This window comes from Hemicordylus capensis, chromosome 6 (genome assembly GCF_027244095.1).
Source record: "Hemicordylus capensis ecotype Gifberg chromosome 6, rHemCap1.1.pri, whole genome shotgun sequence".
In the NCBI taxonomy this organism is placed as follows: Eukaryota; Metazoa; Chordata; class Lepidosauria; order Squamata; family Cordylidae; genus Hemicordylus; species Hemicordylus capensis.
The window spans coordinates 10341501-10412510 of NC_069662.1; the positions used below are offsets into that span (position 1 = coordinate 10341501).

Consider the following 71010-nt stretch of genomic DNA (forward strand, 5'->3'; position numbering starts at 1 on the left):
ACAATGCTCAGTGCAACAATTACTGGAATGGATCCTCGGTAGTAGGGCCCATATCTGCCATCCTAAAATGGGGGCACTGAGAGTGATATGCCATAATGAACAGGCTGATGAGATGCTAATTGCTGAGACCACAGAAACTACTTGAGTGATAGTAGACCTGTATCATTTATCTTAATTTCTTGAAATATATGTGAATGAAATGTGAATATGCCATTTTCATTTGTATTTGTTCCTGGATTAAATCTACAGATTGCACTTCATTAATACCTTGATGGTGAATCATATTACATTATGTGCCTTTAAAATTAGTAGTGAATAAGTCTCACTGAAACCTAAGGATCAAATTAAGTTGAGTATTGAAAGCAATGGGGATTGACAACTGTCAAATGTAGCAGGATTTGAGCCTTGGAATTTCATTGTTTTAAGGTTTTTTTCCTTGCTAACTGCTCTCTGTTGTTCAGTTCAGGTCTCAATATGATAATGTAGCATTTGGGGCAAAATATGCAACCCAGTAACCCAGCGCTGGAAGCCAAGATGGAGAAAACCTCCACAGCCACCATGTATTTTCCCCTTGTGCTCTGGTAGGTTGGAACAAATGATAACCAAACACTGCAAAAGACCAACATGCTGAAGGTGATAAACTTAGCTTCATTAAAACTATCTGGTAATCTCCTGGCTAGGAAAGCCACAATGAAGCTTACAATGGCCAGAAGGCCCAAGTAGCACAAGGCACAGTAGAACATAGTGACTGATCCTTCGTTACATTCCAGTACAATTTCTTCATTCACTGAGTTCATGTTGAAATCTGGGAATGGGGGTGTGGTTCCCAGCCATTCAGTACAAATAGTGGCTTGAATGAGGGAGCAGGAAAGAACAATGGAGCTGGACAGTCGTTTCCCCACCCATTTCCTCATCCTAGTTCCTGGCTTGGTGACCATGAAAGCTAAAACCACAATGATGGTTTTAGCCAACACACAAGAAACTGCCACTGAGAATGTGATACAAAATACTATTTGCCGTAACAGGCAGAACACCTTCCCAGGTTGACCTATGAATAGCAAAGCACAAAGGAAGCAGAGTAGGAGAAAGATGAGAAGAGTGTAGGTGAGGTTCCTGTTGTTGGCTTTGACAATGGGGCTGTCTTGGTACTTGATGAAGATCCTAAGCACCAGCACAGTGATGATTGCAAACAAAAGAGCAAAAATGGCCAAACTCATCCCCAAAGGCTCTTCATAAGACAAGAAGCTTATAGATTTTGGAATGCATACATTTCTATCTTTGTTTGGATAACGATCAATTGGACATTGAAAACAGTCATCCATATCTGAAAAAGAAAGCATGATTTTCAATATATGGCAGCCTTATATTAAATGCATTACAGAGTCAGGTCTTTATATTACAAAGTGTGAATGATGACTTCTAAATCAAAGCCCAACAGACAGATTTGCCCACTTCATATACTACTTCTACTAATAATACTAATACTAATACTAGTACCAGTACTATTTATACACCGCTCTTCAACCTAAGTTCTCAAAGCAGTTTACATAGAAAAATAAACAATACATAAATTAGATGCTCCCCTTTCTCCACTGGGCTCACAATCTAAAAAGGAACATGACAGCCACCAGCAACAGCCACTGGGGGGATGCTGTGCTTGGGCTGGATAGGGCCAGTTGCTCTTCCCTTCTAAATATAAGAGAAACACTACTTTTAAAAGTGTCTCTTTGTTCAGTTAGGAGGGGTTCCGTTCAGTTAGAAGAGGTTCAATTCATTTGGAAGATATATTTGATAGATACATATTCAGTTAGATTTCCAGGATATCACATTCTAGGATGCCCTAGGAGTTACCTAGACCTTAGGTTATCAAGGAAGAAAGGGAAATCACACATATTCACTCAGAATGTTTTCTGTTACTTGTGGTCACAGATGGGGAGCATTCACCTACCCAACCTCCTCTGGATAAGCAGTGTACAATATTGTGTCCTTCAAACAGGATGTTGAACATAAGAGCACTATGAGATCAGTGACTCTATAAGAAGGTTTCCCCCTAAGAGGAACTGCCACTACCAGCCCAGAACCATATATGAAATACTGTACTTTACAAACACCATGGAAATTATTACTGACATCCTGACTAATGTTGCATTTGCACAAGGAAAGGTTAGGCTGCTGCTCTCGCTCTTTACACCTGGTTAGGAGCTTGTGTTCAAGACTAATGTTGCGTTAGCGCCAACATACTTGTGCAACAAGGTGCACATGCCTCATATGATTTGCAAGGAACTTTTGTGTGAGATCGCAATAGCACAAGAGTGCAGTTTGTTAAGATCGCAACAGCTCAAGAGTGCAGCTTGGCAAGTCCCAATGATTTCATGCACAGGTATGATCTTCTTGCCCTAGCACGACTTTGTAGGTTGCTCAAGCAGAGCATTAATCAGGATGTTGACCACTGCCAACACATTCTGATGTTTCCAAAGCTATACATCCTGAAACAAAGCTATACGTTTGATAAATGGCCTAAACCTCTCCATATATTTGTTAAATTGACTGTTCTTACCCATCTGGTCTGAAATCTTCCCTACCGGACACGGAGAGCAGTCATAGCAGCAAAATGGTTTCCCTTCCCTTTTGGTCTTGCTATAACCCGAATAGCAATTGTCATTACAGACAGAAAGAGGCCATGCCTGCCCATAAATGAAAAAAGGAGATGTTTGAACATTTGGAAAATATATTATGAGAGTTCATAAATTACTGGTCAGTCTTATTATTAAGAACTGAGTTCATTTTAGTGTGGAAAAATTACATCACTTCTAGGGAAGATTTGTTTGTTTGTTTGACATATTTATATCCTGTCCAAAATGTATGTCTCTGGGTAGCTCACAATAAAATACAAATTACAGCAAAAGAAAAAGGCTAAAACCACAATAATTTAAAATTCTAAAATTTAAAACAATGTTAAATCTATCGAAACCGTATCTAATTAAAAGCCTGGATGAACAAATGTGTCTTGCAGGGGCAGAGCCACCATTGTGTGAATGGGTTCAAAGAACCCGGGCCACCAATGGGAAAAGCCGCCAAAGCCCACGGGGGGAGGGATAGCTTGGGTTCCAGAGAGCCCTGAGTGAGCTCTCCCCTGCCCATGCCCAGGGTATGGAGAGCCCTGAACGAACTCTCCCCCGTCCATTTCTGCTTGACAGCCTTTATTTTCCTTTCTCTCCATCCAGCAAATTGGATAGGGGTGAGCTCGTTCAGGCTATCCTAAGCCTGAGCCACGCCTCCTTTGTGCATTCATGCCTTACCCAGATTCCATCCCCAGCTCTAGACCGAGGTAGGAAAAACTCTTACCTAGCTGGGGGTTTGACAGATGAGCAAGTTCCCCACCTCCAACCTAGTTTTTATCTTAAACATGATCAAATATCAGGCGCATACACAGCTCCTGAACTTCTCCTACCCTAATAATAATATTGAAAACAGCCCTACTGTATAGTGATGCAGTTTTCCCTTTTTGCCAGGCAAAAGTATTGGTTCAACATAAAGGTCTGAATGAGACTTTTTCAACTACAGCAACAAACAAACAAATATTTATATACCACTTTTCAAAAAAAGTTTCCAAAGCAGTTTAAATAGAGAAATAATAGATAAATGAGATGGATCTAAAGGACTCACATTCTAAAAAGAAACATAAGACAGACACCAGCAACAGTCACTGGAGGTACTGTGCTGGGGGTGGATAGGGCCAGTTACTCTCCCCTTGCTAAATAAAGAGAAACACCATGTTAAAAAGGTGCCTCTTTGCCCAGTTAGCAGCAGTAACTGCTCACACAATGGGATTCATCCAAGTGATAGAGGCAGAGGTATTACACCTTCTGAACAATGTATGTTGATGAAGCAACTTGATGTGTTGAAATATGCTATCTACCTACTTACCTTCTTAAACCTTCTGGGCCACATGATGGAATCCTCATCAATGACAAGCATGTCATTTGGGGGAGCATTTGGGTCTATGTTTCCAACCTGTATTCTAAGGAAGGATTGGTTGGGGAACGTGACCCAGTTTATAATATCAAATCCAGCAACTAGTTCTCCATCCCAGTTGAAGGAAACCTTTTCCCCGGCAGTGTTGTTAAATGAGATACTTTTCAGAAAGTGGTGAAGCTAAATTAAAAAAACAAATACTCACGTGTCTCACATCACTATAGGAAACAATGAAAAATGTACAACAGGATGATAATATTTCCTTATTCAGGATTATAGTTCATGTTTCATTTAACTATTTCATGCTAATAGCAATAGGCAAAGTATTCAAATTATACCATGAGAACCTACTGGCAGATACAGGAGCCCCGATTCAAGTTGGGCCCCAATGAAATGGGGCTGTACCACTATTACTGTTAAGATTTCTTCAGGTCTTACACACAGAGGCTATTCCCATGATCACTGGGAAGTGGGCTAAGGGAGCGTAGCCCGCTTCCCAGTGCTCATGGGAACTACCGGGCGACCCAGTGCTCCCAAGGTAGCTCGCCCGCCTAAAACACCCTTCCCTTAAATGAGCTTAATGGAGTGGGTTCTCCGTTAACCTCATTTCTTTGCTCCTGTGTCGCCGCGGTGTGCGGTGACACATGAGTAGGCCTCTGACTGGGCTCGGGGGTCTGTCCAAGATGCCCCCCATGTTGGCCCTGATCTCTGCAGCCCCCACTGGCTCCATGACGGAGCCAGCAGTCAAATGGGTGGCCGATCATCTACGGGGAGACCGGGCTAAGTCCGCTCTCCCTGCAGATCTCATTGAGGCACTTCACAGTGATCGTGTGAAGCACCTCAAAATCTCCTTTCCCAAGGTCAGGGAGAGCTGCTGGGGGAGACAGAATCACTCCTGCCTTTCCCTTCACAATCACCACTCCCACCCCATTCGCTGCACTGCACTCTCAGATGAGCACTCTTACTGTGGTGAGTGGGTGGTGAGTGGTGAGTGGGGCAGCAACAGAGAGGCTGGAGGAAGGAGTCCAACCTCCAGAAAGCCCACAATGCACTGTGCTACTCAAGAGGCCTTCTAGAGGCTGGGCCACTGCTTTTCCTTGCCCAGTCTTCTGGTAGCCTGAACGAGGCTACAGGCAGTCCATGGTGCAACACGACTGGGTGGTGGGGTAAGAGGGCATGTATGCACTCTCTTATATCACTTTAAGTCTGGGTAAAAAAACATCAGCTACCCTACCTGGGTAGGCCTACTTGTGTGAACAGCTTTCTTATGTGCTAGGTCCCTCTTTTTCCCCAACCCAAGAAAGACTTACCTTTCCAGCAGGGTAACAGGAGTTAAATGCTTCTCATTCAAATCTCATGGTTTCTGGGAGGAAATGAAAGCTTGTATGTCATTTACTCCTTAGGGTTCCCTTTATCTTTTATTATGGCCATCCTAGGGTGCCTCTTATGTCCATGGGAGTTTTCTGCTACCTTTTACACCCATTCCTCAAGATAAGGCTTGTTTTTCAAAAGGAATAAGGGATGTGTCCACACATGCCACATTCCATGATAAATCTCTCCTACCTGCCTGAATAATTCTCCATATGATCCTTTCATTTCACCTGCTGCTAACAGAACTTGAAAGAAGTATTTGGGGGCCTAAGATCTCTGACCATGACCTCCTTAGGGTTACTAGCAAGTGGCTACAAGGCTTTTATAACAAAGCTCTTGATCAAAAATATGCTGGGGCTATTCACGCAATAGTACATGCTCATGACTGGCTGGGTGGTTGGGTAGGGGAAGAGAGGGTTCAACCTACCTTTCCCCAGATGACCGCACTGAGCCCCTCCGGATTGCAAGCCCTGAACCCACATGGCCAGCACTGCTGGGGGCAGTGCAAATGACTATCCACTCTGTTCTCAGCAGAATGGATAAACAGAGGGTGGGACTTGTTGTCCCGGCCTCTGGGTATCTCACAGGGCACTGGAGGATCCCCCTAGGGAATGGTCACTCTAGGCACCCATCTTTGTGTCAGCAGAAACTGCAAATTGCAGAATCTTCAGCTAAGAGTTGGGCTTCAGCACTGGGTTTGGCGCCACGGCACCGCGGGGATTTGTGTGGATCTTGGCGGTTTGTGCAGGCAGCACCATACTCAGGGTCGGCAGCCTAAGCCTGGGCTTGGTTGTTTGTGAGAACATAATTGATGCATTATCCAGGTGAAGCAGCTTTCCAAAAATTTGGGTGGAGAACTTTTGGGCTTGCCTAGGCTTCCATTTCTCGAGGTTTAAGAACAACCCCTTGGCTTGCCCTGTGTCCTCTAAAGGCTTTAAAAAAGTGGGATGTCATTCCAGGCAGTGGGATGTGAGTGTTAAGGACCTGCCAGGGCTGCTGCACAACCTGAAAGGCAATCCTGACGTTGTAACACTACAGGGTAGTTGAGGAATGCCTTAAAATCACTTCTGGGCTGTTGCACAGCGCTTGTTCCACTGGAAACAATGAATGTATCAGTGTACAACTATTCTAAAAGTAGTTTTAAGTCATTCCAGAGCCACCCCATTATATTACATTGTCCAGGCTGACTTTCACATTGTGAAGCTGCCCTGGGGGGGTCCCTCACACTGACATTCCACTGCCGGGAATGTCAGTGATGGTTTGTATTTGTCCTGGCTTTTAGTGTTTCCTAAAATCTGGGTGAAATTTAAATATGTTGTGCTTTTCTTTATTAATTCATAGAAAAATAATTGTAGAGTGAAGAGGATTTATCGAAATGGTGTTTGGTGGGGAGGAGGCTCAAGATTGCTCATGATATGGTCAGGACTTTTGCTGACTTTTTACAGGAAGAGATGAGACCATATATGAACAGGAGCATAAGGAGGCTGGTGTTCGAATAAGTGTGGCTGCCACCATGGCCCCTGGCCTCGCCCCCAACATCAGACATCAGATGCAGGAGACCGGCTGGTCATGCCCCCATGTTTGACATCAGACATGAAAGAGGTGGTCTCCCTTCCAAATGGGGCCGCGCGGCCCTGTTTGGAATGGAGATAGGACAGCTCTGTGTTGGGCAGCATGGGCCAGAGTGACTCTCCCTGCCTAAAGGGAGAGTGTGGACTGATCTCTCTCCTAAATGGGGCTGCGCGGTCCCATTTGGGAAGGAGATCGAATGGCCCCGCTGCTTTGGCAGTGAGACCAGCAGAAGCTCTCCCTGCCTTTAAGGCTGGGAGAGTCACTTCGGCCACCCTGCCCAATGCAGCATGAGACATTTTTTACTCCAAATGGGGCCATGTGGTCCCGTTTGGGACTGAAATAATGCCCCTGCGTCTGACGCCCCGTGTGTCTGAGGTTGTGCCCATGGGCCCTGATTGGTGGTGGCCTGGGTTCTTTGAACCCATTTGCCCAATGGTGGCTCCGCCCCTGTATATGAACTACTACAAGGTGAGCAAGCAAGAGCTCACAATATTTTATTAGAGAGAGTCCACCCTTAGATGTAACATGGAACCATGGGTCTAATGGAGCTGTGCTTCTGCGTGCACACACGCACACTCCTGTCCACATTTGTACATTCAGGAAAGCTGCCTCTCTGTAGTCACCAAGTCTACAGAGAGGAGGTGGAGCTGGCTAGGTGAGCTTCCTTCTTGACAGATGGGCATTCTGCACAACCATTTCCAGTCTGGATTAATTTTTGATGATTCTCCCACAGCTCCTCCCTCAGCTCTGGTTCTGTGGAGCTGAAACTGCAGTGCCAGCATTCGGATGCACCACTGGCACAGCAGAACCAGAGTTAAGGGTGGCGAAACTCCACTCTGACTGAAGGTTCAGAGTGGAGTTTGGGAAGCGACACCATGGGCCCCTTTTCACACTTAACTCTGCTTTCCTCAATCCCTTCACCTCTAGATCAGGAAACAGGAGGTGAAAGGACCTCCAGTTTCCTAGTATGTCCACATTTGACCATAACCATCTATCTACACAGTGTAGAAATTGTCACACCTACAGATATGTTGATCTTTCCTGTATCAAAACATTACCTGCCACGGCTGTTGATTCAGAAGTTTCCTTCTCTCTCCAACAGCTGTTGTGTGTTTGAATTTGGATGAATGCATGGCATGCAAAGCATGTGTTGTGGCATGGACAGCATTGTAGATGCTATAGCTGTGGCCTGTCATGCTCATTTCAAAAACAGACCCAGGAAGACTCTCAAGCTTCTCCTCCCCAGTACAAATGTCCACAAACTCTTTATCTACTCCAGAACTGGGGAATGAACAATCAAATGCTTGTTCCCAGAATGCCATCATAAAGCCATCATATTTTTCCAAAGTAGGCTTTCTGATCTGAAGAAATTTCTGGAATGTTAGTAGGTTCTTTGAGTGCACTGTGAAGGCTATAGAACCATGGAGGAAGTCTAGATCCCAACTTCTTTGAAAGGCAAGAGATGTGAAATCCATCTGGGCTGTCATAATCCAGACCTTTGCCTTCATTGGTGTATCCTCAAATTTGGAGAGTTGGAGCAATATTCTCAAAGCTATCATGGTTTGAATTTCACCATGTAAGACGACAACATTGGCAGTGCTTCCCATGACAACTCTGAACGTTTCAATACCATCATCAATTATTCCAGTGTACCCACTTGAAAAAGTTAGTTTGATAAATCTTTCTATGAAGTCAAAGCAGATGCCTTTTTGGGAAAATATGGGAAGCACATTCTGTACAAACCTCTGTGAATTGTCATCATCCTGAGAAATCACTCCAATCCAGGTCCACATGAAATGCAGTAATAACTGAAGAATTCCCAGATATTGATGAGTTCCACTGGGGAATAATCTATAGACGAAAACATCTTCAGATTTGCTATTCATCCTTGGAGCAGAGCCATATATGAACTAAAATAAATAAAGAGGATTGGAGAACTATACCTAAAATTAAACTTGTGTATGTGTACACATACACATGTGTACATTCTGCATGTGTGTACAATCCACTTTCCATATTATAAGGCTGCTCTCCAGACCAGGGATTCTCAACATTGGGTCCCCAGATGTTATTGGCCTTCAATTCCCATAATCCCCAACCGAAGGCCACTGGGGCTGCGGATTATTGGAGCTGAATGACATCTGGTGACCCAAAGTTGAGAATCTCTGCTCCAGACCAAGATTAAATCCAGATTTCCGTTTCGTCTTTGGTCAGTATTTGGGAATATAGAGAACTCTACATAATCCTCTCAGTTTTCATGAATGTGAAGTAACTACAAAGACACACTGAGGCTATTCTCACAATGGGGATAAACCAGGCTAAAGAATCCCAGCTTGGTTTTCCCCATCGTGAGAACCAGCGGGCTCGTGGGCAAGCCCGGTGGTTCTCTTGCAGCTAGTCTGCCAAAATAGCCCTCTCTTTAGCCTAGGCTAGCAGAGCAAGCACTCCGCTAACCCCGGTTTTTTGATCGTGTGCTGCCACTGCGCAGCTCCACGCCATGGTGACACACGGGGAAACCCCCACAGAGAGGATGCAAGCAGCCTCCCAGGTTCTGAGGTCTCTCCAGGATGCCCTGTGTGCTTGCACGGGGCATCCTGGAACTTCCAGGGGCCACACAGCCCCCGATCCTCACCGCCCCTGTTGTCTCCGAGACAGAGCAGGCAGTCGTGCGGGTGGCTGATCCGGCTGCCCAGCTATGAGCGGCTGCTCATTTGCAGAGAGAGCGGGTTAAGCCCTCTTTCCCCACAGAACCCCCTCAGGTGCGTCACACCGATTGTGTGAAGCACCTCACTGGCTGGCATCTCAACTAACACTACACTAGTGCACTGAACAAAGTTGTGCACACACGAGAATGTTGTGTAACTATGCAAACTGTAGGGGATATTTGAAATCACATACATGTTTCCTGCAATATATATGGCCTGAGGAAGAGGTTCACCAGAGTTGTGTACCTAGATGCGCAAGAGCAAGGATGATTGTGCTAGCACAACACAAATTCCTGTCTTAGCAGAGCTGTATAGTGCAACATCTTTGTGCCTGCATGCTTGTGCAAGCACAGCATCAGTCCACATACTGAAATTTGCCTACTTTCCTTTCACTTTGATTTTTAATTCATAATTACCATCTTCAAATGTTGATTTTTTATTGTTAAACACTAAATGCTGTATGCACAGTACAGTAAGAACAGGGTACACATAGATGGAGAATGGCCACTTGAATAACCCTTTGGGGCACTACAACTCAACCAAATTTGGTCTAAATTGGTCCAGGCATTGCAAAGTTGTTAGTGGGGACACAACCACCCATTTATGGGATATCAAGGTTTAATGTTCTCTATTTACACAGATAGAGCTTATCAAGCTTTAAAGTTCTCTATAATCTTAACATGTTTACCAAGTTTGGTGCAAATCGGTTTAGCAGTTCACAAGATAGCCCACATCCACCTCAAATGTCCACGCATCTGCTGTCTCGAATTGGGGTGCATGACATCCTCACAAAATTTGCTGTTGATGTGCCCCTGTATGGCACTACAACTGTACCAACTTTAGTCCAAATCAGTACAGCATTACAAATTTGTTCAGGGCACACTCAGACAGATGGATAGACACAATGGACACACAGCAAGGTGATCACATAAGACTACTTTCCATGAGGAAAGTAGACTAAAAATACCTTGATGCAGGCTATATGCTCCATGAGTGCCATAAATGCCCAAGGAAGAGGGAGATGAGGCATACCTGGTGAAAATTTGGAAGATTTTTGGATCTGGATGTGGCATAGACTGGGCATTCATTTCTGCCTGTGTCTCCAAACCAAACCAAGGTATGTGGATGTATATGACACTCTCTCCTACTTGACTTATGGCACATTGGCCATAATGGTCCTGCTCTACTAGAATAGGATGGAACTCTCCATCTCTTCCTTCATATCTTACTAACCTCTTTTTAGAAGTACCTATAATACTTTCCTGTTACAGCTTACAGTGTGTCTTTTTAATTTGGGGGGGGGGTAGTTTATGGTTTTTACTGTTTAACTGACTTTAAGATTTTAAATGTGAACTTATGGAGTTTTATTGTATTTTAACTTTTACAAACTGCCTTAGGAAGTCTGATGACAGGCGGTATAAAAACTAAACAATAAATAAAATAATATAGATTAATTATGTGAAATCTTATCTCCAGTGTGGCCTCATGCACACTTCTTGAAAATGCTTTTGAAAATTGCTTTTGAGAAGACCCTGTGATTTAAGAAGTGCTTCCTATGTGACACAGGTTGAGGTTCTGCTGGTTGAAGAAGATAAATTGGGTGCATGGGTATAGAATGGTGGCATATAAATAAATCTACATATATTCATTTACCTGTATCTTGTGTGTCTGTTCTAGTCCTGGGCCTCCATTTCTGCTCTTGGAGTGTAAACACACAGTGTGTAAATTCAAATTAATACTGTGGGTCATATATACCATGGGTCAAATAATACGAGGTTAATTATTGAACTTGGGAATCGTCCAGCAGACTATCACCCAACCATGTTCTGGCAGCCTCAGTTTTCTGGGCAGAGAAGTCCCTCTCTCTTCTTGGTCTGCTGAGGCCACATCCCATAAAGCTCCATAGTGCACGCATTGCCAAATTGCAGGCAAGGCATCAGTACATCATTAGGGCTGCAACCATTGGCCACTATTTTCAAGGGGTGTGCTGAGAGTGATTGTGCACTGCCCTCAAGAGGGAAAGGGCATTTAAACCCCTTCATCATACTTGGACTCATAGACCCAGGCCAAGTAGTCCAGGGAGCCCCAACACACTTCTTCCCCTGTGTCAGCTTACAACTTAAGAGAGGAGAGCTGGTCCTGTGGTAGCTAGCATGACTTATCCCCGATTAATATAACTGATATCTAGGTGTAAGTCAGATGGCTCTTTTCATGAGGTATGGCCAATATTGTATGCGTGCACCCCATGGGAAGGGTCTCGGTTACAAACGGGAACAAAAAAATAGAGCAGCAGCACACAATAGAAGGGAGCATATGATATGATGCAGTGGAAAGCACACACACACACACCGCCATGTTAGTTTCTCCCTTGACATTGAAGATTGGGATGCAGCAAAGTAGTGTCTATTGCCAAGCAATGTTGGGAGAAGTGCAGGGACTTGGGGTGGGGGCGCAACTGACCTGGGAGGCAGCCAGAGAGAAGTTCAGGAGGCATAGAGCTGATGCGTTTCTGGGCTTGTTTGAGCCACCATCTCAATGGTTCAAGGAGCAGACAGAGCACAAATCCCCAGTTACGGCAGTGGCAGAATTTGGATGACACAATGCCGCCTTCAACCCTGAGGTTCGGGAAGCAAAACTCACTACAAACCAAAGGTTCGGATTACAGTTTGGGGTCAGAAACCTCGGGTCAGCTTTTGTGAAACTGAAGAGACCATGGTTTCACTCATTCAAATGACCACAAATCTAACTTTTGGCCTGTTCACCACCAGTTTGGTTTAATGTGTGAAGGCAGCCACTGAGGAGATTCTCACGATCCACCAAAAGTGGGCTAAGGGAGCCTAGCCTGCTTTTGGAGGATCGTGTGCTGCTACTGGAGCCACGTGGCTCATGGCAGCAAACCCTCCTTATTCCCCCTCCCCTGAGACGAGGTTAGTGGAGCAACACACAAGGAACCCCCACCGGGAGGCTGAAACAAACATTCCAGCCCTGGGGGTCTCTCCAGGATGCCCCGCATGCTCGCACGTGACATCCTGGAACTTCCGAGGGCCGCACAGCCCCCGATCCCCACAGCCCCCACCAACTCCATGACGGAGCCTGCAGTCATGTGGGTGGCCAATCCGGCCACCCAGGGCTGTCTGGGGATCGTCTGCAGGGAGAGCGGGCTAAGCCTCTTAAGTCAGGTCTCACTGATCATGAGACTCGCCTCTCTGTCTACTTCTTTTTTCTTTCTTAGACTTTTCTGACCCCAAAACTGAAAGCACTCTTAACTTTAGAGGAATGTAAAGAATGTAGAGAATGTAGTGACTTTATCCAAAATGATATGGGGGCTATGAACGTCAGTAAGTAAGCACTGTGGAGCTTTTGCTCAAATGTTCAAATGAACCATAAGGTGTCTTATCCATGGCCAGGGCTTAATCTTTAAGAAGCATGTGAATGTGCTTTAGTGCGATATTTCTTCAGAACACAAAACCTTGTTGAAAACAAGGGGAAAGTGAATACCTGGTTGAATTATCATGTTCTATGGGCACATCTTACCTGCGGGATCTTGTAGATGGACAGGACAATTGCCATGTGGAGACAGACATCAGAGTTTGGGCCTCCAATAACTGCAGCTGGATTCTTCTGGATGTCACATTTGTAGTTAGGGATGAATCTGTCCTGTGTGGAGAGAAGTTCCATTGAGGCTTGATAAGTCCAGCTTGCAAGGAAATAACTATTATAGATGTTGAAGCCCAGAGTAATGTTGGGTAATAGTTGAGGATTTTCATTGTTCTCCTTTATGGCAAATGCCAAGGCTAGGATATGCTGGTAGTTCTGAGTAAATACTCTGCAAGGAGGATTAGATAATGTGTCACAGTGGATCTGCTTCAGAATATACCTTCCCTGTTATGAGTCCCCACCCTTCCCACCTATTGAGATAATCTGGAGAGGTCCATCAGTAGTTATCGCCAGCACGTCTGGAGGCTACTCAGGGATGGGCCTTTTCCATTGCTGCCCCAAGACTTTGGAATGTGCTCCCTAGTGAACTAAGAGCCTCCCTATCTCTGACAGTTTTAATAAGGATAATTAAGATGCATTTATTCATCCAGGCTTCTAATTAGACATATAATTTATCATGGTTTAAAAACAGTTTTAATGTTTTAATGCTTTAATTTTGGTTTAATCTGTGTTATTTTATTGTAAACCGGCGAGAGACATGAGTTTTAGGTGGTATATAAATATGTGAAATAAAATAAAATAAATATCATATTTCATACATTTTGATTCAGAATGTTTCATAAATGGATTTTGAATATCTTCATACAATGTTGAAGATCAGAATTCTGATCAGAATGGATGAGAACTGGAGATTTTCATTTATCTCCTTTACAGAAAATACAAATTTATTATTCTATTCTATTCTATTCTATTCTATTCTATCCCTATACCACCCTTCAAAAACGGCTCTGGATGGTTTACACAGAGAAATAATATATAAAGATGGATGGAAATAAGATGGAAATAAATAAGAAAGGCTAGAGCATGGTTGTAGTTCTCAGTCAGTACCCTAGGAGGATAATTAAATGATACATCACAGTACATTTCCTTCAGAATAGTACATTTGTGACATCTTCAGCTCAACTGAATATATGTTAAATAAATCTATTGCACAAACAAAAAAATGTGTATCCCCCCCCTTCCAAGGAACTGTGAATGAAAAATGCGCAAAGACAGATGGAATTTTCACTTTGCTGCCCAACTTAATCATTGCTTTGCAAACTTCTAGAAAACTCTCATATGTATGCATTTTTACCTATCAAAACCACCTTCAGACAGTTCATTTATTGTCTTCTGGAACAGGCCATGACATCTGATAATGTACTAGTATAGTTTGAAATAATGATTTTGTTTCATCCCCATTGTATTCCTTATCCCTCAGCACTCAGCACTCAAGACATGGCTTATATTTCATCATGCTGGAACACACAGAAAACAGAACTGCAAGAACTAGAAAGCACCAATGAGAAATAAAGTTGGACTGGGAGTGTTTCACTCTGACAGTACACACTGAATCAGCTTGGTGTATTCTAAGGGTCAAACAGAAATGTCTCCAATGTGACATACAGAAAGCAATTTTAAAGTTCTTCCAAGGAAATCATAAATTTTCTGACTGCTGAAAATATCTCAGCTGGTTTCTCCACATCCTATTAAAAAATCTCATATGCTTGCAGAATCCAAGCTGACTTAATTACTACAGTACTACTAGCAGTCTCCATTGCCATTCTCTTGTTGTTATTATACACATTATGTGTTGATTGAAAAGAATAGGTTGTATTTCTGAAATAAAAGATATGATACAGGGCATTCCCATCCCACAGGAGCTAATCCCAAATCATAAAAAGCCCTGCAACTTACATAAGCTCATCTACCAGGTCTTGAGATGGATGCCTTGTGAATGTTATCTGGTCAGTAGTAATGTAGATTTGAGATATAATGCCAGCCATGATAATGTCTCCTGGATGATGATACTTGTGATGAACAGGAGGAGGCTTTTCGACAGCACATTTAAGAAGGAAGACTTTGCACCTCACTGGAAACAGCAGAATGAACATCCACACTGCAAATACCATCACTGTATGTGTGAATCTTATTTCTTCATAGAAATTCATCTGCACCCACATTCTACTGTTCCCACATTACTGTTGGAGTGGCTGTGAGTACTACAGCTATGCTTGAATGGTTACTCATTTGAATAATGAATGGCTCAGACAGTGCAGTTTAAAGTCTGTCCCCAGTCCGGTTTATGAATGGCTTTGGGAAGACTAATTGTATCAGAGAGTCTAGATTCATAGTGTTGTTGGTGGCCACTGGAACTCTCTAGAGACTTGGAGAAACAATATGATCAATATAATAATTACTGGGGAAATAATCACCTACTCATTCCAGGGGGAAAAACATGTTGATCAGTAATCCTATTCTCTGTTATTATTTTTCGAATAGGGGACTAGATGTGTTTGCTGGTCACAGTTCTCAAAATATCAAAATATATTTAACCAGGTGGAAAAGAGGGTTGATTGAACTCTACTTGAAAATTTAAAAGATCATAAAACTTTTTGTTCACTGTTCTGCAGTTCCATCTTCTGGGTCAGGATGAGCCTTCATGGGGTTAAATGCTCTGTAGTGTTTCATCCACCACCCTCTTGAAATATTGCCTAAAAGTGGATTAATATGGATATTAGGGTATCAACAACCCCAATTGGACTGCACAGAAAAATGAAAATACTGTCCACTTACAGTGGTAGATCCCACAACATGTTGTTGAAATACTGTAAGCAACCCTTACTATGTCCAGAGATGCTTAAAGCAGAATGTCCTCTTTCCATGTCTTCTGGGAAAACAGCATAGATGCTGTATGCACAAGATCTTTCCTAGATTCCTAAAGGAATATGTGATCACTCTTCTCAAACATGTCTGCAAATAGTTTGGAGGGTTAAAAGTACCCCAAGGATGAATCAATCCCTTCACAAAACTGGATTGTACTAGCACAATGATTGTAGTTAGAACCTTCCTTGTGAACTATTGAAACCAGTTAACTCATACTGTAGCTCTCCACAGATTTCATGTTAAGCAATCAGGAACTGGGCCATGTGCAACCCCACCTAGGGAAATTCAAAGAGGCTATTCCCACGAGCAGCAAAAATCGGGCTAGGAGAGGCTAGACCAATTTTTGCTGCTCTTGTAAACCACCGGGCTCGCAGGTGAGCCTGGTGGCTTACAAGCGTCTAGCCCACCCAAGTAGCCCGCCCCTTAGCCCAAGTTAGCAGAGTGAGTGCTCCGCTAACCGAGGTTAAAGGATCATGAGTTCCTTAGAATCTTCTAGTTTTCAAGCCTAGCAGAAAGCTCCGGAGCAGAGAAGGAAAGATAGATTTTGAGATCTATTATGAACTTGCAAGTAAAAGGGAGAGGGTATTTCATTTCAGAAAGAGATTGGGGCTATTCTGACGATCAGGAAAAATCAGGCTAGGAAAGCCTAGCCCAATTTTTCCCGATTGTGAGAACCACCGGGCTCAGCTGTGAGCCTAGTGGTTCTCGAGTGGTTAACCCACTCAAGTACCCGTGCCCTTAGCCTGGGTTTGAGGAGCGAGCGCTCTGCAAAACTGGGCTCTCTGGTCGTGAGTAGCTGTGGCATGGCTCCACGCCATGACTACTTGTGAGTAGACCCCAAGAGGGGAGGCAAAAAGCCGCCTCCTGGCTCCGGGGGTCTCCCCAGTATGCCCTGAGCACTTGCGCAGGGCATACTGGGGCTTCCGGGGGCCGCGTGGCCCCCGAGCTCCCCAGCCCCCACCGGCTCCATCATGGAGCTGGCAATCATGTGGGCTGTTGATCCAGCCAAAGGTCCTGAGAATCTTCTAGAGTTTTCAACACCAATGATGCGATGTGTGAACTTCCTGTGCTTACCAATTGCATGGGATGAACCCTGGTTCTTGTATTATGGATATTGTTCTATCCACATCATGATCTGAATAGTTTTAAAAGCCATCCATTGTTGCCTTTTTCTAAAATAAAAAAGTCCCAAATGATGTAGATTTTTCTGGAAAGAAGCTTCCCACCCCTGATAATTTTGGATATCCTACTTTTATTATTATTTTTTAAAAGAAGCTTCCTCTCTAGAAATCAAATGTGACTTTGCTGGACTTTCTTGAAAACCTTCCACTTGCATATATGCTTAACAAAATAGCACTATGGTCACCTTACCTATATTTAAAGTCTAATGAGGGAATAAATTCCATGCACAGATCCAAAATACAAGCACAGATCCAGTTGTGTAAAGACGAATTACTCTTTTTGAATGCAAATTACTCTAGCAAGACCCAAGTCATAGACGAATACAATTATGAATATGAATATGATGAATATTTATATACTGGTTTTGAACAAAAATTCCCAAAGAGGTTTAAATAAATAAAAATAAATAAATAAAATGGCTACCATGTCCCCAAAGGTCTCACAATCTAAAAAAAGAAATGTAAGCTAGACTCCAACAACAGCCACTGGAGGAATGCTGTGTTGGGGATGGATAGGACCAGTTGCTCTCCTCCTAGACTCTACTTATTTAATTCTTATTAGCTTTTTTGTTCAAACAAGGGCTCACCAAAATAATGTAGTATTTAGGAGAAAATACGCAACCCAGTAACCCAATACCAGAGTCCAAGCTGGAGAAAATCTCAACAGCCACAGTGAATTTCCCTTTGGTACTTAGGTAGTTTGGAATAAATGACAACCAGACACTGCAGAAAATTAACATCCTGAAGGTGATGAACCTGGCTTCATTAAAACTGTCAGGTAACTTTCTGCCTAGAAGAGCCACAGTGAAATGACAATACTCAAGAAGCCCATGAATCCCAGGACACAGTAAAACATGGTAGTTGAACTTTTATTACATTCCAGTACATTTGCTTCATTCATTGAGTGCATGTCAACATCTGGGAAAAGGGGGGACATTGAAGCTCTTCTCACGATTAGTGAGAAAAGCTTCTTGTGGGTCTGCAAGGAGAGTGAGCTTTGCCCACTCTCCACTCAGTCAAGCAGCCTCCAAGCCCTGGGTGGCCAAATCAGCTGCCCACATGACCATTGGCTCCATTACGGAGCTGGTGGGGGCTGCGGAGATCCGGGGCTGCTCAGACCCCAGAAATTCCAGGATGCCCCGTGTGAGCACACGGTGCATTCTGGAGAGACCTTTAAGACCAGGAGGTTGGCTGCATCCTCCCGGTTGGGGGACTACTCATGTGTCACCACGCACTGCAGTGGCACATGACCAAAAAAATGAGGTTAATGGAACGCTCACTCCATTAACCTAATTTAAGGGGGGGGGGATAAGGCAGGCTAGGCTCCCTTAGCCCACTTTCTACTGCTCGTGGGAGTAGTTTTACTGTTAGCCATGCAGTACAAAAATTGTTATTGCAGTTTGCCTGTCCTCAGCAATATGCTTAATTAAATGGCATTTGTAGGCGACATTACCAGCTACAATGATTTTTTGGTGGAGTCTATTCCTTCCAAGTTTTCTAATCTGTTGGATTCTCTACTCCCATTGGCAAAGATATACAAGCCAACATGCATTATATTTACAGTCTAATGAAAGGATAAATACTATAGTAAAAATCTCAGCAATGATCTAGCTAAATTAGCAATTGTGACAAGATTACAAGTAGTAATTAGGACAAGATTAAGTCCCTTTGGATACATTGAAACTTACCCATTGCTAAATTTGGATGGATCCATAAATTCATTGCTTATTTGTTTCTCATTAACTTGTCTTTTTTATTCAGATCAGGCCTCACCACAATAATGTAGCATTTGGGGGAAAAGATGCAACCTAGTATCCCAGCACCAGAGGCTAAGATGGAGAAGATCTCAACAGCCACCATGTATTTTCCTTTGGTACTAAGATAGGTTGGAATAAATGACAACCAAACACTACAGAAAACCAACATGCTGAAAGTAATAAATTTGGCTTCGTTAAAACTGTCAGGTAGCTTCCTAGCTAGAAAAGCCACAGTGAAGCTGACAACAGCCAGGAAGCCCAAAAAGCCCAAGACACAGTAGAACATGAGAGGTGAACCCTCATTACATTCCAGGACAATTGCTTCATTCATTGAATGCATGTCAACATCTGGGAAAGGGGGAGAGATTGTCAGCCATGCAGTACATATCAGTGTCTGAATGAGGCAACAGGAAAGAACAATGAAGATTTCCAGTCTTTTCCCCACCCATTTCCTCATCCTGGACCCTGGTTTAGTAGCCATGAAGGCTAGAACCACAATGATGGTTTTGGCCAGAATGCAAGAAACTGCCATGGAGAAGATGATGCCAAATGCAGTTTGTCGAAAGAGGCATGATAGCTTCTCAGGTTGGCCTATGAAGAGCAAGGGACAAAGGAAGCAGAGCAGGAGGGAGATGAGGAGCATGTAGGTGAGGTTCCGGTTGTTGGCTTTGACAATGGGAGTGTCCTGGTGCTTAATGAAGATCCCAAAAACCGAAGCTGTGATGAAAGAAAAGGAAAGAGCAGAAGCAGCCAAACTGGTTCCTAGAGGTTCTTTATAGGACAAGAAGGTGATAACTTTTGGAAGGCACAAAACTTGGTTGTTGTTTGGATAATGATCTTCTACACACTGGAAACAGTCATCCATGTCTGAAAAAGAATATATGTTTTATGTTCATAAAAGGTACATGCATACTGGATTGTGACAGTCACATTGGAATCGGGAAAGGCAAATACTTCTCAGCTTCATTTTACAAAAACAGGTAAAGGAACTGAATACAAATTTCCACTTATCCACAGACCTTTCTATATCACTAGGCTTCTTCTGACGGAGTGGATACGTTGCTGCAAGTGATGATTAACACTGCACTTCCCACATTGACCCTTGTACATGCCCTATCAAAAAATTATTGCCCTCCGCATATCTGAGAATACATTGGGGTACCCACTTACATCTGGGGTAGGGATCATCCTCAGACCTCTTAACTGATACATACTTTCCATAATGATAGATACTTCTTCTAATGATACATACTTACACAGCCGGGTCTTACGATCAGTGAGACCCGTTTGTAAAGGTAAGCAGGGAGAGAGGGCTAAGCCCACTCTCCCCGCAGACAAGCAGAGTGGCAGCCCTGGGTGGACAGATCAGCTACCCACACAACTGCTGGCTCCATGATGGAGCTGGTAGGGGCTGGGATGATGGGGGCCCCGCAGCCCCCAGAAGCCCCCAGAAGCTCTGTCTGAGTATGCAGGGCATACTGGAGATACCCCCAAGCCGGGAGGCTGCTTTTAAGCCTCCTGACTGGGGTCTACTCATGAGTAGCTGCACCGCAGAGCCACACCATGGCTACTCACAATTTTTAAAGAAGGGTTTTCAGAGTGCTCGCTCCATAAATCCAGTTTAAGGGGCAGGCTACTTGAGCGGGTTACCCGCTCAGGAACCACCGGGCTCGAAACCGAGTCCAGTGGCTCACACAATCTGATAATTGGGCTAGCAGAGGCTAGCCCAATTTTGTCCCATCATGTGAATAGCCTCACAGTATACCCTCCATTCCTGATACAGAGGTTGGGTGTTGTTGTTGTTGTTGTTGTTTTTAAACCCCTTCATTGGAGCTTTTTCCTGCAATGACACTAAAACATTGAGGTGCTTCACACAATTAGTTGAGGGTTTTGCAGGGAGAGTGGGCCTAGCCCACTCTCTCTGCACATGAACAGTTGCTTATTGCTGGGTAGCTAGATTGGCCACCCAGACAAGCGGCAGCGTTGGTTGGGCACTCCCGTGGGTGGCTGCTGCTCACTGGAGAGGTCCAGGGGTTGGGGCTGCAAGCCCCATGGTTCCTGAGCGGGTAAGCCGCTCAAGTAGCCCATCCCTTAAACCGGGTTTGTGGAGCGAGTTCTCCTCAAACCTGGTTTTTGGGATCATGGGTAGACACAGCCCGGCTCCACAGCACGGCGACTCACTTGTAGACCCCCGGCTGGGAGGCTTAAAAGCAGCCTCCCGGCTTGGGGGTCTCTCCAGTATGCCCTGCGCACTTGCCCCCGAACTCCCCAGCCCCTGCCGGCTCCATCACGGAGCCGGCAGTTGTGTGGGAGGCTGATCTGGCTGCTCAGTCAGGTCTGCCCAGTTGTCTGCGGGGAGAGCGGGCTTAGCCCGCTTTCTCCGCAAACCCGGCAAAAGCAGGTCCCACTGATCATGAGACCCGCCTCCATCTATTTTATAAGAAACGACTGCCACCCTGATATACTCATGCTGGATGACAGCGAATACTATTATTACAAAGTGAACCATTCCTTATGGTTGGAGAAAGGGCTTAAAAGGGGTGAGGCGAGAAAGCCTCAAAATGCTTACTGCCTCTGCAGATGATCCTTCTGGCTGGACAAGCAGATCACTTTCTCCAATGTTCGCCGGCTGCTACCAGCAGCCAGGAGGTTTGGGGGCCGGGGGGACCCTAGAACTCACATGATGTACCATGCATGTGTGCGGTGCATTACGGAGAGCCTCCCAATGCAGGATGGGAGGCTACTTGTGTGTAGGTGCTGTGCAGAGCTGCATGGCACCTACACATGATTAGTTAGCTCAGTTTCTGGGCGCCCTCATGCCCAAAACCTTGGATAAGCAACGGGCTACCTAAGCACATTTGCCACCGTGCCACAACTGCGAACTTTGCACCTCCTGGTGGTTCATAAGCACCAGCAAAAGTGGGCTGGGCTTCCTTAGCCCAGTTTTGCCTGCATGTGTGAATAGCCCCAGTGCCTGACATCCTGATGAAATTTACTAGAGGAAGCCCTATTGAAATTTAGTATCCTTTAGAGCAACTCCTGGGTAATACTGCTGAGTAATTTAGCCAGCATGTCAGCCACTATACACAATTTATCTTACCCTCCTGGTTTGTAATCTTCCCTTTTGGGCACGGAAGGCAATCATAGCAGCAAAATGGCTCCCCTTCCTTCTTGGCCTTACTATAACCACAATGGCAATGGTCATTACATACAGAAAGAGGCAGTACCTGTGCATAAAGGAAATGTGGAGAATGGGGTTTCTTTCCAACATAAAATATTCCTCATTATTGATAAACAGAAAAAGCTGACTAAAAGCTGATTTAACCCTTCCCCCACAATGCATCACTGCATCTCGTAATTTTGTCAAGTGTCTATTGGCTCACAAATTTTTGCACTGGCTCCTAGGTCTGAAGAAAATTTTCAGATCTGGGGTGAAATCTACAACAAAGACATAATTAAGGGTTTGGGTCCCCCGCTTTTGTTTCTTTGGGGGAGGGGACCTTACTGTGTTATATTGCATTTATCCCTTCTTAACTCTACCTTTTTTTTCCTGCTTTGCACATTATGGCCTGTAATCAGCTTATATATTTTATATAAAATAAATGACATAAATGTCCATGGCACCTACCTGGTTAAATCTGATTGGCCACACAGTAGCATCATCATGAAAAGTAAACCTGTTATTCGGAGGAGCGAGTGGGTCTACATTTCCAATTTTGACTCTCAGGAAGGATTGGTTTGGAAAAGTGACCCAGTTGATAATATCAAATCCACCTATTAATTCCCCATTTTTGTCAAAGGAAATCATTTCCCCAGCACTGTTGTTAAATGTGACACTCCTCAAAAAGTGCTGGAGCTGCACAGAAAGGATAAAATGGAAATCAGAAGGATGCAGAAAAAGATGCAAATATCTAACAGTGCAGTAACCTTTCTTACTTGAGCATTGTGATTAATGGCCTAACTGCCTTTTCTTAATGTAGTCTTAGCATTAAGCACAGTAATAGCATCTAGTCATATAATTAAGCTCATTACAATGCTCAGGCCCGGTATTACTGCTCACATTACCTGCCACATTTGTCGATTCAAACATTTTTGTCGTCGTCCATTTTCCTTCACTGTTTGATTGAATTTTGAGCAATGCATGGCATGCAAAGCATGTGCTATGGCATAGACAGCATTGTAGATGCTGTAGATGTGGCCAGTCATACGCATTTCAAAAACAGACCGAGGAAGAGTCTCAAGCTTCTCCTCCCCAGTACATATTTCTTCATCTGCCTTGTCTACCCCAGCTTTGGGGAAGAAACAGTTGAATGCATTTTCCCAAAAGACCCTGATAAAGCCATCTTGTTTTTCTGAAACTGGGTTTCTGATCTGAAGAAATTTCTGGAATCCAAAATGCTCCTCGGAGTGTACTGCAAATGATATCATGCCATGAAGAAAATCTATGTCCCAATCCTTTTGAAAGGGGAATGATGTGAAATCTGTCTGGGCTGTCATAATCCAGACTTTAGCCTTGGCCATCATTGGTAAATCTTCAAATGCTGCAAAATTGTACATTATTCTCAATGTCATCATACTCTGAATTTCACCATATACGAGCACCACGTTGGCTGTGCTCCCCATAACAACATCCATTGTTTTAAACCCGTCTTGCACCATTTCAGTGATGTGACTGGAAAAAGTTTGCTTTGGGAATCTTTCTAAGAAGTCAAAGCAGATATGGTGTTGCGAAAACATGGAAACCACATTCTCTATAAATTTCTCTGTATTATCTTCACTCTGAGAAATCATCCCAATCCAAGTCCATGCAAAGTGCAACAGTAAGTGGAGAATTCCTGTGTATTGATGAGCCTCATTTGGGAACATCTGGTGGAAAAAATCTCCAACTGCTTTGCTATTCATCACTGGGACAGACCCATATATGAGCTAAAGATAATTTTAAATTGGAGTGGTGAAGACATTGTTTCAAAATAAACTCTAGGGATGTGCATGAATATCACTCAAATAAATTGAATTCTAATCTAACGAATCAATTTGTGTTCAAAAACATTGAATAGAGTGGAGATTTGCTTGATTCTATTCTAATTTGCTGAAAGTCAAATCAAATTCAGTCAAAGTTGACAGAATTCGATTCGACTTTGGGCAAAATCAAATTGATTTGAACAAATCTCCACTCTATAAAATGTTTTTGAACTCAAATTAATTTGAGTTAGATTCGAATTTGAATTGATTTGAGTGAGATTCATGCACATCCCTAATAAACTCTGGATGACATCCTGACTAATGCTGTACCTATGCAGCAAAGGAAGCATCTGTGCAGCTCCTGCTTTCTAGATTAAGTAGCACTTTACTCTGGGGGCAATTTTGGCCAGTCTCCCCTTCCCTATGAAATGCTCTTGGCCATCCAGCAATATGTCCCTGACAGTTGTTGCACAAATTTGCCCTCTTCTGTGTTAGAGCCCTTCATGTATTTGTAGAGTCCTCTCACATGCCTCTCAGCCTCTTGGCATTCACTACAATCATAATATGCCTTTCAAATGTGCTTCTTTCAAGGTAGGGTTTAGGAAAGTATGTGAATCCATGGACTGGGTCTCATCATCCGTGAGACCCGGTTTGGGGCACTGAGCAGGAAGAGCGGGCTAAGCCCGCTCTTCCAACTCATGAGCAGGGAGGGAGCCCCGAGCAGCTGGATCGGCTGCCCACACAATTATCGGCTCCGAGACGGAGCTGGCGGGGGCTGGGGAGCCCGGGGGCCGCAAGGCCCCTGGAAGCCCCAGTATGCCCTGCGTGAACCTGGGAGGTGGCTTTTCGCTTCCCCTCCGGGGGTCTACTTGCGAGTAGGCATGGTGTGAAGCCGCGCTTCTGCTACTCATGATTTTAAAAACCAGCTTTGCGGAGTGCTCGCTCCACAAACCTGGTATAGGGGCAGGGGTTCTTGAGTGGGGTACCCGCTCCAGAACCACCGGGCTTGCAGCCGAGCCCAGTGCTTCGGATGATTGGCAAAAATCAGGCTAGCGGAGACTAGACTGATTTTTGCTGATCGTCAAAATAGCCTCCATGTCATGCCTGTGAACTTGGTGGGGCATTTTTGTGGCCCAAGTACAGAATTTTGCATTTGTTTCTGTTGCATTTCATGTTGTTAGTTTCAGCCCAGTTAGTTCTATCCACTCCTTCGACTTCTAATCAGGGCTTGTTTTTCAGACCCTTGACAGAGAATTGGAATTGGAGGGTGGGGGTGGGTGTCTGGGAATGGGCCCTTTGGGGAGTTGCTTGTCTTGCCAACTCAGAACTATGGGGCTCAGGGGACAATTAAAGAAGATACAGACTTCCCTCAACACAGCCAGGGGTGCAGCCTTGAATAAGAAGCAGCAGTCTTGTGAGTGCTACTGATCTTTCTGGTGAGTGCCTGCTCACCCAGAAAAGGGGCAGAAGCAATAACCATTCATTATGAATTATGAAATCATTCTATACCACCATTTCACCTTGAAAGCCAAAGTGATATATAACAAAGAAAGATCAAACATTTTTTAAAAAAATCACAGAACAACAAAATGAGAAGCAGAAATCACAAGGCATAAAAGCACAACAGCAATCACTCCACTCCCTTAACCTGGGTGATTTGCCAGGCTGCTTCCAGCCCAGCCACACACAGAGGCAGCTCCTAGAGTGCCCACCTCTTGCGGGAATCCCCCAATGCATCATGCATGTTGTGTGGTGCATTGGGGGATCTCCAGAAGCTGGGATGACGGGACCCAGCCTCTCTTTACCCATGCTGCAGGGAGCAGTGGAGAGACTCATCCATGCTGCTCCTGGCAGCACTGGTCATGTGGGTATTGTGGCTTGCACACTTTGGGGCTGTGAGTGGTTGTCCACAGAAAGGTAGGTTGAACCCTGCCTCCCGCACCACCTGCCCACTCGACTGACTGACTGTGTGCACAGTCATGTAAATAGACCTTCTGTTTGATAGTGAACATGGACAAGTGCTAAGCTTATATCTCTGGCTGAGACCATGAATAAAGGAATAGTTGGAGGCTATCCCCATGATCAGGCAAAATCAGGCTAGGGGAACCTAGCCCGATTTCACCTGACCATTAGAACCGCCGGGCTACTCATGAAGAGACTCCCAACCGAGAGGCTCAAAAGCAGCCTCCCAGCTCAGGGGTCTCTCCAGTATGCCCTGCGCGCTCGTGCAGGACATACTGGAGCCTCCGGGGGCTGCGTGGCCCCTGAAATCCCCAGCCCCTGCTGGCTCCGTGATGGAGCCAGCAGTCGTATGGGCAGCCACTGTGGCCACCCAGAGCAGACTACTGCTAATCTGTGGGAGAGTGGGCTTAGCCCGCTCTCCTTGCAAACCCTCCCCAGGCTCTTCTCACGGATCGTGACAAAAGCCTCTCTGTCTTTTTCTTTCAAAGATCAAATAAACCAAAAGAATTTTCTTTGTTTCTCTTCCTTGATCAAGATTTGACCATTTTGTATCATGAACCTTTTAATTTACAAATGAGAAACCACACCCCAAAGGCAAGAAATTCTTCGGGGCTTGTTTTACTCCCGTACTTTATGCATACATTTTACCTATGGAATCTTGTATATACACAGAATGGTTGCCATATGGAGACAGACATAAGAGTTGGGTCCCCCAATCACTGCTACTGGAATATTTTCCATGCCACACTTGTAATTAGGGATGAATCTGTTGTAATAATGGATGAATCTGCCCATTTTGAAGAGAAGTTCTACTGAAGCAAGATAGGTCCAGCTTTCACTGAAATGGCTATTATAGATGTCAAAACCCACGGTGGCATTGGGTAAGAGCTGGGGATGTTCATTTATCTCCTTTACAGCATATACCAAGGCCAGGATGTGCTCGTAGTTTTGAGTCAGGAACCTGGCATAAGCATGACATGGTGTATCATAATGTATTTTGTTTGGGCAATAACATTCACAACATTAATTCTAAATATATAATATATATGGTGCACTAAAATAAATGCTATGCCCACAGACAAGCTAAGTGTGAAAAAATGTGTTTGTTCACTAGCCTGAACATTTGTGCATGTCTGCACACCTACATATACACATATTTCTGTTGGTGGTGGTGGTATTGATATGTTTTTAAGTCTCCAGTTGATATACCTGTCTAATAGTCAGACCGCATGGTATACTTAGTAATTCTGCATAAACCCATGATATATTTCATAATCTAAGGATACTGCATTGAATCCTAAGGTTTCCTTGTACCAGAGGCTAAGATACAACTCATTCTGGACATTACCTATCAAACCTAAGGATATTTCCTATTAGTGAGCACAGAGAGACTGAGGGGCTATTCCCTCGGCTGCGAGCTCGGTGGTTCTGGAGCGGGTAAACCGTTCAAGAACCCCTGCCCAAAAACCAGGTTTGTGGAGTGAACACTCTTCAAACCTGTTTTTTTAAATCGTGAGTAGCCACGGTGCGGCTTCGCGCCATGCCTACTCATGAGTAGACCCCGGAGGGGAGGCAAAAAGCCACTCCCCAGCTCCGGGGGTCTCCTCGGTATGCCCTGCGTGCTCGCGCAGGGCATACTGGGGCTTCCGGGGACTGCACAGCCCCTGAGCTCCCCAGTCCCCACCGGCTCCATCTCTGAGCCAGCACACAGTGCCCCAAACTGGGTCTCATGGATCGTGAGACCTGGTCCTGAATCTACTAGGGAATGGGGAGGTTGTTATAGATCAAATTATTTCTAATCTATTATTGTGAGCCAACATCCTGCCAATTCTGTCAGAAGCAAAGCAAGGGGGGCTGTTATGAATGAAAGATTAAAGGAATACCATACATATAAAGCTGCATTTTGGTATCTGGAATCTCAAGTACTACCTTTACTATCAGGTACCCAAGTTTTCCCCAAAAGCCTGAAGCAGAATGGACAAAGTTGTTCCTGCTAAATAAAATGCGAAATGTTGTACTCTACTTTTTCTATATTACAAGGAAATTCTTAGGAAACCAGGAAACCATGGTTAATGTTTCCTACAGAAAATGGCTTGACATATCAGATCCCAAAATTTATTTTATTTATATATTTATTTTATTTACATATTTTTATACCGCCCAAAACGTTCTTCTTGGACTGGTGCAAAAATGCATAAAACACCAGTCATTTTCCACTAACTGAGTGAAACTAAAGTCAACCCATGAAGTAAGTCACCGTTCCAGTCATCCTGGAAAATGTGCTTTGAAGCTAATACCAAGTTAAATCAATTCCATGGGGTGATTCTCACGAGGCTAGAGGCTAGCCCGATTTTTGTTGACCATAAGAACCACCAGGCTCGCAGCCTAGACCGGTGGTTCTTGAGTGGGTAACCCGCTCGAGAACCCCTGCTAAAAAGCAGGTTTGCGGAGCAAGTGCTCCAGCAAACCTGCTTTTTAGGATCATGAGTAGCCGCGCCGTGCCTTTGCACCTCACCTACTCATGAGTAGACCTACTCATGAGTAGAGTTGGCACTCGCGCAGGGCATACTAGGGCTTGCAGGGGCTGCGTGGCCCCCACTCCCCCCACCCCTCTCCGGCTCTGTCACGGGGCCAGCCATCGTGTGGGTGGCCAATCCGGCCACCCAGGGCTCCCTGCCCGCTCGTGAGAACAACTGACCAAACAAACAAACTTTGGGAATACAACCCATTTGTAAATTAGGGACTTCCCAACTTGTACTTATAAATGAATAAATGAATAAATTTACACATGTTTTATATATTTCAATGTCCCAAATATATATGGAATATATTTGGGAAACAGGAAGATAGAAAGAAAGACAGAGAGAAAAAACCTCCATACAAGCGTTCTTCCAAGAGTTCCTGAGATGGATGCTTCTCAAAGGTTATTGTATTTGAAAATATGTAGATCTGAGAAAGGATGCCAGCAATGATGAGATCTCCTGCCTGATAATACTTGTGGAAAAAAGGAAGAGGGTCATCGAGGAGGCATTTACTGAGGGGAACCATGCAGGCAACTTGAGGGAGCAGCATCAAAACCAACACAGTAAATGCTGACATCTTGCAGGAAAATCTTCACTTTAAACAACAGCCTCAGTGTTCCCTTGTCATTTGAGCATTGCTGAGTTGTATGCTCAGTGCTTCTCAGGTGATTCCAAGCCTACACTGTTCTACAGCATGGTTATAGCCCTGGCTATGAATGACACAGGGGGCGTTAGCAGCAGCCTGCAGTCTTGACCTGTGATTTTGCAAGTGGCCACTGCTACTCCTTTGGGACTTGGAAAATAATGTGAAATAATAATTGTTAATTTGATCATCATCTCTTCTGAGCTACAGATCCTCTATGGTATTGTAGGAGAAAACATGTTTACGGAGCTTGCCTAATGAACAAAGCCGCACCAGTTTAAGAAGATGGCATAGCCACACAAATTCACTGGGATTTTTGTAACTGCACTTTAGCACTCTTGTGCACAAGTCCCCTGCGAAACATATGAGGTGTGCCACAGATTGCACACCTTGAGGTCATTCTCACATCCAGCTCTACCTGAGCTAGCACAGCCCTACCCAGGTAGGGCTGGTCATGACAAGCACTGGGATCAGGCCCGATCCCAGCACTCCTCAGCCAGGTAGCCCAGGTTTGAAACCCAGGCTAAAAGTGAGGGAGGAGGGCGCAAACCCAGCAGCCTGAGCATCCACAGAGTGGGGAAATCCTCCATGTATTTCCTTGCAGAGTGCATTGAGGAATGCAGGCGGACACAGCCTGCATTTCCCCCTTGCTGCTCTCAGAGTGCTTGCAAACTGGTCATGTGGACGTGCAGCACTGTGGAGCCTGGGAGTGGCTCCAATCATGTGGGAGAAGGCAGGCAGGCTCTTGCATCCCACCCTCCAGCCCTCCTTGTGCCCAATGCTTTTGATCATGCGCATGATCTTCTCGTTGGACTGGTGCAAACTACTAGTGTGAATGCAGCCTCCAGACTTTGCGTAAATAGTTAGCCTAAAAGCCTTGCAGTTGCACAAAACCTTTGCACAAAGTCTTCATTAGTCTGGATGTCAGACCCTGTCTCTGGTACTTGCTTTGCAATAGAATCATAACATACTTTCTTAAATCACCAAATATTTTGCTTACCTGCACCAAGCTGTTCAGGGTTTACACAAAATAAATAAATAAATAACATTCAGAGAGGCCTCCATAGCTAAGCCTGGACATCACATTCACAGCTTTGTTTCAAACATTAATCACAGCTTCATTTCTTGGGACGTTGGTGAAGATGAGGAAAGGTAATCATCTGAGGTTCCTTGTTTGTGCTGGCAGTGCTAGGCCACCTGGTGTGACCCTGACTAGCAGCAGCAAGCCACATGCTCCAACTTTTAAGCATGGGAAGTTGCCAGTTGTGCAGTGGGTGCACTTTGTGGGCAAATGGGCACCTGGACCATCGGGGAGATGATGGCTCTGGACGACCAGCCATTCCAACCACTGCTTCAACTGCTTGCTCCCGACTACCAGATTCCCTCATACACCACCTTTATCAGGCAGGTGGTGCCCTATCTGTACCGGGCATGCGGGGAGGTCATGTTAGGGCTGCTGGAGTCAGCAGCACCTGACACCAGCATGCACTTCACTACAGATCTGTAGACCAGCGGTAGTGGGATGCATGCTACTTTCCTGTCCCTCAAGGGGACACCTGCTTCGGGTAGCATGGCCTACCTCTCCCATGCAGCAAAGCCCAGGTGGGTTGTGCTGCGTGTGTAGCCGCTGGACACTGACCACATGGCAGATGAGCTATCCGAGGCCATTTTATTTATTTTATTGTTGAATTTATATACCGCCTTTCATTAAAAACAACTCCAAGGTGGTTTACAAAAGTTAAAAAACATATAATAAAAATGACAATTAAAATATTAATCTAAAAATATAAAACAAATCTAATTTAAAAACTATAAAATACAAGCATAAAAACGATAAATGGGTAAAAACACATAGAAGCAGCAATAGAAACAGTCAAGTAAAAGGCTGGGTAAAAAGCCAAGATTTAAGAAGCTTTCTAAAAACTGTGATGGAGTCCGAGGAGTGAATGGCCACTGGGAGAGCATTCCAAATTCTGGGGTTGGGAGAGCATTCCAAAGTCCATTGGATGCCAGGAGGAGGAATGGCTGGCTGGACAGCCAAACCTTGTTACGAGCTGAGCTTATTCCACTCACTCCCAGAAGCCTCCCTGGTTGCAACTGCATCTCCCAGCAACAAAACCACCTAAAGTAGCCCTCCCCTTTAAAAAAGGTTAGCGGAGCTAGTGCTCCGCTAACCCCGTTTGGTTGCTCTTGTGCTCCTGTGGCGTGGCTCTGAGCCTCGGCAACACATGAGGAGACCCCTGCTGGGAGGCTGTAAGCAGCCTCCCAGGCTCGGGGGTCTCTCCAGGATGCTCAACACACTTGCGTGGGGCTTCCTGGGACTCCCAGGGGCTGCGTGGCTCCCGATTCCCACAGCCACCGCCGGCGCCGTGATGGAGTCGGCAGCCATATGGGTGGCCAATCCAGGCACTCAGCTACAAGTGGCTTCTCGTCTGCGGGGAGAGTGGGCTGAGCCTGCTCTCCCCACAAGCCCGACAGGAGCTCTTCTCACAGATTGTGAGAAGAGCGTCAATGATTTTTTTTAGAAGGTTGTATGGGCTATCCTATTTAGCAAATTATGCCAAAAGAAAAGTGTCCTCAAGGCACATTTTGGGATAAAGTTATCCCTAATTCTATGACCCAGTGTGCTTCCTCGTGTATTATTATACCTGGGACTCTCACTGCGAAACATCTCAGTGTTCCCTGGTGCCTTTCACTCTGGACTCCAGCAGACTGCAACAAGAAACTCCACCTTAGTGTTCCCCTCATCAGGACAGGTGATATAGCCTCTTGCCTGGCTCCATCAGGGCTTTCTCTTATTTCTGAAATCTTGCCCCTCTATCTTAAAGTACCTCTCTAGCCCACCTGGGAATTTACACATAATTTGGAACTTTAAGCTAAATATGCCTTACAATCGTCTATTTCTTAGCATATGTGTAATGCCTTTAAACAAAGGCTACATAGTAATTTAGTCTGATTTTATTTTTAATAAACTCCTTTTTTATTTAATTCAAACCTCTCTCTCAAGCCAATTTTCTTGAGTTCATATGCTTGCACAAATTAAGGCTGATTGAAACTGTCTCCCATTTTGAGCTAATTCACCCGAATGAGGGGATTCACCCATTCACCCGAACGAGGGGATGCAGGCCAATCACCCTCGAGGCAGTTTCATTAACAACCATCACTGAGGGTTCCTGGACACCGACAATAGTGCCAACATATGGTGTATGGTGCACACTCTGTACCTGGCCATGATGGATGTGCTTGGCCTAAAGGAGGCTAAGGACAGGCAATGTCTAGGCCTCTCCACTGAAGGCCCTGCTGCTGCCATGGCTGCTCTTGAGGAGAAGTGCCTCAAAATAGCAGGCCACTTCCAACAGAGTGAGAAGGTTCAACGGTTGCGCTGGGAGAGACAGCATGAGCCTACTTGAACATGTGATCCCGGCGCAGGGTGTTCAGACATGGTGGAACTCCACCTTTCTCTTCCTCCAACACCTACAGGAGCAAGAGGCAGCCATCCACTCCCTGGCACGTACATGTGGCTTGAGACATTGAGACAGCCCACATTGGCAACCTGTCCAATGTGGGCTGGAAGCTGATTTCTAAGCTGATCTTGACATGTGAGCCATTCCTTGTTGCCACAAACAGCTTGCGTGCTGAGACAGAACAATGATCGAGGTTTCCCCCCACAATTTTTCTCCTCAAGAAGATGATGGGTGAGCTCCAGGCCTCTCTGACCACTGGGGACGCATGTGCCCTAGCAGGCTGGGTGAGATCTGGAGTGTTAGATCAACTCAGCAGCAAGCTGGGTCAATTGGCAGGGCATGTTTTATCCTCTTTATATGACCCAAGGATGCAGGGCAACACTATCACCCAGGCGAGCTGTCCATTGTCAAGGGACCTCATTGTTCAAGAGGTAATGCAGGCTGAGGAGTGGAGGCTGGGTCAGAACCAGGAGGAGGGTGCTGGAGTACCTACTTTTCCACACTCTACCCCAAGCAGCAACATCACTACTGCTTCCCACGCCAGTAGCATAATGTCCTGAGCAGTGCCAACACAACCAGCAGTTCTGTCCACATGTTCCACCCAGAGGTTTACATGAGGGTGTCCTGGCGCCTTGCCAGGGGTACAGGAGGAGCCAGCCGAGCTCTGTGGCACTTTGGAGCAGTATGTTCAGCAGTACCTGCAGAAGCTGGTAGTGGCAGACACAGAGATGGAACCAATTCCATTTTGGGCAACACGTCACCTAGTCTGGCCGGATCTGACAGCAGTTGCTGGATGGTTTCTCTCTTGCCCACCAACTAGTGTTCAAAGTGGCCAGAGATGTGGCCAGGGATGTGGTGACACATCCCATGTCTCCAAGTCTCCATGGCCAGGGATGTGGTGACACCCCATCGCTCATGCCTGGATACTGTCTTGGTGGAACAGCTGGTCTTCCTCAAAGCCAACCTCCCCCTGCTGGGCTATCCAGAGTTGGATGTGGAGAGTGAATGACTCATAGCGAAACCCCACCTGCTTCTCACCCTGCCCTGGCCAACCCCAAACCAGATGGTGTCACAGTCTGTCTATTTGTGCTGCTGACACATGCAGACATGCATGTGCACATACTGCCAGGCCTATGATGATGATGGATTGGTGCCCTAAGGACAAGCACCAATCAGATGCCATGGTGGAGCAGGCAGGAGGTTTGTCTTTTTGTGTTTCAGTGTCCTTTTCCCGAAGCAGAACACATGCATGTGGCCCATGCGAAATGCTGACCTGACATGTGTCAGCCAGGCAAGCTGTCAGCACAGCCAGGGACCAGCCAATTCTTAATAGGGATGTGCATGGAACTAGTTCAGAGGCCCATTATGGGCCTTAAAACTGGTTCTATTGGCTGGTTGTTCCGTCAGTTTGAAGGTGGGGGGCATACCTCTAAGGGTGGGGGAGGGTGCCCTGACCCCTCCCACCACATTTCTCCCCCCGGTGCTCCTTTGTATAAGTCCCCGTTGGGGTGGCAGCGTACATCCCTTCTGCCCCGGTGTCCTCCTCAGCCAGAAGTTAAAGAATCATGGGAAGAGCTTCATTGTTTTAAACATAAGAAGTTTCAGAACATAGGTTCTAGCATTTCTAAAGCCCTTAACCATGTACTAAAGCATAAAGTGACAAGGTTCTTTAGATAAAGATTTGGGGGCACTGGGACACATTGCTAGACAGGTAAAGATATAAAATAAATATCCTCCAGATAAAGGTAAATTTATTTATTTTATTTATTCATTTTTACATTTATATCCCACTTTGGTCCCAGCATTGCAAAGTTGTTAGGAGGAACACACAAAGAGTTGCCATCTTGAAATGGGTTCTGGAATTCATTTATGAGATATCAAGGTTTAATGTCTTTTATAATCTTAACATGCATACCAAGTCTGGTGAAAACTGGTTTGGCAGTGCACAAGTTAGCTCACATCAAAACTTCACATGTCTACCATCTTGAATTGGGGTGGATGATGTCATCACAGAATGCACTGTTGAGGTATACCTATGTGGCACTACAACTGTACCAAATTTGGCCAAAATTGGTCCAGGCATTGCAAGGTTGTTAGGGGGGACAGACAAAAAGACAGCAAGGTGCTCTCATAAGGATCACCTTTCTAAGAGGAAAGTAGGCTAAGAACATGCCATTGACTGTCCCTATGGGGTACCACAGCTTTACTCAATTTGATTAAAACTGGTCCCAACATTGCAAAGTTATTGGCGGGGGGGGGGGGGGGGGGGACACAGCCACCATCTTGAAATGGATTCTGGGATTCATTTCGGGATTTCAGGATTCAATGTCCCCTATAATCTTAACATGTATAACAGTTTTGGTACACACATTAGCCCACTTCCACCTTAAACATCAACCTGTCCATCATCTTGAATTGGTATCAATTCATAAAATATGCTACTTGGATGCTATCATCATGAAATATGCCATTGAGGTATCCCTGTGTGGAATTACAACTGTACCAAATTTGGTCCAAATTGGTGCAGGCACTGAGAAGTTGTTAGGGGGGAACACACACACACACACACACACACACACACACACACACACACACTTCACATGACACATGTGAAGTGCCTGAGGGGGTTCTGCAGGGAGAGCTTAATTCGCTCTCCCCACAGATGAGCAGCCACTCATAGCTGGGCGTCCGTATTGGCCGCCCACATGACTGCCAGTTCTGTCATGGAGCCAGTGGGGGCTGCGGAGATCAGGGGCCACATGCCTGGAAGTTCCAGGATGCCCCACGCAAGTATGCAGAGCATCCTGGGGAGACCCCTGAGCAGCGACACCCGATCAACAAAATGAGGTTAATGGAGCGCTTGTTCAGTTAACCTCATTTAGGGGGAGGGTGGTTGGGTGGGCTAGCCACCTTGGGAGCACCAGGCTTGCCTTTGAGGCTGGTGGTTCCCATGACCACTGGAAAGCGGGCTAAGCTCCCACTTTCCAGTGATTGTGGGAATAGCTTTACAGAATGAGGTAATCTCATAAGACTACTTTCTATGAGGAATGTAGGCTAAAAATGCATTAAGATTTTGTGTCCAGGCATTGTGAAGTTGTTTGGGGACACACATACTCACACACAGATGGAAGGACACATATACTGCAAAGTGATCTCATACGATCACTTTTTAATGAGATCATTTTCCATGGGGAAAGTTGGCTAAAAACCATATTGATAACCAACGGGGCCATATGCCCCGTGTAGAAATTTAGACAACTAGATAGTGAAGAGTGACTTTATCCTACACTGAGCAGGGGGCACTACAACATCTGGGCTACCTTTCAAGTTACGCAGCAGCCCTGACAGGTCCCTAAGATTGATGTTCTGCTGTGCAGAATGCCCGCCACTGCATTTGCAGCCAAATCAGATAATGGGGTTATTCTGACGATCGGCAAAAATCGGTCTAGGAGAACCTAGCCATATTTTTGCCGATCGTCAGAACCACTGGGTTCGGCTGCGAGCCCGGAGGTTCTAGAGCAGGTAACTTGCTCAAGAACCCATGCCCCAAAACCAGGTTTGTGGAGCGAGCACTCAGCAAACCTGGTTTTCTAGATCGCGCCGCGCCTACTCACAAGTAGACCCCTGGAGGAGAGGCGAAAAGCCACCTCCCGATTCTGAGGGTCTCGCCAGCATGCCCTGCGCGCTCGCACAGGGCATGCTGGAGCTTGTGGGGGCCGAATGGCCCACGCTCCCCCAAGCCCCTGCCAGCTCCATCACAGAGCCAGCAATCGTGTGGGCAGCTGGTCCGGCCACCCAGAGCTCCCTGCCTGATTGTCTGTGGGGAGAGCGAGCTTAGCCCACTCTCTCCGCAGTTTTGGAAAAAGCGGGTCTCATGGATCGTGAGACCCGCCTCAATGAGGCTCTCCACATGAACAGTGTCGAGACCCTGCAGGGGGTTTGCGGGGAGAGCGGACTTGACCCACTCTCCCTACACATGAACAGGCAGCTTGCCCTGGCCAGCCAGATTGGCTGCCCACACAATTACCAGCTCCATCACGGAGCCGGTAGGGGCATCGGGGATCAGGGGTCTCCCGGCCCCCAGACATCCCAGAATGCCTCACACACATTCTGTGGAGCCCCCCTACAGTGGGAGTCTTATTATACCCTCCTCATTGGGGGTCTACTTGTGAGTTGACCAAAAGCTGGGTTTAGCGGATTGCACACTCTGCTAAATGCATTTAATGGGGTGTGTGAGTCATTTAAGAGGCTGGCTGCCCGAAGCCGTGTAACTCCAGTTGCAGCACAGGAGCAGCAAAAATCGGGCTTGACTCCCTGAGGCAGCAGGGAGGGCCAGGGGGCGAGATGTGTCATCCCGGCCCTGGGAAATACCGTGATGCCTCACGTGAGTGCACAGTGCATCATGGGGATCCCTCCTGCTGTCCCTGGGCTTCATGCAGCAAGCAGCCATGGCTGCCAGATGATCAGAAAAATGGAGTTAAGGGAGGGCTCGCTCCCTTAACCTCGTTTCAATGAGTGGCTATTTAGGAAGGTTTGCTGCCATGTTGCCACCGGGATCGGCCCGATCTCAGCAGTTCAAGCACATGTGCAAAATCGGGCTGGGCTCCTTTAGCCTGGTTTTACACATGCATGTGAATAGCCTCATTCAGGACAGGGTCTTACGATCCATGAGACCCGGTTTGTGGCGGTGAGCGGGAAGAGTGCGCTAAGCCCGCTCTCCCCACTCACAAGAGTAGAGGGAGCCCTGGGCGGCTGGATCAGCTGCCCATACAGTTGCTGTCTCCGAGACGGAGCCGGCGGGGGCTGAGGGGAATGGGGACCGATTGGCCCCCGCAAGCTCCAGCATTCCCTGCACGAGCACGCAGGGCATGCTGGTGAGACCCCCAGAGCTGGGAGGCGGCTTTTCGCCTCCCCGCTGGGGGTATCCTCATGAGTAGGCATAGTGCAAAGCCGTGCTGTGGCTACTCACAATTATTAAAACCAGGTTTGTGGAGCGCTCACTCCGCAAACCTGGTTTTAGGGCAGGGGTTCTTGAGCGGGTTACCCGCTCCAGAACCTCTGGGCTCGCAGCCGAACCCAGTGGTTCTTACGATCGTCAAAAATCAGGCTAGGCTCTCCTAGCCCAATTTTTGCCGATCGTCAGAATAGCCCCTCAGAGTTAAATCTACCTGGAGCAGCCAACGATGGTTGTTAAACACTAAAATGTTTATAGCTTATTTGATACTCATCAACTTCTCCTTTATGTTCAAATCAGGCCTCACCACAATAATATAGAATTTGGGGGGAAAGATGCAACTCAGTAATCCAAAACCAGAGGCTAAGATGGAGAAGATCTCAACAGCCACCATGTATTTTCCTTTGGTACTAAGATAGGTTGGAATAGATGACAACCAAACACTACAGAAAACCAACATGCTGAAAGTAATAAATTTGGCCTCGTTAAAACTGTCAGGTAGCTTCCTAGCTAGAAAAGCCACAGTGAAGCTGACAACAGCCAGGAAGCCCAAAAAGCCCAAGACACAGTAGAACATGAGAGGTGAACCCTCATTACATTCCAGGACAATTGCTTCATTTATTGAATGCATGTCAACATCTGGGAAAGGGGGAGAGATTGTCAGCCATGCAGTACAAATCAGTGTCTGAATGAGGCAACAGGAAAGAACAATGAAGATTTCCAGTCTTTTCCCCACCCATTTCCTCATCCTGGACCCTGGTTTAGTAGCCATGAAGGCTAGAACCACAATGATGGTTTTGGCCAGAATGCAAGAAACTGCCACGGAGAAGATGATGCCAAATGCAGTTTGTCGAAAGAGGCATGACAGTTTCCCAGGTTGGCCTATGAAGAGCAAGGGACAAAGGAAGCAGAGCAGGAGAGAGATGAGGAGCGTGTAGGTAAGGTTCCGGTTGTTGGCTTTGACAATGGGAGTGTCCTGGTGCTTAATGAAGATCCCAAACACCAAAGCTGTGATGAAAGTAAAGGAAAGAGCAGAAGCGGCCAAACTGGTTCCCAGAGGTTCTTCATAGGACAAGAAGGTGATAACTTTTGGAATGCACCCATTTTGGTCATTGTTTGGATAATGATCTTCGGCACATTGAAAACAATGATCCATGTCTGGAAAAGAATATATGGTTTCTCTATGTGGAAGTATCATATATTTTGGATTGCAGTAAGCAAGCTGAAATATCACAAAACATTGCATAAACACAGCTCATTTCAAATTGGATAGATCCTGTGGTGATGGTGCAGAATTCCTTCTCCAGTAGAATTTTAGCTCACATTGTGACTTACAAGCAAGGGAAAAGGATATCTGGAACAGTTCCAGAGCTTCAGATCAAACTGACAGCACCTCGACTGCAGGGAGGTGGGGACTGCTTTCACATAACACACATCTTGCTTCAGAAAATGAGATTTGTGGGCTTTTTTAAGTACTCAGTCTCATTGAGTCTTTCTCCACAGAATTGGAGTAGTGATTATTTAATTCAATTATGAAAAAGAAAGAAAGAAAACCCTAATCCCACCTGTTGAAATTGCCTTCCTCAGAACTGCTGATGGTTCAAAAGCCACAACCACTTTGCATCCAAAGTGGGGATGGGATATTCCACAGCTCCCTAATACTTAACATTTTTTCAAATTTCATTTATTTATTTTATTCTTTTTATTTATATTTTATCTGATTTATAAATGGTGTGAACCGTGTCGAGCAGTAGTATCCTGGGGGGGAGCATGGTATAAATGTGTTGAATAAATAAATAACTAAACATTGAAAACACCACCATAGAACTTGTTAGAATTTTTGATTACTAATATTTCCCAGTAGCCAGATTTTAGCTATGGGATTATTTGGTCCTGACCAGTTGCTTGCCCACTGCCCAGAAAATGAAGCACACACTAATCAAATTAACCTTTTATTCGGGTTACATTTAGGATAGGTTAGAAGAGCTAACCTTTAAAAGTCTAGACATATTGAAGAATTTAGTAGGTATCACACCACTCCTGCCTAATCAAACTGCAAATCAGACAGCAACTCAAAGGATAGAATCTGAAACATGAGACCCAACGGAAAATAAAAATAAAAATAAAAAAGTATAGCTAGAGTTTCAAGCCCAAAGTAAGGTGCAAAGTTCAGGAAGTGGAAAGATTCAAAAAGGGAAAGGTTCAAATAAGAGGAGAAAAGTTCTAAAAAGGAGAGAAAAAATCCCCTAAAGGGGACAAAAGTCCCAAAATCAAACCCATGGCTTAAACTCTTATAGTGCCTTGTCTCAGGGGAAGGTCTTCGCCTCCAGAGGGGATGATTTTGAGATACTTGTTAAGTTTTGGTAGATTACACACACACACACACACACACACACACACACACACACACACACACTTGTTTTAATAAAGATATACACAGAAAAGGAGAAAAAGAACAACAAGATTATCAAATACAAATACAAAGCAAATACAAAGATTCTCAATACTATCCGTATACATCAGCCAGAATTCCTTCAACCAACATGTCTCTCTCCCCTGCTCTACAAAATGCTGAGGCGAGTCTCACAATCAGTGAGACTCGCCTCTAGGGGGTTTGTGGGCTTAGCCCGCTCTCCCCGCAGACAAGCACCAGAGTTGCCCTGGGCAGCCAGATCGGCTTCCCACATGACTGCCGGCTCCATCATGGAGCCGGCGGGGGCTACAGGGATCAGGGGCCATGCGGCCCCCAGAAGTTCCAGGCAAGTGCGCGGGGCATCCTGGAGAGACCCCAAGCCTGGGAGGCTGCTTGCAGCCCCCCCGGCTGGGGGTCTACTCATGTATTGCAGTGTCGCGGAGCTGTGCTGTGGCAACACAGGACCAAAAAACCCTGGTTAGCGGAGCACTCACTCTGTTAACCTGGGCTAAGGAGAAAGGGAATTAGAGGGGTTTGCCACACAGCTCCCATTGCAGCAGATGACTGCCCAAAAGCGGGCTAGGCTCCCTTAGCCCACTTTTTGGTGGTCATGAGAATCGCCTCACTGATATCTAAGTAGAAGATACCATTCATGTTAATCAGAAAGATGTCATTTTCAAATATAATTAAAATTTGAGTGCAATTGTCTTGTTTGCAAAAATTATGAATTGCTGATTGTTGCATCATTTGCAAATATATATCTGAATTAGGTTACTTCACCAGTCAGTTGACTAGGACCAGAGGGCCAGCTCTTGGGAGAGGGGGATCCCATCTGTGTTCTTGTGTTTTTTCTCATTATAAAATAAGCTACTTAGGTATCTAATCTGCCTAATTTATTTGTACCCATCCAAATTCATCTGTCTGGCCCATAGCTAGTCTGGCTATGAATATATTTTATATTTTTTTAAAATGAAATATTTTATGAAAGATTTTATATTTCATTTTAATTCTTATTGTGTAGTTTTTATGGTTTTATATTGTTGAATGTTTTGTAAACCACCTTGAGATTATTTTAATGAAAGGCGGTACAGAAATTCAAAAACAAACAAACAAACAAATGAACTTCCCTTTGCATAAGGCTTGCAAAGCAATTTTCTAAAGAACTTGTTGGCAACTTATCAGCAACAGTCAGTATGAACAGATTTAAACCAAAGTCTTCATATATGGATTATTAAAAGCATAAGTACATAAGGACAGCCCCGCTGGATCAGGCCAGAGGCCTATTTGGTCCAGTATCCTGTCTCACACAGTGGCCCACCAGATGCCTCTGGAACTGGAAGTGAGGGAAACTGGAAGTGAGGGAATGTCCTCTCTCCTGCTGTTGCTCCCCTGCAACTGATATTTAGAGACATCTTGCCTCTGGGGCTGGAGGTGCCCTATAGCAGATACACACAGATTTGTAGCCGTTGATAGACCTGTCCTCCATTAATTTGTCTAAGGCCCTTTTAAAGCCATCAAAGCTAGTGGTGTTCTACCCAGGTTTTCCTCTTAACATGCTTCCACACAACCAAAAATTGGGAGCACACAGCTCCCAAACCTGGGTTGAACACAGTTTTTGAATGTTTGAATGACCTTCATTTCTATTATAAGAAGTCACCAGCACCAATACTGACACACTCATGCAGAATTGAAGCTAATATTTTTGACAGTGTACATAACATTTCTTACTCATCTGGTCTGAGATCTTCCCTTCTGGACATGGAAGGCAGTCATAGCAGCAAAATGGCTTGCCTTCCACCTTGACCTTACTATATCCAGGACAGCAATTGTCATTGCACAGAGAAAGGGGTATTACCTGTCCATAAAGGAAAAAGGAGAATAGGAGTTCCTTTGAAACAAACAAACAAAAAAAATAGGCCCACATACAATTCACTGTTAGGCATATGGCAGTATGATCATCTGTGCTGTTGCATGGGTCAGAAACAATGTCAATGTAAAGCCCATTCACATGTTATGTTCAACACTTGTACGAGTGTACAGTGTACACAGGTACAGATCCTTACACAACTACAGTCATTTGCATGTTATGTTGAATGCAGGTACAGAGGTACACTTCCTATTTGAAGGGCCTGTAACCAGAATCACTTTTAAAATGAACACACTTTTACAAGGTACACAGGCTCAAACATCACACAAACACATGTATGAGTGTGCAGAAATCTGTACACTCATAGAGCACAATGTCTTAACTGGGCTGAAGATGTTCAAGAGCGGTCTTGCACCACTGCCAAAAACCATGCAAATGAAACAGCTCTTTCACAGCTGTGTCAAGGTAGTTTCTGACTCTTGCAATAGCAACAGCACTACCTCCATCTAACACTGTGCTTTGTGTGGGCCATTATTTATGACTGATAAATAGAAAAAGTAAACAATAATGGGTTGAAACACAAAGAAAAACATCTTAGCTACAAATAAGAGAATCTAAGCAGAATGACCCATATCATACACCTCATACATTATATGCAATATATAGTATATCAATAAATCAAGTGCTGTTTCACTGGCTGGCATCCAGACATAGTTAATAGTAAAATTCAGGAGTTACTCTAAAGGACTATTTATTTATTTATTTATTAATGCAGACTGGAAACACTGAGGCCACATTCACATGTAACACAAAACTGGAGTTCCATTCACTTTTGTTTTTACTAACTGTACATCCGAATGCGAGCAACTCCAGTTTGGTCAAGAAATGGACCCACACTTTCCCTCCCTGAACTCCACTTTGTACCTTTGATTTGAAGTATGGTCGGCTGTCTAGACCTCCAGTTTGGTGGTGCCAGTGTTATGTCCGAATGCTGGACCTGCAGTTTCCCCCTCCTGCAGCTGGGGTTGGGGGAAGAAGTTCCTCCCTCCCTCCTGCTGCTATTGGCTGCTGGGGCTGTCCTTCATTAAATAAGAAGCAGCCAGTTCCCCCTCCTTTCTGCAGTCAGTGAGACTACAGTCAGAGACTGTTTTGTCTGAAAGTGGACGGGAAAGGAAGGCGGGAATGGAAGCCTGAGAAAGAGCCTTCTCAATGTTGCCTCTCAAGCTCTGGAATGCTCTTCTCTGGGCAAACACCCATGGCTAACACCCTGAGTAAGCAGCACTGCAAAGACACTGTGCTAGCCCGTACTGTGCTAGCCAGTAGTGAGAAGTCTGGATGTTCTGTTCTTCCATGGATAGTTGGATGGTTATACTTACCTGGTTATACCTGCTGGGCCACACAATGGCATCTTCATGAAGAACAAACCTGTTCTTTGGGCCAACCAGTGGATCCACTTTTCCAATTTTGATTCTTAGGAAGGACCGGTTTGGGAACGTGACCCAGTTGATAATGTCAAATCCACCTATTAATTCCCCATTTTCATCAAAGGAAACCTTTTCCCCAGCACTGTTGTTGAATGAGACATGCCTTAGAAAGTGATTGAGCTAAATTGAAGGTTGGGGGGAGAATTAAAAGAGATTCAAAGATCATGCATTGCAGAATTAGGAACAGTAATAATAGTAAAATAGGAAGAAAGCATCTAAGTACCTAAAAATGCTTAGATACATCCACAAGACCAGCCACCTAATGGCACAGCAAGGAAGTAACTTGCCTAGGGAGCAAGGGGTTGCCGGTTCAAATCCCCACTGCTATGTTTCCCAGACTATGGGAAACTCCTATATCGGGCAGCAGCTATATAGGAAAGTGCTGAAAGGCATAATCTCATACAGCACTGGAGACAGCAATGGTAAACCTCTCCTACCAAAGAAAACCACAGGGCTCTGGGGTCACCAGGAGTCGACATCGACTTGACGGGCACAACATTCCTTTACTCTCCTACAACTGACATTACCTGCCATGGCCATTGATTCAGAAGCTTCCACCTCTCTCCACTTGGAATCTCTGTGTGTTTGAAGATTGAGGAATGCATTGCATGCAATGCATGCGCCACAGCATAGACAGCATTGAAGATGCTATAGCTGAGGCCAGTCATGTGCATTTCAAAAACAGACCCTGGAAGAGTCTTCAGCTTCTCCTCTCCAGTGCAGGTTCCCTCAGTCTTCTCCTCTATCTCAGAGCTGGAGAAAAAGCAGTTGAATGCCTGTTCCCAGAATTCCCTTATAAATCCATCTTCTTTTTCTGAGGTCGGGTTTCTTATCTCTAGAAATGTCTGGAATCCTAATGGCTCTTCTGAGTGCATTGCAAATGATATAGCACCATGGAGGAAATCTATGTTTGAATATCTTTGATAGGGAAGTGATGAGAAACCCATCTGGGCTGTCATAATCCAAACTTTGTCCTTGTTCTTCATTGGGACACCTTCAAATTTTGCATAATTGTACATTAGTCTCAGTGTCAACATGGTCTGAATTTCACCATGTACAAGGACCACATTGGCAGTGCTTCCCATAACAACGTGCATTGTTTTCATCACCTCCACCTCCATTTCACTGACATGAGTGGAAAACGTTTGCTTTGGGGTTCTCTCAATGAAGTCAGTGCAAATGCCATACTGTGAGAACATTGGAAGCACATTCTCTATAAATCTTTCTGTACTGTTTTCACTCTTAAACATCACCCCAATCCATGTCCATGCAAAATGCAACAGTAAGGGGAGAATCCCCTTATACTGCTGCAAGTCATTTGGAAACATCTGGTGGAAGAAACCTCCTTCTGTTTCACTATTAATCACTGGAGCACAGCCATATATGATCTAAAGATAGCAACAAAAAAACCAGTAAAGGTTTAGTTCCAAAGTAAATTCTGTGTGTATTTTTGTTGTTGCCGTTTAAATGTTTTAAACTGCCCTGAGCTGTTTTTGGAAGGGCAGTATAGAAATCGAATTCATGATGATGATGATGATGATGATGATGATGATGATGATGATGATGATATACTTTCTATATCAAAATCATGCAATTTTGATGCTGGAACTATGTTCTCATATCTTTTGCTAGGTGAACTGCTTTGAGAACATTTGTGTGGAAATACAGTATACACATTTTTTTTAATTAAATAGTAATTGTAGGTTACCTAATCCAAACTCCAGCTAGATGGAAGAAAATCAAGAGCTAGAGCACCCTCAGCAGAAGACTGTCCAACCTCTTCTTGAAGATTTACAGTGAGGAGAGTCCAACCTTCCCCTTGGTAACTGAATCCATCATCAAACTGCTCTTATTGTTAAGAGGTTCCTCCTTATATTAGGAGGTTCCTCCTAATATCTACTATCCTATGATGTAAAACAATTAGATATGGAGACTATTTCCACGATCAATGAAAAGTGGGCTAAGGGAGGGATTGTGAAGACCACTGGGTTCACGGTACTCCCAAGGCGGCTAGCTTGCCTAAAACACCCAAGCGAGTGCTCTGTTAACCTCATTTTGTTGCTTGTGTGTTGCCACGGTTTGCGGCGACACATGAGTAGACCCCCAGCTGGGAGGCTGCAAGCTCAGGGGTCTCTCCAGGATCCCCCCGATCCCCACAGCGATGATGCCCCTGATCCCCGTTACAGAGTTGGCAGTCATGTGGGTGGCCTATCGTCTGTGGAGGAAAGTGGGCTAAGCCTGCTCTCCTCACAGACCTCACTGAGGCGCTTCACAGCAATCACACAAAGTGCCTCATGTTCTGCTTTCTAGAACATCAGATTTCCTTCCTTCCTTCCTTCCTTCCTTCCTTCCTTCCTTCCTTCCTTCCTTCCTTCCTTCCTTCCTTCCTTCCCTTTATATCTATTTATGTAAACTGCTTTGGGAACTGTGGTTGAAAAGCAGGATATAAATATTTGTTGTATTTCTATTCCTATTTATTAGAACCACAGTCCCTTTACTCCAAATAAGAAAATTGCATCCAAAGGGCAAGAAAACCCATAATGGCTAGTTACATAGCCATGTTTCATATATACACCCTACCTGTGGAATCTTGTAGAGACATAGGGTGGTTGCTATATAGAGAGAGATGTAAGAGTTAGGTCCCCCAATTACTGCTACTGGAATATTTTCGAAATCACTCTTGTAGTTTGGGATGAATCTGTTGTAGTTATGAAGGAAACTGCCCCTCCTGAAGAGAAGTTCCATTGAGGCAAGATAGGTCCAGCTTACACTGAAATGGCTGTTATAGATGTCAAAGCCCAGTGTGGCATTGGGTAAGATCTGGGGGTTTCCATTGATCTCCTTTGCAGCATATACCAAGGCCAGGATGTGCTGGTAGTTGGGAGTCAGGAACCTAGCATGAGATTGACATGCTTCATCAGAGTGCGATGATATTGACTACACCTCTATTCCAAATACACATAGACCTATTTTACACCATGCATATGTACAGGTATATCAGTAGTTGCTTCCAAAAAAAAAAAGTCTGAAAGGGGTATAAATACCCCTAGTACTGGACAGTTTTAGTTGTAAACCGCCTAGAGATGCAAATATAAACAAACAAACAAATAAATAAACAAACCTCACATTGTAAGTCTCTGAGGCTCTTCTCACAGTCGGTGAGAAGAGCCTCTGGCGGTTTGTGAGGAGAGCGAGCTAAGCCTCCTCCTCAGTTCTCCAGCTCCAGGACGGAACCAGCAGGGGCTGGGAGGATCGGGGGTTGCATGGCACCTGGAAGCTCCAGTATGCCCTGCACGAGCACACAGGGCATACTGGAGAGACCCCCGAACTGGGAGGCTGCTTTTAAGCCTCCTGGCTGGGGGTCTACTCACGAGTAGCCATGCTGCGGAGCTGAACCGCGGCTACTCACTATTTTAAAAACTGGGTTTGCAGAGCACTTGCTCCACAAACCTGGTTTAGGTGGAGGGGTAGTTAGGCGGGTTAACTACCTGGAAGCCACCGGGCTTGCCTGCGAGCCCGGTGGCTCACACGGTCAGGTGAAATCAGGCTAGGCTTGCCTAGCACAATTTTGCCTGATCATCAGAATTGCCTCTCTATTTAGTGACAATATAAGGAACATAGGATGCTGCTTTCTACTGAGTTGGACCATTGGTCCATCAAGCTCAATATTATCCACACAGACTGCAATGGCTACAGGCAGGAGTTTCTCTCAGTCCTATCCTGGAGATGTCAGGGAGGGAACTTGGAACCTTTTGGTCTTCCCTTAAGAGAAATATCTTACAGTGCTCACATGTAGTCTCTCATTCAAATGTAAACCAGAGGGGACCTGCTTAGCATAGAGAACAAGGGACAGAGTGGGAAGAGGGCATATCCACATGTGACTTTCCCATTTGACAGGCTGACATACTTGGGAGAGGATGTGGTGGCATCCCTTTTGCAAGGCAAATGCTTATTTATTTATTTATCTATCTATCTATTTATTTATGTTCAATTTTTATACCACCCTTCCCAAATGGCTCAGGGCAGTTTACAATTCTTATTAGCCTGGAGACAGGAGGCTGGGCAAGTGCTCAGAGAGGCAGCCAGCAAGATGTTCCGCAGGCATGGAGTAGGCATGATACCGGATGGGCCTGGGCCACCCTCTCTAAGATTATGGTTCCAGAAACAGCATGGAATTGCAGTTATAGTGGTGTCATGTTCACATTTTATGCTGCCATCACAAAACCTCAGGTTGGGGTGGTGAAACTCACTCCAAAAGAAATGCTCTGATTGGAATTTAAGGTAAATTTCAGGTCACCACGGTTTCATGCATTCAGACGTACACAAATCCCAACCTCTGCCCCATTTAACCTGTTTTGCGTTATGTGTGAATATGGCCTATGTTGCAGAATCTGTCAGAAACATCATTAGATGGGCGGGGCGGGCGATACAAATCAAATGTTAAAGCAATGCATATACTACTGTTCTTGATATCAGATATACAAGGAGGCGGGTCACATGATCCGTGAGACCCACTTTTGGCAAAACTGCGGGGAGAGCAGGCTAAGCCCCCTCTCCCAGCAGATTATCTCTGCAGGAGTCCACAGGAGCCCAGGAGGATACGGCCGCCCACACAATTGCCGACTCTGTGACGGAGCCGGCAGGGGCTAGTGGGAGCGGGGGCCAATTGGCCCCCGCCAGTTCCAACATGCCCTGCGAGAGCGCGCCAGGCATGCTGGAGAGACCCCCGGAGTCCGGAGGCGGCTTTTCATCTCCCCTCCAGGGGTCTCCTGGTGAGTAGGTGCAGGGCGGAGCCTTGCTGCGGCTACTCAAGATCTGATAGCCCGGGTTTGTGGAGTGCTTGCTCCGCAACCCGAGCTAAGGGGCAGGCTACCAAAGTGGGTTACCCGCTGGAAAACCACCGGGCTAGCAGCCAAGCCCCATGGCTCTTAAAATTGGGGAAAATCGGCCTAGGCTTTCCTAGCCCGATTTTCCCCGATCGTGAGAATAGCCCCAAGGTGTTGCAGAAAGCCTGAAGCACAACAATGAATATAGGTGCCATTATTCATAATAAAATGCAAATATTGTTGTATGCTATACCTGTTATACAAAGAAATTATAAACTATGGTTGATATTCTTTGCAAAAAAAAAAAAAAGGCTGAACAAGTAAAATCCACAAATGAATAAGCAGATCTACTGAACTGAAGATAAATTAGAATTTTGTGACAATGCAGACATAGCCCATTCAACCTCCACTAATTTAATGAAGTTTCAGCCGATTGACAGAGTAAGATTGATTTCCAATCAATCTCTTCCCATCTGAAGCAAAATACAAATGAAATCCAATGTTCTGCAGCAATCTGCCAGATCATATTATAATTAGAGAAGTAAGATATGGTTAGAAGAAAACTCAACTTCTTACACGTGATCATCAAAGTGTTCCAGAGATGGATATTTCTCAAAGGTCATCGTAGGTGGAAACATTTGGATCTGAGAAATAATACCAGCAATGATGAAATCGCCTCCCTGATAATACTTGTGAAGAATAGGAAGAGGGTCACTGTGGATGCATTTATGAATAGGAACTATGCACACAACAGGCGTCAGCAGCACCATCAATACCAATAGCACAAGCACTGCCATCTCGCAGGAAAATCTTCATTATAAACAAAATTCCTGTGTACTTTTTTTATTTCAATAGCACTACCGGATGTGGCTGACTGCTCTCAAATGATTCAAAGACCAGATTATTCAAAAATGTAAATAAATAGCAGTTAGCCTGAGAAAGCCCTGTGTCTATAGTCCTGGCTTTGAATCACATGGGTATATTAGCAACTTCCTGCAGTCTTGGCTTGTGATTTTACACATGACAACTGCTTCTCCTTTGGGACTTGAAGAATTAGAAAAATAATAGTTATCTTGATAATTACAGTCTGGGTAATCTCTTCTTCCATGTTACAGAATCTGCAGCATTGTGGAAGAAAACATGTTTATGAAGCCTTAAGGAAGTACAGCATTGTGAGGAAGTGCTGTTAGCTTGGTCTATGTCCCACAAAGAGAGTTCTAGGCTGCATCATCTGCTTCAGAATATGATGTGTTGTTAGGATTGCTGTCCCAAGTAACCAGGATACTGATTAAGTAAGATTCAGTTTCGAGATGATTTATAGGCAGCAGACTATAGAAGCACAAGGGATGGAGAAGCTGAGCTTCAAAGTACCTTCCAACAGAGGCGTAACTATAGGGGGGCAGGGGGGGCACGTGCCCCGGGCACCATCTTTTCTGGTCACATGGGGGGCGCCGACATGACAAAATTTTTTTTTTAATTTTTTAAAATTTTTTGTTAATACAAATGTTTCCTGCTCAGTGCAGCAGCGCTGCAGCAGTCAAGGGAGCGCGTCGGCAGCCCATCCCCCCTTCCGCGCTGCCCACGCCCCCCCCCCCATTGCTTTGCTGGCACCTGGCGGCCAGTCAGTGGCCTGGCTTGGCGGCAGCGGTGGGCACTTGTGAGGAAAAACCTAAGTATAATGTAGTATGTTGTGGCGCGGGGGGGGGGGGGCGGGGGGCGCCATTTCAGTGCTTGCCCCGGGCGCCATTTTCCCTAGTTACACCTCTGCCTTCCAACTATACCTTTCTGTAAGGATGGTATTGCCAGCAACTTGGGTACTTACAATGTGTAATGCAAACTTCAATGGCTTAATAGGTTCAGTCGCATAGGCTTTATTTACCTGTTCCTGTGCCTAGGCTCAGAACCACCATTCTGCCACTGAAACTCTGACTTGAGAGAACTCTTAGGGCAACTTTTCCCACTGGAGAAGAAGAGTGCTTAGAACAGATCTCTTGAAGGAACCAGCTGTGGCACTTCCCCACTTCCATAAGGAGGCCATTCACACAATCAAAAACTGTGTTCTACCTGGGTTTGGGAGTTATGTGCACTTCCAATTTTCAGTCGTGTGGAAGCCAGGTAGGAGGAAAACCTGGGTAGCTTTTCCTCCTACCTTGCTTCCACACCATCACTTCTACCCAGATTTTCCTCTTTCTTTGCTTCCACACAATCATTTCTACCCAGGTTAGAAATGAAGCAGGCAACGATTACCCTCCTGCACACCCAAATGTGCTCTGGTGTTGGCTGTGGATTCCAACCTCTCAAGAGTCACACACTCCCCAGATGCAGATCCTCTCCACTGCTGTTCCACAGAAACCTTCCTCTACCCAGTCAATCCTGGAGGGTCAGCCACCTATGCTACCTATGAAGCCCAAATAGCCCCTCCCTCTTCCTCTAGAAAACATTTGGACATCCAAATTGGGGGAAGGGCATCCACCGCCAATATCACCCCCCTCCACAGGAACAACCAAATGAGACCTCATTGCCCCAGACACAATAGCCAGTGCCCTCAACTGCCAGAGAGTTCTCATTCCAAGCATCGAGTCCTGAACTGCCATTCAATGGTGATTCCAACTTGATGACAAAGGCGCAGGATTTTTACCTGCCAGTGACCCCCATTTCAATGCTCTCTCCTCATTAGGGGTGTGCATGAAACCAGCTGGCCCAGTTTAGTTCGAGTCCAAACTGGACTTGAACTGGATTGGGCCAGTTCAGTCCCGCCTGCTCAACCCCCCTTGATTCATCTTGGAGGTCCCCCTCCACCCACACCAGCCTCTTTTATGCCTTAAATCACCCAGTTCAGGCAGTCTTCGGCCCTTTCTGGGTCTTTAATCCATTGCGGGGGCCATTTGGGAAGCTCGGTTTGGCTTTAGGGGTTTTGCATTTTTATTTTTTAAATATACTGGTTTTTTACTTACCCCCTCTGGGGGCTTCTTTGAGTCCACAGGTGGGTCCCCGGAAGTTCCCCTCCCCCACTGGCCTCCGTTATGCCTTAAATCGCCCGGTTCGGGTGGTCTTTGGCCCTTTCCGGCCCTTTCACCTTTCATGGCAGCCATTTGGAGGCCACCATGCATACACAATGAGCCCCTGCATGGCCAGGTCATGATCCAAAAAGGCTGCCATGGTGGGATAAAGGCCAAGGAAGGGCCAATGATAGCCCAAACTGTGCAGTTTAATGCATAACAGAGGCCAGTGGGGGGAGGGGAACCTCCAGGGGACAACCCCCATGGCTCCGGAGAAGCCTCCTGAATGGGGTATGTAATTTTTTTAAAAAAATTAAACTTCAAGCACCCCGAACAGGTTGGGGGATTCGGTTAGACATCAAGCCTTCAAACTGAACCAGTTCAATATCAAACCAGTTTGCACATCCTTACTCTGTGTTAATCTCTCCAGACTGTCTCTCAGAGTTTCAGGAACTCCATCTCACCCCACAGAGACCTCCTTTGGAGGATGTGGCACTGATAGTAAGGGGAGAACAGGAACCCCCAAGTACTCCTCCTTCTGCTCCCCAATCAATCCACTTGCATCTTGAAGTGTTGCCTGTATCTCCACGGAATTCCTCTGTCCAGCCTCCAGCTTGTAGTCCAACTCTATGACATCCATATGACCAACTGAAGGTGGACATTGTGTCTTGGAATTTGGCTGGGTGGCAGAGTTGCCAGAACCTAAGGGGTATACTCATGGGTCAAATGGGCCGTAAGCCAGAATTTGGCTTTTTAAAAAGCCAAATCTGGCCACCTAGCTGGGTGGTCTGTATCTGCCAGGGATGCTCAGTTCTCTGACTATCTTTCCTGCCATGGCATAATTTTGATATAGGAATCATGGACTGCTGATGAAATGTTGCTCAATCGATTTCTCTCATTCTCAGTTGGGGCTGAACCAAGGAGGGGTTCTAGAAGATCCAACAGCAGTCTTGGGGTGCTTGTTTTCACTGTTCTTTGTGCAACATCAAGATCTCCTGATCATCTTCCTCACCCTCATCTGAGACAGTTTATTAGACCACTAGTATTTTGAAGCCCGTTATAATAACGGGCGTTAGCCTTTTCCTCTCCCCTTTACTGTTTTTTTTTTTAAATACTGCTGCCGCCGCTGCCGCCGAAGTCCCTCCCTCCCTCCCAACTTCCGAAACCACCTTACCCCTCCCGTGACAGTTGAGAAAAGAAAGACCTAAATTGAAGAGGGAGAGAGGAGCTCGCAAGCAGTGCTCCTCCCTCTGCAAAGGCTCTGCCCGAACTGGCGCTTGGGGAGGAAAGGACGCAAGAGGCGTCCTTTCCGCCCCAAGCGCCAGTTCGGGCAGAGCCTTTGCAGAGGGAGGAGCACTGCTTGCGAGCTCCTCTCTCCCTCTTCAATTTAGGTCTTTCTTTTCTCAACTGTCACGGGAGGGGTAAGGTGGTTTCGGAAGTTGGGAGGGACGGAAGGAGGGTGGGACTTCGGCGGCAGCGGCGGCAGCGGCAGCATTTTTACTTTTACTTTTCTCCGGCTGTCACCCACCGCGGCCCGTGTCTCCGGCCGGGCCGGCCACCCAGGTCTCCAGCGGGCTCGCCACCCACCGCCGCCGCGGCTCCAGCAGGCCCACCACCGCCGCCCGCGGCTCTGGCCGGGCCCTCCGCTGCCCGGGGCCTCTCCCTTGTCGCCGCGGCGTGTCCTCTGGCCAAGGCGGCGGCGGCCAGTGTCCCCCGGCGCCGCTCACCCAGCTTCTTCGGGGAGGCCGCTTCTGGCCGCCCAAGATGGCCACCGGGTGCCGGTGGTCGTGTCTCCCTTGCTCTGTTCTGCGCATGCGCTCCACGCATGCGCAGAACAGGCCAGGGAGGCACGGACACACACTTGGTGTCCGTCCACGGACGGACACCAAGCGTTTTATTATAGAGGATAATCGAGGTATTCACCATCTCCTGGTACATCCTCCATTAGGGGTGTGCAGAAATTGATTTTTTAGATTCACTTTGTGCCAAAAGCAAATCACCACTGCTTTGTTTTGTGTACAAATCTGTCCCCCTGAATCAATCCAGTTTCAATTTGGATTGGAATGCACTCACTGTCAAAATAAGAGCTCCCCGCTCTCCGATTGCTTTCAAAAAGACCCTTAACACCTGTTTCCTCAGGCTCTTAATTAAAATTAATTTTAAACTGTTTAATTGGTTTTATCACAGAAGGGAAACAAGTTTATCTGGAAAATATTTAATGTTTACTTATAAGGCTTTTATCCCACTTTTCTCACACGGGAAAGATATGGCTGACAATGAAACTATAAAGAAATTATTAAAAATATTTAAAAGCAAAAACAGCAGTAGAACAATGCCAAATCAACAATAAGAATAACAAGACAAACTTTACATATACAAATAAAAACTCAAACACTGGCATAGGCTCTCCAGGGAAGCTGTGTGTTGCCTGGTGTTTAAATGAGACCAGTGTAGGAACCTATCTAATTTCCTGTCCTCAATCAACCCCTCCAGACTTGCCAAGTGGTAAAGTCAAGCCCTGCCTCCCAGCTAGTAGACCTGTGCACATTCAGGAAATTCAGATTTGGATTTGGCCCAATCCAAGTTTGACAATATCAGATTTGAATTCAATGTGCTCTGATGATGTTGGATATCAGATTGGATTTGGAATTTGACTTAAATTTGGAGTTTTCCTCATAGCAGACAATGTGGAAACGAAAAGAAAATCACCCAAACATCAGCAGTTGGTCCCAGAGCCTTGAAATTTGCCAGACATGTGGGGAAGAAGGTCAATCCAGAACTTTACAAAACATTTTGGATCTGAAGCCCCTCCTTGGACCATAATTCCACCCCTATGTGGAGGAAAGAGAACATTACTTTGATTTTATATTATTATTTTTTCCATCCCCATTGCAGGGAGAGGCAGACCTTTTAAAAAGCATTAAAGGATTTCACACTTTTTAATCCCTTAATGGCTGAAGGGAAAGTGAGAAATTCTTTCTAACCACCACAACAGAAAAATTCAAAGTTCTTTCACTTTTACTGACTGCATGCTTCTGTAATGTGGAAGACAAAAATTAATACAAAATCAAGAGAATGTCCTTTCCCCTCCACATGGGGACAGAATGAGGGACCTAAGGAGGTCTTCAGATCTGGGATGTTTTGGAATGTTCTGGCTTGAAAGCAGCAAGTCTTAGACCCCCCCCCCCAAAAAAATCACCAAAAATCAGAGGAGTTACTCATAGCCTTGAAAAATTTTTAACACAGCCCGGCCAATATGGATTTCATGTGTGGCAGATTTCATAACTGTATCTGTATGCCCATCCTTTCCAAAAATATAAAGGGGGCCAAAATGGGCATTCTTTCCCCCCTTTTCATAAAGGCAAAGAGAAAATCCCTCCATATGCTGATATAATGCTGGTCCAAAGAGGGCCTTCAGTTTCAGAAGTGATTGTGAAGTTCTGGCTGAAATAAGCCAGATTTTAACATGTTTAGCCATTTTTTTAAAAAAACAAAACATTCAAAAATTCACCAAAAATTTGAGAATTGACCAATTATCTTCAAATTCACTACAGGGGGTTCTGATCCACTTCTATACATATGTGGCAAATTTCAAGGCTCTAGTGGAAAAAATGATTTTTAGTGAATTTTAATTTCACTTCTTTGAGGAAAAACCCTATTCCATTTTGCTAATTGTGAAATTCCAAACTATTCCTGAAATAAATTTTGATATTTTAGAATTAATTCAGACTCTACCAATCCAATTAATTTTTTTTTTTTGATGTTACCAATTTTCACCTATTTGGGGCAATTTTAGATTAAATCCAGATTTTTTAATCCAAATTTGTATATGTCCGCCAGCTGGATTTTGAAAATAAGTATGGGCAACTAACATAAGATTTTATGCCTGCCCCTAAAAGAGTGCCTCTGCAGGGTCACAATGGCAAAGAAGAAGAAGAAGAAGAAGAAGAAGAAGAAGAAGAAGAAGAAGAAGAAGAAGAAGAAGAAGAAGAAGAAGAAGAAGAAGAAGGAGCCACTAGTAAAAAGCCAGGTGAACAGAAGCCAGGTTTCAAGGAGAAGGGATGCCACCTAGTGTGGTGTGAGAGCGAGAAGAACTTTTCTCTCTCTCTCCACTTTCTCCAAACCATGCATGATTTTAAAGACCTCTATCATTTTGGTTAAGCACTTCTTAAAGATAGTTCTGGGTGCTATACCACTTATGATGAAGGCCAGGCTAACTGGCAAACACAGTCATTGAATCCACCTAAAAATTTGATGTCATTGGCTGATATCCAGACTAAAGTACTCCTCAGTAGTTACTCTAAAGGGCTACTGAATTTCCATAGGACTACTTAGCAGTAATTTAGTCTGGGTGTCAGGCTTTGTGATTAATTGAACATGAATTTGGTTGGTCTCATATTACTCCTATATTAGAAGAGCTACACTGACTACAAATATGTTTCCAGGAAAAATGAAAGGTGCTGTTTATAACTGATAAAGCCCTAGACAGTTTAGGCCCAGGGTATTTAAGAGGACATCTTCTTCACTAGGAGACCCATTGCCCATTGAGATAATCCAGAGAGGACTGTCTATAGTTGGCACCAGCTCATCTAGTGGTTACTCAAGGATGGGCTTTCTCTGTTGCCACTTTGCGATGCACTCCCTTCCAAAATAATAGCCTCCCCATCTCTGACAGCTTTTCAAGCATCTTTAAAGTTGCATTTACTCACTCAAGCTTTTTAAACAAGGATTTGGTTTTAAATTAATTTGTTTTAATCTTTGTTTTAAATTTGTTTTATGTTGTTGTGCACCACCCAGAGCATAGGTTTGGGGTGGTGTACAAATAAAATAAACATTTACACAGTTCATTGGAGAATAATTGAAATTAACTATTATTGCAGCACTTTCCCCCATTATTGCAGCTACCCATTATCCCAACACTTTCCTATGCCTCCCTGATTCCTTTCTCCTATTCAAAATCACCCTCAGTAGTGTGTTCATGAGGGCAACAATATGTCACCAACTCTATTTTTTTTGGCCCTGGTATTGCAAACAATAACGGGCTGCCCAGCCACTGGAAGTCCCAGGATGCCCCCTGCGAGTGACCGGCAGGCTTGTTTTAGCCACCCAGCAGGGATCTCCTGCTTTCACGGTCGCCAAAATGGGGTTAGCAGAGCACTCACTCTGCTAGCCTCATTTAAGAGTGGGGTTAAGCAGGCTAACCACTGGGAGCCACACAGGTCCCGGCATTTCCCATGACCACAGAAAAGTGGGCTGGGCTCCCATAGCACGCTTTCCTGCAGTCATGAGAATAGCCTCTCAATGGAGTTCTTCTCATGATCAGTGACAAGAGCTCCTCGGCGGTTTGCAGGGAGAGTGGTTTTGCCCAACCCTCCCCACAGAGGATCACTCACCATTCCCTGGGGAAGAAGATAGCCCACCCAGAGGAGCAGTAACTGCCTCAGTGGCTCACCCATCAGCTCCGGGTGCTGGATGCAGGGAAGTGCTGCTGTGCGGCGCCCCACCCCCTGTAGCCCCAATAATGCATCATGCACATGCATGGTGCTTTACTGTGATCCCCCTCCCCCTGTGTGTGCCGCGGCATACACACAATCAGAAAAATGAGGTAAAGGGAGTGCTAGCTCCCTTAACTTCATTTAAGCAGGAGGCTACTTAGGTGGGATCACCACCATGTAGCCACCAGGATCAGGCACAATCCTAGTGGTTCACATGGGCGTGGAAAACCAAGTTGGGCTCCCTTAGCATGGTTTGGCACACTCTTGTGAATAGCCTCTTTGTTTATTTACTTCTCATTAACTTCGCCTTTTTGTTCAAATCAGGCCTCACCACAATAATGTAGCATTTGGGGGAAAAGATGCAACCCAGTAACCCAATACCAGAGGCTAAGATGGAGAAGATCTCAACAGCCACCATGTATTTTCCTTTGGTACTCAGGTAGGTTGGGATAAATGACAACCAAACACTACAGAAAATCAACATGCTGAAGGTAATAAATTTGGCCTCGTTAAAACTGTCAGGTAGCTTCCTAGCTAGAAAAGCCACAGTAAAGCTGACAATGGCCAGTAAACCCATGTATCCCAGAACAAAGTAAAACATGATGGTTGAACCTTCATTACATTCCAGGACAATTGCTTCATTCATTGAATGCATGTCAACATCTGGGAAAGGGGGAGAAATTGTCAGCCATGCAGTACATATCAGTGTCTGAATGAGGCAACAGGAAAGAACAATGAAGATTTCCAGTCTTTTCCCCACCCATTTCCTCATCCTGGACTCTGGTTTAGTGGCCATGAAGGCTAGAACCACAATGATGGTTTTGGCCAGAATGCAAGAAACTGCCATGGAGAAGATGATGCCGAATGCAGTTTGTCGAAAGAGGCATGATAGCTTCTCAGGTTGGCCTATGAAGAGCAAGGGACAAAGGAAGCAGAGCAGGAGGGAGATGAGGAGCATGTAGGTGAGGTTCCGGTTGTTGGCTTTGACAATGGGAGTGTCCTGGTGCTTAATGAAGATCCCTAATACTGAAGCTGTGATGAAAGTAAAGGAAAGAGCAGAAGTGGCCAAACTGGTTCCCAGAGGTTCTTCATAGGACAAGAAGGTGATAACTTTTGGAAGGCACCCATCTTGGTCTTTATTTGGATAATGATCATCTGAACACTGAAAACAGTCATCCATGTCTGTAAAAGAATACACTTACTGTACGCCTTACACACAGACAGCAGAAAATGGTTAAGAGGCATGTAGTCCCATGCAACTCCTTTAAACAAAGCTTGCTGGGATCTGGATACTCTCACTTTTCTACCCTGTGCTTAGCCCAGGTGGGAGGGAAAGATGAGCCCCTGGACCTTGATCTGGAAATTTTATGTGGAGATCACTGCTAAAAACTGTGTGTGTGGTGCACTGTGATGGGATTCCCTGGGGGACCCATTTCAATTTTCTTCATACCATCATCTTGGCATTGAATTTACTGCACCTAAGGGAGGTTCTGCTTGTGTGGAGACTGGGATAGGGGCTCTTCCCTTCTCCAAAGCATTTCCAGATAATTTTTTAAATGGCTTGTGGTTATATTTTTTTACAGTACACATGTATGCTGTGTGTATACTAGATTGCAGTAGTCAAGTTTGCATATCACAAAACCTAAATAATGACTGCCAGTTTGAAAGGTCATTTGATGGAGATGAGGGACTATTTCTTTTGCAGCAGAATGCAAATATGGACTATATCTTTCATGTGTGATATAACCATTCCTGGTACTTTTTCAGGTCCAATATGGGAAGACAATTGCTTTCTTTTATATTTATGATCAGATTGACATCTGTGCTTCAAGGAAGTGGGGAATTCTTTTCACCAACCACCTTTATTGCTTCAGAAAATGATTCTCATTTTTTTTAAAAAAATGATGCAGGGAAGATATTTAAACAATCTTTTAAGGATCTTAAAAAACAATTTATGTTTCTAGCATGTCTTTGGTATTCCTCTAGATTGAAGAATATTTAAACCCTGTCAACTGTCAGTTATGTGTAGAGGAAGGTCAGTTCAGAGAAGCCTGCTGGACCGTACAAGATTCGTTCATTTCATTGGGTTTCTAAAGGCTGCACAGATGAAGCCGGGATTAGAGATGTGCGTGAACTTGTTCAGTGTTCCAATCAAGGAACGCCAAACAGGTTTGGAACCCCCACATTCAAATCAGTTCTAACATGGGGGCAGGGGTGGCTTTAAGGTGCAGGGAGCGTGCCCCCTCCACTTCCAATTATACACTGAACGGGGTGCCCAATGCCAACATTTTTTAAAGCAGAGCCAGAGGGGGAAACATGGCGGGGGAGGTAAGAGCACCCTCCCCACACCTTAAAGCCATCCCCCAGCCCAGGGCTGGACTGGGGGCACTGAGAGGGTGGTGGAATGTATGTGGGGAGGGGCCAGGTTTTGAGCAGAATGGGTAATTAAGGTTGGGAGTTGGGGCGCAGGGGTGGGGTGAGCTTAAAGCCATCCCCCAGCCTCTTGGGTGTGCATGGAACTGGTTCTGTGCAAACCACTAGCAGGGATCATAAATGCGTATCAGTGAACTGGTATGGATGATATAGCCTCCAGCTAGAGATGTGTGCAAATCAATTCAAATTCGAATCTATTTGACATGAATCTGGCTGATTCAAATGATTCAAATTTGAATCGAATCACCCTCCAAATTCTAAGTTGAATCGAATCGACCAGATTTGAAATGATTTGAATCAATGTGATGACTGTTTAGGGACATTTAGGTGTCTTTTTAAAACCATCCAGGCACCCTGATTAGTCAAATGGTGCCAAAATACATCAAATGAATTTGAATTAGCCTGTTTCAGGCCAATTCTATTCAAATTTGCATCAAATCAGCCAGTTCCAATTCAAAGTCAAATCAAATCTGAAAAGTCAATTCATGCATACCCATACCTCTGGCACAGGAGATTATGAAGGGTATAGGCTGAGAGCATGCCCAACACAAGGTCTTCCATGGATATCCCGATGCTCCTTCCAGTGCATCTCTTTATTGTATGAGGGAGCTATTCATATGAATGGCCCCTGCATACACACTCCAGAGACTTGTTTAAACAAGTATCTGGAGCACATGTAGAGGAGCCACTCAGATTAACCAAACAAAAACCCGAAACCCCAACCAACCCCCCTGCTATAATGCTATAAAGGGACATGCCAGGAGGGAGTCAGGATATTGATGCTCTCATTGCAGCTCCTTCACAATCATGTATGCTTGGGACTGCATCATCCATATGGGCCCAATGTCACTTTACATTAAAGGAACTCACAACTAAATAGAATTCTCCTGATTTTTCAGTGAGACTATAGCAATTTGGTGAAACTCACCAGGTCTGTCTGTTTCATTGGACTTCTCTTGAGCTGATGGATAAATTTGATGGATAAATTGGTGGAAGTGCTGGTCAAATGTTTGACCCTTCCCATGCTGGACATGTACATGCTCCAAGTCATGATTCAGAGTTACAAGTGAAGTGTAAAGTCATTCATACAGCTCTCTGCTAATCCTCTCAGCCAAACAAGATCTACCCATTCCTAGCTCAAAGACTTCTTATGTAACTATGGGGGGAAATAATTTTTTTAAGCTGATTCACAAAAAAACAAATTCTGAACCCCCTCTCCCCCTCTCTCTGGATTAAAAAAAAACCCTAGCCAATATATTATGCTGTGCCCTTCTATAAGCAGCACAAACACATCAGACCATTTCTTTCATCAGTGACCACCAAAATCCTGATGCAGACATGCTAGATTACAACTAATATTGGTGATGAACAGCATTCGCAGAATTTCTTACCCCTCTGGTTTGAAATCTTCCCTTCTGGACATGAAAGGCAATCATAGCAGCAAAACACCTTCCCTTCCTTCTTGACCTTACTATAACCAGGATGGCAGTTGTTATTGCACACAGACAGGGGAACTGCCTGTCCAGAAAGAAAAGAGGAGATTGGGGGTTTCTGTGGACTAGGACATATTCATTCTCATGGACAAATGGAAAAAGCACACAGTAATGGTTTAAAAAATGATAGCAAAAGGCACAAATACAAGAACGTAAGAATAAACTATATCATATATGTCATATCCCACACACATAAGGTGTCCATAAAACAAGTTAAATAAATGAAGAGATATTCCAATGATTGGGATCTAGGCTAGTGGTTCTCCAGATGCTGCTGAATGACATCATCCCTAGCTGTACCTGGGAATAATGGAAGTCATAGTTCAACAACATCTGGAAGCCCCCAGGTTGGGGACCACTGGTCCAGACCGTAAGCTGCATGTTTTAATTCTGTCCTCTATTACTGACAGACAGAAAATCGTAAGGTAATGGATGCAAATACAAAGAAAAATATTTAGATTCAAATGAGATATTCCAAGCAGAATATACATATCATTTATATGTGATGTATCATATACATTACATCCTGCACATCTAAGTTGTCGATAAATGGAGCTGTTTCAGTGTCTAGACCAGGGGTGTCAAAGTACAGCCCTCCAGCTGTTGTTGGCCAATGACGTCCATCATCCCCAATCACAGTGGCCATTAGCCAAGGATGATGCAAGTTGCCAACATCTGCAGGAGGCCCACAGTTTGACACCCCTGTCTAGACAGTGGATTGATTTTTGAGCATTAAGGAAGTAAAGAAAAAGATTGGGCATAGAGTAAGGGCCTTCTCAGTGGTGGCCCCAAAGCTTCTCCCCTAAAGGCATTTAGAGGTTTGTTTGTTTTTTATTATTGGTGTGTTTTTATTTTCTGTGTTCCTAGGATTTCTTTTTTGTTGCTCCTGTGTTTCACTGCATTATAAAACTATACTGCTTGTTTCTTTGGGCATGATGGTTCCTAAACTGCTCAAACATTTCAAATACATGAGAAAAACCCTACCTGGTTATAAAAGCTGGGCCACACAATGGCATCTTCATGAAGAACAAACTTGTTCTCTGGTGGAACCAGTGGGTCTACCTTTCCAACCTGGACTCTCAGAAAGGATTTGTTTGGGAACGTGAGCCAGTTGATAATATCAAATCCACCTACCAGTTCCCCTTTTTCATTAAAGGTCACTTTCTCCCCAGCACTGTTGTTAAATGAGACACTCCTTAGAAATGGATGGAGCTAAATTGAAGGGAGAGAAAAAATAAAATTCAAAGATATGAAATCATCATACCATTATGGTCATCTTTCCTATGTGAATACCATGGGAAACGGTTGCCTTAAAAGCTTTAGCCAGGCTTATTTTATTATACAATGTTGTAAAATATAAAATTATAATATAAATAAATATAAAATAATATGGGAGAAGAGCTGGTCTTGTGGTAGCAAGCATGGATTGTCCCCTTTGATAAGCAAGGTCCACCCTGGTTTTCATTTGAATGGGAGACTACACATGTGAGCACTTTAAGATATCCCCCTTGAGGGGGTGGGCCACTCTTGGAAGAGCATCTTCCTGCTTGTATGCAGAAGGATCCAAGTTCCTTCCCTGGCATCTCCAGATAGGGCTGAAAGAGGCTCCTGCCTGCAACCTTGAAGAAGAAGCTTCAAGTCTAGGGGTAGACAGTGCTTAGCCTGATGGACCAATGGTCTGACTCGGTATAAGGCAGCTTCCTATGTTCCTAGGTACTAAAAATAATAATAGCAGGAACAACAGTAATTAAGCACCACAAAATTCTTAGGCACTCTCCTGCTACTGACATTACCTGCCAGGGTTGTTGATTCAGAAGCTTGGGCCTCTCTCCATTTAGCATTGCTGTGTGTTTGGGTGCAGAGGAATGCATGGCATGCAATGCATGTGCCACAGCATAGACTGCATTGTAGATGCTGTAGCTGAGGCCACTCATGTGCATTTCAAAGACAGTCCCAGGAAGAGTCTCCATCTTCTCCTCTCCAGTGCAGATTCCCTCAATCTTGTTCTCTGCCTCAGAGTTGGGGAAGTTGCAGCTGAATGCCTGTTCCCAGAATTTCCAGATAAAGCCATCCTCTTTTACTGAAGTAGGGTTTCTCCTCTCTAGAAATTGTTTGAATCCTAACAGCTGCTCTGAGTGCACGGCAAGTGATATGGTCCCATGGAGGAAATCAATGTCCCAATCTCTTTGAAAGGGAAAAGACGAGAAAGCAATTTGGGCCGACATAATCCAGACTTTAGCTGTGGTTTTCACTGGTAGACCCTCAAACTTTGGATAATTGCACATCATGCTCAAAGTCAACATTGTCTGGATTTCACCATGAACAAGCACAGCATTGGCAGTACTTCCCATGACAACATGAGTTGTTTTTATCCCCTCTCTCACAATGTCATTGACCTGTCCAGAAAAGGTTTGTTTTGGGGTTCTCTCAATGAAGTCAAAGCAAATACCATGCTGGGAAAACATGGTGACCATATTCTCTATAAATCTTTCTGTATTATCTTCACTCTTAAAGAGCAACCCAACCCATGTCCATGCAAAATGCAACAGTAAGTGCAGAATCCCCATATACTGAAGGGCCTCTTTGGGAAACATCTGGTGGAACAAAATCCCTTCTGTTTTGCTATTCATCACCAATGCAGAACCATAATTGAACTAAAGATTATTAAAATGAGTGCTGAAGACATCATTCCAAAATAAGTACACACACATATGTTCATTCAACAATCAAAAACAGAGGATCTCCTCGCAGACAATCAAACCTTGAGCCCTGGGATTGGCTGCCCATCACAATATATGCTTCTATATTAGATATGAATAAAGAAATATCTGCTCTTTTTTCCTTCAAGCACCAAATGAACTAAAAGGTTCTCTTTCTTGATCAAGATTTGACATTTATGCCTCATTCTACCTATTTCTGTTTATTCCAAACACGGCCTTGTAATCTTCAAATGAGAAAACCACAACCAGAAAGAAAATTGTAAATGGTTCATTATACTCATAATTCATACATGTGTCTTACCTGTGGCATCTTGTAGGTAGACAGGATGGCAGCCATATGGAGAGAGACATAAGAGTTAGGTCCCCCAATCACTGCTACTGGAATGTTTTCCAAGTCACACTTGTAGTTAGGGATGAATCTGTTGTATTTAGGGTTTGATCTGCCCCGTTTGAAGAGAAGTTCCACTGAAGCAAGATAAGTCCAAGTTTCACTGAAATGACTGTCATGGATATCAAAGCCCAGGGTGGTATTGGGTAAGAGTTGGGGATTTCCATTGATCTCCTTTACAGCATATACCAAGGCCAGGACATGCTGGTAGTTCTGAGTCAGGAACCTGGCGTGAGTGTGACATGCTACATCATACTGAATCTTTTTCAGGCCATCACATTAACTCAATTTCAACTCATACAGTACAGGTTTCGTGTATTATATTGTAATGGCCATTGGCTAGAAACAATGCTTATTCATCTGTATAGTATATATGCTGTACTAAAAGCAATTGTATGTTCACAGTCTAGGGAAGTGTGAAGAAATGTGATAGGCACTAGGGGTGTGCACAAAACCAGTTTGCCCAGTTTGGTTCGAGTCTGGAATGGGCTTGTTCGGTATCGTGCACTCTCCCCCGCCCTCCAAACAACTCCCAGTTTGGTACAGATTCAGGGGTTTGTTTAATTTACATTATTTATTTATTTATATATAAATAATATAAAATGTGAAATAAAATAAAATAATAATTTACATTAAAAAAAACAAAAAAACACCTCACTGCTGCTGCTCCAGGGGCTTGTCCACGGCCATGGGAGGTCTCCGGAGGTTCCCCCTCCCCCCACTGGCCTCCACTTAGTCACAAATATCCCAGTTCAACCAGTTTTTGGCCTGTTCTGGGACTCTCCTCCATGGTGGCAGCCATTTTGGAGGCCACCGCGCCTCCCCAAAGGCCCTTTGAGGATGCACACAAATCATCGAACCGGCGTTTTTCAATATCAAACAGGTTCGAATTCAAACCTGTTTGCACATCTCTAATAGGCACACTGATCTGAACATTTGACTTTTCTCAACACCACTCAAATTGCCAGAATGGCTTTGGAAACGCAATATTTGCAAACCTATGTACATATTGTATGCATATAATTCATATTGTATGTACATAATTCATAAACTGCCCTGAACCATTTTTGGAAGGGTAGTATAGAAATTAAATAAATAAATAAACAAACAAACAAATAAATAAATATTATTATTATATGATTCTGAAAGAGGTATGCATTTTTTATATCTAGTCAGCAAACCTCCTGGTATGCTTTGTAATTCTCCATTCAGTCACAATTTAATTCATAAACTAAGGATACCAGGTTGCATCCTAAAGTTTCCATTCTCTAGAGCACAACATAAGGCCCAGAGGCTCAATCTGACTTACGGGGACTTTTTTGCTCACTCGTGGGTAGGATCATCCTACAGCAATAGCACCCTAGAAAGGCTGGGGGGCTCTCTTTGTGTCATTTTCTTCTCCAAGGGGGGCATTTTATGTCCTCTCTGAAACTGCCTTACAGCACCATCCTATGCACATTTACTCAGAAATATGACCCATGATGAACCCAGTGAGGTTTACTCCCAAGTAAGCATGCATAAGATTGCAACCTGAAAGCAACAGCAATAAGGGAGAGGAGAGGAAGACTTGGCATTTGTTTGGGGCTGGCATGCTATCCAAGTGCCCCATTGACTGATCAGGGAGTGGGCTCTGTCATTTTTTTGGCTACTATCCTTGCTTAAAATTGTGGGTCCCTCAATGGAGGGAAAGATTCACAAGTAATTAATAATTGCTTTTATGAATATTGTAAATTAATTTTAATGTAATAAAGTGCCGAGGATTGACTTCGGACCGCAAACACTGTTTTATGGTTGGTTCCAGTCCACCAAGACATTTGAGTTGTGCACCCCTGATCTAGAGGGGGAAAAAATCTTTAAATGCATCCCACTCTTCATAATGAACCATGGCGACTCATGAGTAGACCCCCAACAAGGAGGCTACAACAAGCCTCCCAGCATCGGGAGGGCTTCCCAGAATTTCCGGTGCACTCACGTGGGGCATTCTGGGACTTCCAGGGGCTAGGAGGCCGCTGATTCCCACTCCCCCAACCAGCTCCATGATGGAGCTGGTAATTGTGTGGGCATCTGATCCTGCCACCTAGGATGAGCTGCCTGCTCGTGTGTAGGGAGAACGGGTCAAGCCTCCTCTCCCCACAATACCCCTTACAGTTCTCCACACTGCTCATGTGGAGAGCCTCATTATCTGGAAGCAAAGTAGGAGGAAAACCTTGGTAGCTTTTTCTCCTACCTTGCTTCCACACAATCACTTCTACCCAGGTTTTCCCCTTACCTTGCTTCTACACATCCAAAAACTGAGAGCATACATAGCTCCCAACCCTGGGCAGAAGACACTTTTTGATTGCATGAATGACCTAATATTCTATTTGTCTTGATATAAGTATACAAGTCACTGGAAAAACATGAAGCAAGGCAGAGAATATAGGTGCCATTGTTTACAATACACTGCAAATCACTGCTGTGCTCTAGATTTGCTATACAAAAAGGACATTCTTGAATGATGCTTGACATTTATGACAGAATATGGTTTGACATATCATATCCCTAAATTAATAAGCACCAAAATGCCTGAATGGCCAAGTCAACAAAATGGATTTTGTAAAAATGTGGATGGAACTTGTATATTCACCGCCTATATTAATTACAAGAGGCATGGTATGGTTAAAAACAAAAGACTTCTTACATGCACTCATCAAGGAGCTCCAGAGATGGATATTTCTCAAAGGCTATTGTAGCTGAAAATGTTTGGATCTGTGAAATAATGCCAGCAATGATTAAATCTCCTGCCTGATAATACTTGTGAAGAAAAGGAAGAGGGTCACTGAGGCGGCATTTACCAATAGGAACTATGCACACTACGGGAGGCAGCAGCATTAAAAGCAAGACCACAAACACTACCATCTTGCAGGAAAATCTTCATTTTAAAACATTCCTGTGCTTTCTTTTTATTTGAATAACACTATCTGACTTGGTTGGCTACTCTCAAGTGATTCAAAGCTCACAATCCAACTGACACAGCCTTGTGTGTCAATAGCCCTGGCTATGGACAGCACAGGGAATATTAATAGCATCCTACAGTTCTGGTTTGTAATTTTGCAGGCAGCCAGTGGACCACCCAAGGGAGACTAAGAAAATAATGAAGCATTATGGTTAATTTGAAAACAACAGCCTAGGTAATCATTTATTCCAAGCTGCAGATCCTCTACGGTACTGTAGAAGAAAGCATGCTTATGAAACTTTATGAAAAAATATTATCACAAATGTACAATTTTGTGAAAAAGTGCTGATAATAATTTGGCCTATTTTGTGACATGGAACTTTTATACTGAACCATCTCCTTCAGAATATTGACATGCTCTTATGACTGATGTGCTATTATGAATACAGGAGAAACACATTATCTGCTGGGGTTCCTTTCCCACAGATTACTGCGGGTAACAAAACCATGGATAATGAATCGCTGAGTCTATGGAACATGGGGGTTAGATTCCTAGACATAAAACAAACTCAAAATTGCCCCCCAAACACAAAAATGGGCCAAATAAAATGTCTCACCATGCTCCTTGGGCCATCAGGAGTCCAAGGATGCTCCCTACAAGTGTAAAAGTCCCCCAAATCCGGCTTAAAGTTGTGGGAATTTTTTTAAACACAAATGAGCCATATAATCACTCCTGTACTCAAAATGGCAGCCAGAAATGACCCCAGAGGTCATTTATGGCCACCCTCGACCTCAGAGGTCATTTATGGCCACCCCAACTCATGGCTACATGGAATTAGCCCCTTTGGGGCCAGATTTTTTTTCATATATGCCAAGGTTGGGTCTCCATTACCTAGCTGTTGATCCAATAAAATGTGGATGGTGAATCCACAGATGACAAGGTTCTCCTGTACTTATATACTGCTTTTCAAAAAATTCTCAAAGAAGTTTACATAGAAAACAAAATACATAATAGATACTGTAGATAGATAAGATGTTCCTGTGTCCCCCCAAAAGCTTACAATTGAAAAGAAACATAAGGTACACCAGCAACAACCACTGTAGGGATGCTGCACTGGGATTCAATGGGGCCAGTTGCTTTCCCCTGATAAATGTAGGAGAACCACCACTTGAATTCAAGGACAGGACCCGGAGATTCAGGCAGACAGCCATACAGGGGGAGCAAGATGAAGCAAGAGTCAGAGTTACACTTGGGGTTAACCCAGGCAGACTGACCAGGATCACTCAGCAAACTGTAGGTCAAGGACTAACTCCAAGGTCAAGCCAGGTAGAAAAACCAGGGAATCAGCTGCTAAGCCACAGTCCAGGGAAACCAAATAGCTGCACCAGAACCAAGGAGATCTTACAACTAAGGCCTGATTCACACAAGTAGCTGTTTATACACATCCTGCTATAAGGGGAGCTAATTACTGATCCCATGTGGTGGGGGACTGTCAAGGGCCTGGAGACTCAAAACCCCCTTGCAGATCAGCAGCCGGCCATAGGGAGCAGCAAAACGCAGAGCCTACAATGAGGAAGAAAATGGCATTCACCGCATTCACATGTGATGCGGAACTATGGGTCCAATGAACCCACACTTCTGCTTCCCCCTCCTCTCGCTCTCCTGTCCAAAGTTGGATGTGTTAGAGGCTGCAGAGAGGATGGGGAACTGGCTGTGTGGGATTCATAGGAACATAAAGAACAGCCCTGCTGGATCAGGCCCAAGACCCATCTAGTCCAGCATCCTGTTTCACACAGTGGCCCACCAGATGCTGCTGGAAGCCTACAGGCAGAAGTTGAAGGCATGCCCTCTCTCTTGCTGTTACTCCCCTGCACATTGAGTCAACACTTTCAACGAGCTGTCCACCACGACCCCAAGATCCCTCTCCTGGTCAGATCCCATCAACATATACTTGAAGTTGGAGGTTTTCGTCCCAATTTGCATCACTTTACACTTGCCAACATTGCCATTTTGTCGCCCACTCACCCAGTTTGGAGAGATTCTTTTAGAGCTCCTCACATTCTGTTTTGGATTTCACTACCTGAAAGAGTTTGATATCATTAGCTAAATGTTCCTCAAAACCAAATCTAGTGTTATTTGCTACAGATGTACTTGATGGATTTCTGCCATATGTACTTTGACAGTCTACACAGCATCACACTAATGGGCTGTTTAGAGAATGTGTCATCAATGCCATATACAGAAGGAGAGCTGGTCTTGTTGTTACAAGACACCACACCACTGAATACACATTAAATCCAATCCATAGGATCAGTTTAACAGATAATATTTTAACTGCATAGATACAGTATATGACTTAAAATACATACAACCGCATACATGCTCTCATCAAAGAGTTTCTCGGATGGATATTCCTCAAAGGTTATTGCATTTGGAAACATGGAGATCTGGGAAATAATGCCAGGAATGATGAGGTCTCCTGTCTGATAATACTTGTGAAGCATAGGAAAAGAGAGTCATGGATGATGCATTTACCAATTGGAACTGTGCGCACAACCTGAGGCAGCAGCACTAAAACCAACACCACAAACCCTACCATTTTGCCTGGAAATCCTCATTTTAGAGACCAATTCCTTTGTTCCCTCATCATTTGAGTGCTCATAAGTAGGAGTGGCTAACTTGGAAGACTACGCTCAGGTGATTCAATGGCTGAGTACTGTACAATGTACAGAAGCTGTGATCATACTGACTGAGCACTGTGTGTTTTCAGCCTTGGCTGTGAAAGATACAGGCAATATCGGAAGCAGCTGCAGTCTTGGCTTCCAATTTTGAAAGTGTCCACTGTCTCTCCCATGGGACTTGGAGAATAATGAGGAATAATCATGTTTAATTGGCTATTAACAGCACAAGTAATCACCAATTTTGACCAACAGATTTTTTATGGTAATGCAGAAGAAAACATGTTGCTATCCGAAATAACTTTGAAATTACCGATTTAGTAGGACTCAGTATGAAAATAGCAGGAGAAATGGTTGTAACCAGGGGTGTAACTATAGGGGGGGCAGGGGGGCACGTGCCCCGGGCGCCACAAAGTGGCTCCCCCCCACACCCCTGGATCGCCCGCCGAGTGTGGTGGCGGGCGTGCGGTGGCGTTGGCGATGGCCAGGCTTTAGCGGGCTGAGCAGCAGCACGGCGGGTTGCCCGCGGTGTTGGCGGTGGCCTGTAGCGGGCCGAGCAGCGGCATGACGGGTCGCCCGCGGCGTTGGCCTGGACTGTAGCGGGCCGAGCAGCGGCGTGGCGGATCGCCTGCTGAGGACTACTGCAGAGCGGTGCCGAGCCTGCCTGCTGGCCCGGCGCCGTGCCTGCGCAGTTGGGAAGTGGCGCCGGGCCAGCAGGCAGGCTCGGCGCCGCTCTGCAGTAGTCCTCAGCGGGTGATCCGCCGCGCTGCCGCTTGGCCCGCTACAGGCCATCGCCAACGCCGCAGGTGACCCACCGCGCCTCCGCTCGGCCTGCTACAGGCCATCGCCAACGCCGCCGCGTGCCCACCACCGAATCGCCACCGCCAGGTATGTGGGGGCCGAGGGGGCGGCCGGGGGGGGGCGCCATTTCGGGGCCGGCTAGCCCTGGGCGCCGTTTCCCCCCGATACGCCACTGGTTGTAACCACAGGAGTAAACAGCCAACTTCACCGTTAAATGTGTGTTTGTATAGGGGCACAGCTAGGGGAGAGGATGTCCACCCCTCTCCATGGTGGCCCCTTGGAGTGAGGGGGATAATAAAGAAAATAGGTGTAGTGTTTTTGATTAATCCATTCATTGATCCAGGCCAACTTTTGAATGGTGCTTTAGTTATGTGTATTCCAGTCCTATAGGAGAAGGGGGATAAAAACAAGTAGCAAGAGCACTGAAGGCAGACTGCACTTGCCTGTCTGTAAATATCTGTCTCATTAAACCGTTAATATTCCTGATTCAACTCCACTGTCTTATCCTTGCATACCAGGATACCAGGAAGGTAATGAGGGGTGCAAGGCCATTTGATCTGCCTTGCCGAGACTTACCAACTGGACCCTCTGCCTCCTGTGGAGATTCCAGCCCAGACGGGGAGCAGCCTGCCTGTCTGCTTGTCTGCTGCCCAGTTCCAGCTGGCTGGTTGCCAGCCTCCCAGATTGTTGAACTGAACAACCTGCTGCTTGTCCGGGGAGCTGCTGGTGGGAGGAGTGGCTTTCGGGGCTTGCAGGCTTAAAAACAAGGATGCTTGCCAAAGGCGTAGATGTCAGCACAGCCTGTAGGCGGCTGCTGAACCCGGCCACCAGACTATGTACAAAGGCAGCCCCATGTAGAGTGCATTACAGAAGTCAATTCTGGAGATTACCAACAGATGTACCACTGTTTTGAGGTCATTGATCTCGAGAAACAGGCAGCTGGCGTATCAGCCGGAGCTGATAGAAAGCACCCCTGGCCACCACCTCAACCTGAGAAACCAGGGAGAGATGTGAATCCATAAGTACTCCCTGACTGCGAACCTGTT

General features: G+C 45.0%; 4 protein-coding genes across 4 annotated transcripts; all 4 read right to left on the reverse strand.

The window, feature by feature from the left end:
- Positions 1–413: 413 nt before the first annotated feature.
- Positions 414–15232, reverse strand: LOC128329752 (vomeronasal type-2 receptor 26-like). The gene is made up of 6 exons (XM_053261376.1): positions 15018–15232; positions 13158–13335; positions 7977–8828; positions 3928–4155; positions 2558–2684; positions 414–1324 (listed from the first exon to the last, which is right to left on the reverse strand). Exons 1-6 carry the CDS (start codon positions 15230–15232, stop codon positions 414–416), a joined length of 2511 nt encoding a protein of 836 aa, XP_053117351.1.
- A 3660-nt stretch (positions 15233–18892) lies between these two features.
- Positions 18893–28881, reverse strand: LOC128329753 (vomeronasal type-2 receptor 26-like). Its single transcript, XM_053261377.1, has 6 exons — positions 28730–28881; positions 26497–26695; positions 22990–23850; positions 22553–22780; positions 22025–22151; positions 18893–19791 (listed from the first exon to the last, which is right to left on the reverse strand). The coding sequence occupies exons 3-6, from the start codon at positions 23824–23826 to the stop codon at positions 18893–18895; spliced, it is 2091 nt and encodes a 696-aa protein (XP_053117352.1). The 5' UTR covers positions 23827–23850; positions 26497–26695; positions 28730–28881.
- Positions 28882–37690: 8809 nt separating this feature from the next.
- Positions 37691–48818, reverse strand: LOC128329754 (vomeronasal type-2 receptor 26-like). Its single transcript, XM_053261378.1, has 6 exons — positions 48598–48818; positions 45776–45974; positions 43723–44583; positions 43088–43315; positions 41573–41699; positions 37691–38589 (listed from the first exon to the last, which is right to left on the reverse strand). The coding sequence occupies exons 1-6, from the start codon at positions 48816–48818 to the stop codon at positions 37691–37693; spliced, it is 2535 nt and encodes an 844-aa protein (XP_053117353.1).
- Positions 48819–55068: 6250 nt separating this feature from the next.
- On the reverse strand, positions 55069–66447 carry LOC128329755 (vomeronasal type-2 receptor 26-like). The gene is made up of 7 exons (XM_053261379.1): positions 66230–66447; positions 63463–63661; positions 62235–63095; positions 61426–61653; positions 60340–60466; positions 56807–57697; positions 55069–55121 (listed from the first exon to the last, which is right to left on the reverse strand). The coding sequence occupies exons 1-7, from the start codon at positions 66445–66447 to the stop codon at positions 55069–55071; spliced, it is 2577 nt and encodes an 858-aa protein (XP_053117354.1).
- Between the last annotated feature and the right edge of the window lie 4563 nt (positions 66448–71010).

What these genes read in the sequence shown, in the direction of transcription:
- LOC128329752 (XM_053261376.1), bottom strand. Translation starts at nt 15,232, where the DNA reads ATGGTATTTGCAGTGTGGATGTTCATTCTGCTGTTTCCAGTGAGGTGC. An exon ending in TGAATCAACAGCCGTGGCAG is followed by an intron (nt 4,156 to 7,976) that starts GTAATGTTTTGA and finishes TTTTTAATTTAG; the next exon opens with CTTCACCACTTTCTGAAAAG. An exon ending in GAAGATTTCAGACCAGATGG is followed by an intron (nt 1,325 to 2,557) that starts GTAAGAACAGTC and finishes TTTCTTTTTCAG; the next exon opens with ATATGGATGACTGTTTTCAA.
- LOC128329753 (XM_053261377.1), bottom strand. Translation starts at nt 23,826, where the DNA reads ATGAATAGCAAAGCAGTTGGAGATTTTTTCCACCAGATGTTCCCAAAT. An exon ending in GGCCAATCAGATTTAACCAG is followed by an intron (nt 22,152 to 22,552) that starts GTAGGTGCCATG and finishes CTTTATGCACAG; the next exon opens with GTACTGCCTCTTTCTGTATG. An exon ending in GAAGATTACAAACCAGGAGG is followed by an intron (nt 19,792 to 22,024) that starts GTAAGATAAATT and finishes ATTCTTTTTCAG; the next exon opens with ACATGGATGACTGTTTCCAG.
- LOC128329754 (XM_053261378.1), bottom strand. Translation starts at nt 48,818, where the DNA reads ATGGCAGTGCTTGTGCTATTGGTATTGATGGTGCTGCTGACGCCTGTT. An exon ending in GGCCCAGCAGGTATAACCAG is followed by an intron (nt 41,700 to 43,087) that starts GTAAGTATAACC and finishes CTTTATGGACAG; the next exon opens with GTAATACCCCTTTCTCTGTG. An exon ending in GAAGATCTCAGACCAGATGA is followed by an intron (nt 38,590 to 41,572) that starts GTAAGAAATGTT and finishes ATTCTTTTCCAG; the next exon opens with ACATGGATCATTGTTTTCAA.
- LOC128329755 (XM_053261379.1), bottom strand. Translation starts at nt 66,447, where the DNA reads ATGGTAGTGTTTGTGGTCTTGCTTTTAATGCTGCTGCCTCCCGTAGTG. An exon ending in GAGCTCCTTGATGAGTGCAT is followed by an intron (nt 63,662 to 66,229) that starts GTAAGAAGTCTT and finishes TATCCATGACAG; the next exon opens with TCATTTCAGTGAAACTTGGA. An exon ending in CTACCTACAAGATGCCACAG is followed by an intron (nt 63,096 to 63,462) that starts GTAAGACACATG and finishes AATAATCTTTAG; the next exon opens with TTCAATTATGGTTCTGCATT.